Source organism: Rattus rattus, chromosome 14 (assembly GCF_011064425.1).
Source record: "Rattus rattus isolate New Zealand chromosome 14, Rrattus_CSIRO_v1, whole genome shotgun sequence".
NCBI classification, from domain to species: domain Eukaryota; kingdom Metazoa; phylum Chordata; class Mammalia; order Rodentia; family Muridae; genus Rattus; species Rattus rattus.
The window spans coordinates 70,491,230-70,563,318 of NC_046167.1; the positions used below are offsets into that span (position 1 = coordinate 70,491,230).

Sequence of the window (72,089 nt, forward strand, 5' to 3'; positions counted from 1 at the left end):
AAAGCATTCAATCATTTTTCTAGTCCGAAGTCCCAATGTCTTCCCTTATTTCTCCAACATAGTCAGACCTATATCACAGCAATACTCAACTCGTGGTTCCAACCTCTGTCTTAGTTTCTGTTCGTCTGCTATAGTGAAACACTATGACTGAGGCAGCTTAAAAAGGAAGCATTTAATTGATGACTTGTTTGCAGTTTCATAGGGGGTAGTCCATGAGCATCACTCAGGGAGCATGGTAACACACAGGCAGGCATGATGTTGGAGAGGGAGAGGGAGACAGAGACAGAGACAGAGACAGAGACAGAGACAGAGAACCAGCTTGGCATGGGCTTTGAAACCTCAAAGCCTGGCCCTGGCGACTTACCTTGTTGTGGTTTAAATAACAGTGGTCATAATCAACTAATATATTTGAAAGCTTGGTCACCAGGGAGCGGTATTCTATTTGAAAGGATTAAAAAGATTAGGAAGTATGTTACTGGGGGTGAGTTCTGAAGTTTCAAAAGCCCATGCCAAGCCCAGAGTCTTTCTTTGCTTATGGATCAGGATGTAGCTCTCGATTACTGCTCCAGTGACTACCTGCCTGCTGCCAGGCTTCTGGCTATGATGATAGTGGACTAAACCTCTGGAACCGTAAGCAAACCCCAATCAAATGATTTCTCTTGTGGTGCCCTGATCATAGCATCTCTTTACAGCAATAGAACAAGTGACTAAGACACGCCTCCTCCAATAAGGCCACACCTCCTAATCCTTCCCAAACAGTTTTGCTAACTGGAGACCATGCATTCAAACAAATGAGCCTATGGGAACTATCTTATTCAAACCACCACAGGGGTAAATGTTGTATTCTCTCTAACCCAACCTCCTCTTGCTGGTAAGCATAACTGTTATCTTGCTATTATTTTCCATGTTACATCATCTCCATCCCCCCATCTTGAGTGATCATGGTTCCAGCTCTTTTTTCCACACATTTGCTGTTCCAGAACCATCTCATGGTGGAGTTGGGTAGTTTGTGGGTTATGGTGATGGTTCTCTTGCCTTTCTCTCGCCTTTATCCCATTTTCAATTATCTACATTACAGTAAGTAATGGTGCTTCATTTCTTTCAAAGACCATACAACAATTCTTCATGAGGACATATCACTGTGTATTTACCCCTTGTTTGGCTCATGGACATTTGGGTTGCTTCTCCTTTTTTTTATTTTTATTTTTTTTTATTTTTTTAATCATAATCAAAGCTACTGGGAACTTATGTGTGCAAGTTTTCCTGTGGAAGTTATTTCTATTTCTCAAGGGACCTACAGGGTGTGTCCTAGCCTAGCATGGTGACTCTGCTTAGATCAGTGCTTTCTAAGATGGAATGCCAGTTGTATCTTGCCAGGATCCCAGACTCTGCCTCAGAAAGTGTTTTCCATGACGACCGCTTCAGAGAACGGATGGGACTTCCTTGGAACCTCAAGCAGAGTCAGCCTACGACTCAGCAACCCTGCCAGACAGAAGTGCTCCGGATGGGAACCAAACAGCTGTGCACACAAAGGCCTTTGAGGGAAGATCAATAAAGCATTATTCATTGCAGCCAATGGGAAAGACTCTGGTGTATCACAAGGGCCACAGATACAGGTTCCTTTTTCCAGGAACGTCTTGAATAGGTAAATTCAGAGAGAGAAAGTGGACTGGCAATTGTTTGTCCGTGGGGGTGAGAAGATGGGACCATTCAGGGGCAAACTTCCTTGTGGGATAGGGCAGGAGGGTGGTGGAAAGGTTCTAAAATTAGAGTGAAGCCAGAGTCACACAGCTTTGTAAACACACTAAAAACCACTGGACCGTGCTCTCTAAAAGGATGAGGTTCATGCTGTGTCAACTATAAACCTATTTAGAGAGGGAGGGAGGGGAAATTAAGTTCTCTGTCACTGTTCCATTACAATGCTCTCCCCTACACACGGCTGGGATTTAGCCTTCAACTCTCTCTTCCTCCATCCGCCCTCTCTCCCTCTCACACAACTGCCTCCCTGCCCCTTTCCCTCTGGTTCACAACCTCTCCTTTTCTGGTTGTCTTTCAAAAGAGACCAAGTAAGAATTATTCCCAGTGTGAAGGAACTCTGTTGAAGTCTAAAGCAGGGTTGCAGGGGAGACAGCCTGGTGCCTAGAAGCTTCTGGAGATCACGGGGCAGGAAGAGCTCTGTGGGTCTCATCTTCCTCTGGTTGGAGACTCACATGGATTTGAGTGATGTGTTACCTCAGAGGTGTCCTAGCCTCCCAGAACTCTAGCTGTTTCTGGAAACCTGGCCCTGTGTCACCTCAGGGATAGGGCCAAATGGTTAACCAAGTGAGGGAGGGAGTTGGAGCCTGGAAAGGAAAGGGCTGAGCCCTTGCTGTCTGTCCAGAGGCACCACCCTAGCATGAGCCCAAATATTACAAATGACAGACATATAAACTGGGGCAGAGGCCTTGGATACCACCGCCCTCTAAGACAAGCATTCTATAAATTCTTAGTGCTGCCTAAAGAATGATGCGTGACAGGCCCTGTAGTTCCAGTCATAGTTGATGGACTGTCTTTGTTAGGGTTTTACTGCTGTGAACAGGCACCATGGCCAAGACAAGTCTTATAAGGACAATATTTAATTGAGGGTGGCTTACAGGTTCAATGGTTCAGTCCATCATCATCAAGGTGGAACCATGGCAGCCTCCATCTTTATCTAAAGGCTGCTGTGAGGAGACTAGCTTCCAGGAAGTTAGGATGAGGTCTTAAAGACCACACCCATAGTGACACACCTACTCTAACAAGACCACACCCACTCCAACAAGGCCACACCCACTCCAACAAGGCCATACCTCCTAACAGTCTCAGTCTCTGGGTCAAGTATATATAAACCATCACACGGATGCTCTCTAAGGACAAAGGGGACTTCACGTGCACTGGTTTTGCTTCTTAAACCATGCATATTACTCTCTTTTTGTGTTTCATGATGGAGAAAGGTATCACCAATCCCACTCCATGTTTCCTGCTCATCTTATGCCCAGGAATACTTATTTGACATCATAAAATTTCCCCAAAGCGCCTACTGGAGAAGAACAGGTTTGCATCCACCCTATGCTTGTGCCCTCCCTCTTTTCTGGCAGTATCCGGCACACTCAAGTTCACCCCCCATACCTTGCATAAGCTTCTTTTCCTTGTGTTTTTCCTTCAGTTCTAGACCTAACAAACTCTGGACCGTAGTTTCTCTCTACAAGGGCAAGGGGCCATCAGTCGTTGCTCCAGGACAACATAGTATATGTGACCACAGAGGCATCTTGAGGTTAAGAATCTTGTCCATGCTGTGGGGTGCTCTGTTGAACCAAGTTTGCAGTGGGGGTTGGAGGGGTGGCTGTTCTGAGGCAGGTAAAGGAAAAGTGTTCATTCACTGCCACCCTTACACCCTTCAACTCCAGGACTGACCTGTGATATCTGTGGCTTTATGAGTGACCCTTCAATAAAAGAAAAGAATTGAAATGTATAGTCAGCTAACCAACATGGAAACCAAGACTAAAGTCAAGCCCCTCCTCCAATCTTCCTTCTGCAGTTCATGGGACACAGATCTTCATGTTGTATGCAGGATGTCTTCCTGTGCTACTCAGGAAGTGACCTCTTAGTTTTCACTTTCTTAAAATTCCATCTGCATTGATATTTACTATTTTGTGTGGCCAGGTAGTATCTAGGATAGCCTCAGTCCACCCATTCATCTCTAGAACTTTCTTCTTTTCTAAAAAAAGATTTATTTGTTTTATTGATATGAGTATACTGTTGCTGTCTTCAGACACACCAGAAGAGAGAATCAGGTCCTATTACAGATGGTTATGAGCCACCATGTGGTTGCTGGGAATTGAACTCAGGACCTCTGGAAGAGCACTCAGTGCTCTTAACTGCTGAGCCATCTCTCCAGCCCCTCTAGAACTTTCTTAAGGTGCAAAAATAGAAACTGAGAGCATGTCTTTCCTCTCCGGTGTCCCTGGCTGCCACTTTGAATACCAGGGACCTCTTATAAGTGGGACCCTACAGGACTAGTGGGTTTGTTACCATCTTGTTTCAGAATTGGCCTGAGATCCAATGGGCCTGTATGCCAGAGTCTTCCTGGTTTTTAAAGGATAGTGTTTTGTGGTCCTGAGGGATTATTTTTCTCTGTCTGAACATGTCACAGGGTGTGGGGGCTGGTTCCACCTTTGGGGTCTTCATTTAGGATGTTTCTAATGAAACTTTGGCTTGGTCCACTCAGCTCCTAGGCATAGAGTGCCTTCATGTTGTATATCCATTCATGCACACATGTGCAACATTACTGCAGTCAGAGCGGGTGACCTGGGAGTAGGTGGCCTTTCTTGTGTGCATTCCTCTACTGTGTGCCTGGAGATGCCCGAGAATTGGAGATAGTTACCCAGGAGGAAGTGGCAGGATGTGAACCTTTCATTTGTGGTGTGCCCTTCAGTGGCTCAGCCAAATAGTGGAGTGTGAGATTATGACAGGCTACTAGAGGGAAGGCCAGACCAGCGACAGGTATATAGGGAGGGGGTCACAGACAGTGAGGTTGAATGAATGTCAGGGTCTGCTAAGGTAGGAGGTAGATGTGTGAATGTATTTGAAATGGGGAGGGGCTTCTCATTAGAGTCCATTCCCTGGAATAGAAGAGGAAGCCATTCGGCCTGTGCATTGGGAGCTGGAAGAAGAGGGGAGTGAGTTAGGAGTTGAGAAGGCAGCTTTGCAAGGCTGTAAGTCAGCGGGTGGCAAGACTGCCCTTATGTCTAAAAGTATTTTGACAGAACCACTAGGAGCAAGTAGTTTGAGGAACAGGAGAGAAGCAGGACGGGTGTGAAGGTCATCAGGCCAAAGGATGCTAAATCAGGCAGTGCAGCCAGAACCAGCAAACAGTGGTGCACTTGACGGAGATGGTGGGGGTAAACCAGTGAGCCGGACATGGTTTGCATCAAGGCAGAAAGGGAAGAGCTGAAGAAGATGCTCCCCCTCCCTTTGTTCTCATTAGAGGTTGATGTTCTCAGCTGCATGGCTTTTGGCGGGCATAGCTCACACACATACATGTGCCCAGCATGTGCCATGGAGGTTAGCCCATCTCGTACTACATGTACCAATGGCGGCAGAGTGCACTCTGACTCCAGAGCCCTTTCCAAGATTCCTTACACCCGCAGGTGTAAGCAGTGGCCAGCGGTGGCCAGCTCCGCTGGACCCTCGGGAGCTCCTTGGCATGGGGACTCTGTATTAGATGTTCCTCCGCGGCTTCCATGGCTTGCACCATCACTTCATCCATTGTTGATGAAAACGGAGAAGGAGGAAGATATGGAAACTGCAGAAATAGAACTAGACACTTGGGCTCCCTCTTTGGCTGTCAGGCGATTGCAAAGATGGGCGCCCCCCCAACCCAAATGGAAAAGAAATTAAGGCCTGGGCTCTCCACAAGAAGAGTCCCCAAATGGAAAAGAAATTGAATGAACTCAGGCGACAGTGGGCAGGAGAAGAGGGTCCATTCACTGTTCCAACTTTCTCTTTATACCTTCCTCCCATTTTGGGATACCAAAGACTGACTTGTGGGACTGTATTGCCACACTGAATGCATCTCCTCTATCTACTTTTCTATATTAATTTGGTTCTTTTAATTGGCTTATTGAGGAAGGTTGGCCAAATATGACTTATTGGAGCACATCTGTGCTCCCTGAGCCTGGTAACACACACGGTGTTCCCTTCACCCCCTCTCAGGACTCCCATTACAGTCACGTCTTGGTCCTCCCTCATTGTGGCCTTCTGTAAAATCTCACTCAGCTTGGACCATCAGGTAGCCTTTCACTCTAAAGCATCACTCAACACGACTAAGTGGTTGTGTTTGAAGTGGGCCACACTTCTCCACTGGGCAGTATTCTGAAAGGCTCAGGCCTCTCTGGCTCGGTGCACCAGGGCTTGAAGACAGAGCAATAAAAGTTACTCCATGTGAGCAAGAAGAATGCTGTGGAATGCTGCCCTCCGAGCAAGATGTGAGCTGGGCCCATCAGTGTTTCGTCATAGCTGAGGGGTTCATGGAACCCTACCCCTCTCTGTGAATATCAGAAAGTATAATAGTTACTGGGAGAGAGATTTTCTTCAGTGGTGTAGCCACGTGTAAGCTATCCAATGTCTTGTAAGTAAACCCTCCCCCACGTTCTTGTAAGTAGTCCTGATTAAACTTATTGAGTCACCAAACCAGACTTCAGTAGGTGATCAGGCAGGTTCCAAGAAGAGTAGAAAGTTACACAGATGACATTCTACCCACGTGTTCATAGAACAAATCTGATAGGTGAAATAAACACAAGAGAAGGCTCTGGTCCCAAGACCACGATCTTTATAGTGAGGGAGGTGAAGATATCTAAATGGCTTACCGTACCCTGGTACATACCAGTCATCCCAGCAATGGTAGCGTTGAGGCAGGATTACAAGTTCAAGATTATCCAAGGCTACACAGCAAGAGACCCTGTCTCAGAAGAGAGAAAGAAAATAGCTTAATCAGAGGTAGGGTTTCCCTGTTTCTTTTGAAGTTGTAAAACAAACACTTTACCATCACTCACTAAAACCAACTTGTGCTTCATGGGCTCTCTTTAGTAACTTCATTTTTCTGTCATTTTACAGCTGTACCTCTGAGAGTACCCCCTTCTACCAACCAAGCCCCCTGTTCTCTCCTGACACCAGTCCACCACAGCGACTGATCTTTTTGAGGTAGTCTGCCACTCTGCAAAGCAGAGAGAGCTGCTGATTTCCAAACTATCTCCCAGCAATCAAAGGCACCCTTCCCAATGGCTTTCTCTGCTTCTGAATCACCCTTCCTCACTGCCTAGGATTTCCTGACAATACAAGATCAGGGGCCCCTAATCCCTGGGAGCACTCCCAGCAGGCTTCTGCATCTGTTTGCTGCCTCGAAACCAAAACTCTCTTACCTTCTTCTGATGCTTCAGGCTTGACACACCCTGGAGACAGACGTGCGCAGGGTTGTGAGAAAGACTGCCTTTGCATTCAGAAAAGAAAAGACTAAGAACTCGGAGTTCCTCCTGCACCTGTAGTGAACACCTGAAGAGACTAGTTAAGGTTCGAGTTCTTTTGTAAAAGCTTGACTATGCTTTGAAGTCCCAGAGTTGAGTTTTTGAGTTCCATTTCAATGAGAGAAGCAAGCTCTTTTAACCACTGACATATCTTTTCAGCCCCACCTTTATCTTTAAGTATAAAAACAAAATGAGCTGAGGCGAGTCAGGTGAAGAGCTTACTTATGCTAGGAGTATGAGAGCTGAGGCTGGGGAGACAGCCTAGTCCAGCAGGTCAGCTGCCTTCCATGTGGCTGTGAAGACCCGAGTTGGATCCCCAGCGCACACCTGAAGCTGGGAATGTGCATTTCCGCTGGGGAGGTGTGGACGCGTAGATTCCAGCAGCTCCCTGGACAATGGCATAGGCCCAAAAGGGGTCCTCAGTTCCCAGTGAGAGACGCGGTCTCAAGAAACAGGATGGCTGAGTACTGAGGACTGACACCCGAGGTTGTCTTCTAGCCTCTACATTCACAAGCACACACACACACATGAACACATATACAAAAGTGGGCTCTGTGTGTGTGTGTGTGTGTCTGACAGAGGGGGAGGGGGAGGGGGAAGAGGAGGGGAGGGAGAGGGAAAGATAGAGAGAGACAGAGAGACAGAGAGACAGAGAGACAGAGAGACAGAGAGAGAGAGACAGAGAGAGAGGTGGGGGAGAAGAGAGCAAACGCAGTAAGGATACACACAAGTTTGAAAAGACACACTCTTACCCGCACAAGTCTAGATATCCGTTTACACAAATGACATCATTTCTGTGAGCACCTGTGTGACAGGGAAGGTCAAGGACGATTTCGGATGAGACAATCAACCTCGAGGCCTGTGAGAGCATTCTCCGTGCTCATTACTCACCAATTCGTAATCAGTTGACGGGCATCCAGGCTGGCTCCTGTTCCTGGCTACTGTGAATCGATCAGCAGTCAGGCTGATCTCTGAGGGCAGAGCTGCCTAGCAGGAGATGACGTCCTTTGAGCACATTCTCAGGCGTGGGTCAGCCAGATGATGTCAGAGTACTACTGCTAAGGTTTTAGAGGTGCCTCCCCATGGATTTCCATCACGAGCGCATTAAGTTATACTCTCCTAGCTGGGGATAAGGGTTCTTCTCTCTCAACAGCCGCACCGGCGTCGGCTGTCATTTGTTCTTGATGACAAACAATCTGAGTGGGTGAGGTGCGGTCTGGGTGGAATTTTAATTTTCATATTGGCAATGGCTATAAGATGGAGAGTGCTCAATTAAAAAATTATATAATCTAGATCTCTCTCATTCACATACACATATTCACACATACACAGAGACACATATGCCGACACACGCAGACAGAAAAATACACACATTTACTCAAACATACATACATACACACAGACACATAGACAGATACATACACACACACACTTACACATATTCTCACACACAAAGACACACATACACACACATACACACACATATTCACACACACAAACATACACAGATAGGCAATTGACACACATATTTACACATATACATATATATACACACAGACACACACAGACAGACACACACACAGACACACAGACACACACAGACACACACACATGCACACACTTAAAATATATGGTACTGCACAGACACATATTAGACACACACAGTAATCCACACACACACACACACACACACACTCACACACACACACACACACACACACACACATATGCACACACACACAGACACACATACAGACACACACCACACACTCCTCTGCTGACGTGTAGCTGACACATATCCCCCACCATTCTGTAGCTGCTCCTTTACTCTGATGATTGCTTCTTTTGTGAGTGGACGTTTTAATTTTCATACAGTCCTATTTGTCAATTCTTAGGATTACTTCTGGAGCTATTAGAGTCCTTTTATTATTTAAAGGTTTACGTTATTCAGGGGTGTGTGTGTGTGTGTGTGTGTGTATGTGTATAACGTGTATATGAGTGCAGGCACTTAGAGGCCAGAAGAAGGCACCGGATCTCCGATAGCTGGAATTACAGGCAGTTGTGCGATGCCCAGCATGGTGCTCTCACTCATTAAAGTTGGTTCCTCTGAAGGAACAGCAAGTGCTCTCAACCCCAGAGCATCTCTCCAGCCCCTTGGAGTCCTCTTAGAAGAACTTTGCCTACTCCAGCATCCTGAAGTGATTTGGGATACATCATTGATGGCCCAGTTAACTTTCTTGAGCATAAATATCCTTCTTCATCCTTTTCTTCTGTAGTTTTCCTCTTTAAAACACCCCCAACACCCTGTGGATCAAACCATTGCTACGATCACTGAGGAAGAGTATCTCCCCTTAAGTACCGGCTATCCAGTGTGCCTGGCCCTTGCTTCCCTGCCTGTGGGCTGGGTCCATGGTAGTTCCAACCACTGGAGGACCACGGAGTCTTGGAGAAACTCTAGGTGAGCAGTGAAGCCATTTCCACTGGGCAGCAGTTCAGTGCACGTTGCTGTCATTTTAAATAAGCACACCTTGGCTTAAGCAGTTTTGAAATAATTTTTTCTTCTAGTCTACAGACTGAAGTTTCTGAAACCGAGTGCCAACATTTGCAAGAGGATTCCACTGCCAACCTTTGATTCTGTGCTCTGAGGTAGAGATTGTATTTGCCCAGTCAATGTCTGATGTCTTCCCTCCTCCCCGAGACACAAAATCTTACATTATTGCAAATAATAATTTTAATCATCATCTGTTACATAAAATCAACTCTCTCCCTCCCTCTCCCTCCCTGTCCCTCTCCCTTCCTCCGCCTCTCTCTCTCTCTCTCTCTCTCTCTCTCTCTCTCTCTCTCTCTCTCTCTCTCTCTCTGTTACACTGGGGATTGAACCCAGGGCTCCAAGCATGAAGCATGCTAGGTGAACCCTTGAGCCCAGAGTCCCCATTTCTTGGTCTCCATTGAAGCTGACTCTGGTCAGGGCTTAGTGCTGGCCGTGAACATGTAAGCAGCAGAAATAACAGCGAGACGCACCACTCACTTCCTGTGATCTCTGACTTGGTCGTCTCTGTGGAATGCATCGGTGATGGCTGGGCACCAGTAGTCTTCCTGAACCCTAAGATTGCCTTGTTGGAAGCCATTCACTGAGAATGCTGGAAAGGAGCATCAGAAGCAAGCCAGGACTGCCTTCTTAGGACTTGTTTATGTGAGATAAAAATATTCCCTACCTTCTTTAACCTGCTGAATCCGCATTTCTGTTTTAAGTGGGTGAATCTAATCATAACTGATTCGCTCCACTGTGCTCAGATACAAGAAACGCCACATTCTTGTCCCCATACCAAGCAGCAGTACATTTTATGTCTCATCAAAATAGTAAGAAATCCAATCTCATCTATGTGTGCGGAGGAGCTGACCATAGTTTCTGGACCCCATGCTGTGTGGAGGACACAAAGTAACTGTTTCTCCATCGCTGTAACAAAACACCAACATAATGGCCATGTAACAAAAGGTTAGGTTGAGCTCATGTTTTGGGAGGGCCCAGTCCAAGGTACAATGCAGAGCCCTGATGCTAAGAGGGAGAAGAAGAGAAAGAATGGAAGGGTAGGGGTTCCCCAGTCCCTGTAGGCCAAACTCTCAGTGACTCAAGATCTTTTAGTAAGTTCCACCTCCTAAAGGCCCTGTTGGGTGAGACTTTTCCTGGGGAGGTGTATCACAGTTGTACTCTCTTCAGGAGTACAAGGGAGAGGTCACTTAAAGGAGCACGAGAGACTCAAAGGTCACTGAAAAGCCCACCTCTGTATGACTACTTACATCCATGACATCTCCGGGTGCCTCTGCACAATTTGCAGGCAGTACCATGTGTTTGAGAATCTCCTCTTCTCGGGGTCGCTGGCCAGGCTCCTCCCCCACCAGCGGAGGACTGTGACTATAAAGCTGGGGAGGGTGGGGGTGGGCATGAGAATCTTACACCTTTCTGCTTTCTGAGACACATGCAATTCATTGACTGGGTCCCAGGATCCTCCAGCCTCTGTTTTGGAATGTTTCCACTCAGAGGAATTACTGTACGACCTGCCCACGGTAACTTCTACTCTCTTTTGTCCCATAGACCTTAGTAGGAAAGTTGCCTACTTAGAGGAATGGAACCAAATGGCTCACCCAGGCTTCACACCGGCACCAGGATCTTGGCTCACACATTACTCTATCCACTCAAGGTCCTTTGGGCTCCAGCCTTTCTCTCTACCTCTCCTGACTTAGAAGTGGCCCTCTTTGCTAAGGTCCCAGAAGCCTCTCTGCCTCTATGCCTTCTACTTCACATGCCCGTTCATCCTGTCAACGTATGGTGTGAGGGCAGACAGACACAGAAAGAGGGCATTCAACCTTGGTCAGAGTATCTGACTCCGCCTTTCCACCATGTGTATACATGGGAGGGCTCCACATTTCCATGGGTCTACAAAGGCCTAGAGGTTCTTAAACTGAGGGTTGTGACACCCACCCACCCCCTGCCCCAGAGCTCCCACATCAGATACGCTACATATTAGTTATAACAGTAACAAAATTACAGTTATGGAGTAGCAATGAAATAATTTTATGGTTGGGGGTCACCACAACAGGAGGAACTGTATTAAAAGGGTGGCAGCGTTAGGAAGGTTGAGAGCTCCTGGCTTAAGTGGATAACAAGGCAGGAATGTACGTGAGGTTCCAGGTTTAAGGAGGATTATCCCTCCTGTCGGCATTCTAAGAGGTCAAACCTAGGCTTTCCCAAGTAAGTGCGTGTTAATACGTCATCCTATTCATTTTAAAAATTAAAACCTTGTTAACATCGCTTTTCCTTATCACCTATGCTCTTTGAGAATATCACTGAGTGACACTTCAGTGTCCAACTAGACCTGCCCTGTTCTTACAGGAGTTCATGGCTTGGAGAGTTGAGAGATAAGACGGATGGAAGGATGAAGAAGAAAATCAAGGGGATTTAAGACAGGCTTTCTGGGGTCTGCAGTATTGGTCTGAAAGAAAGCTCGAATGGCTTGCCTTCGCATCAGACAGTCAGTGTAGGGGTCACTGTGTCCCTGTTAGATTAAAAAAAAAAAAAAAGCAGTAATGTGTCACCAAAACAGAAGTCTTATCTCTTACCTTCTAAAGTCCGGGTCTGGAGGGTGTTGACTGTGCATTAGTGCTTCCAAAATTCTCGTGTCTGTGCCCATGTCCCTGTGTGCATGCGTGTATGCATGCGTGTAAGTACGCATGTGTAGATGCATAGAGAGGCCAGAGATGGATGTCAGGTATTCTTCAGTGACTCTCCACCTTTGATTCTACGACATGGTCTGTCACTCAGCCTGGAGCTCACACATTTGCTAGACTGTCTGGAGAGTGAATGTGCCCGTCTCTGCCTCCCCAGTGCTGGGGTCACAGGTGAGCTCTCCTCACGTTTGCATAGCAAACACTTTGCTAGTTTAGCCATCTCCTCATCCTAGTCCTTCCAAATATCTAGTGTTAGCTTTCAAGTGCATTTCACACCTCAAAGACTTTATTATTTTATTTCTGAGGCAGGGCCAGAACTAGCTAGAATTAATTAATTATTAATTAATTGATTGTAATGAGAGTAGCAATGTTCTATTCAGGAACCCCACCTGTGTTTTCCCATCTCCGACCTGTAAGGCCATCTGTCTTAGCGCTGAGTGGTAAAAGACTTTTCATGTTAGCATTAATGAGTCCTAGTCCTCTGGGGGAATCACAACCCACACGTTGAAATCAACTAGATGCACAAATAATATTCGCAAATAATTAATTATTATTAATTTACAATCTAGCCCAGGCTAACCCAAAACTCACAATCTTCCTACCTTAGACTTAGGAGTGCCGGGATCCTAAGTATGTGCCTCCCAGCCTGGCCAAATTCGGAGTCATTGTAATGAGAGTAGGGATTTTCTATTCAGGAACTCCACCTCTGTTTTCCCATCTGCAGCACGTAAGGCCATCTGGGTTCACTTGAGCGGTAAGAGGCTGGTCATGTTAGCTCGAACGACTTAATGTGTGAGGCGCTTGGAGGGGAGGCAGCCACCAAGCTGCCAGTGTTGTTGCCGTTGAGATAATAAAGACTGAGCTTGGGGGCTCTTGGTGTGTATGAACTCCGAGCAGTCGTGTCCTGACAGGTTCACCCTCTGCAGCTCCCTGCCAGCCTCACACGCCTGTTCTGGGAGCAGGTTGTGGAGTTCAGGCCTCTTCGGGCGCACGGGTCTAATGATGGTCTCCAGGCTGCAGCTGTTGTTGAACTTGGAGCCTACTTTGGGCGTTCCCATCTGCAGAACTGGTTCATCTGCTCACTCTCCCACCTGGAGAGCAGGAACCAAGGCCGAGGCACAAAACACCATTTGCTTGTTCCAGGAAAATGCCCCAAGGCCTTATGTTCTCAAAGTACCTCAGCCACCGAGTGTGGCTACCCAGTAAGAAAGCCTCTGGAGGTCTCAAGGCAGCCCCGTCATCCTCTCGCACCTCTTCCTGGACTACTAGGTTTCTTTACTAAATAAAGTGTAATGGATGGAACCCTACAACAGCTCAAATGTGTGTTCCCAGTGAGAGGGCAGCACTGAGGGAGAAGCCCTGGCCTCTGAAGGTGAAGTATGTTTGGACCCTGATCACTCACAGGTGATGGAGATGGGACCAGCTATTGCAGAAGTGCCTGGAACTGTCCTGAGGGCTGTTTCCCCCTCCCTACGACATTACTATGAGTTCCTTTCTACATGTCTCTAACTATGGCGGTGTGCCCAAGAGCCGCCCTCAGGAACCCGTACAACTGCCTGTTATCTTGACCTAAAAGAATATCATTAGGGCGGAGAGTGTGGCTTGGTTTGTAGAGAGCGCTTGCTTAGCATGCACCAAGCCCTGGGTTTGCTCCCTAGCACCACATATTCTGGGCATGATAGGGCATACTATAATCCTTAGAATGTGGAGGCAGGAGGGTCACGACTATGCTCATCAGAGTCTGAGGTACATGAACTACTAATACTCTACCTCCAGCACCAAGGAAGAGCACCTTCTGGAGGCATTCTTTGTGCTATGGCAGTATTGAGATAATTCCAAGCCCAGGCTGTCCCATTCCTTCTGCACCTTATGCTGGACTCTTCCAGGACAGAGGCCCGGATTTCCTTGGTGAAGATACTGTAAAGGTAGCCAAGGGATACTGGGCCATGGGGGAAAGGGGAGGGGACATCAGTCACCTTGAGTGTGAGTCCTCAAACCTTGTCAGACTGTATAAGGAGTACAGAGAGGGTTAAGAGAATATGGGAAGACATGGGCTAGAACTAACAAAAGTCCTTTTGCTCAATAGGTCTCAAGAGTTCACAGTCTGAGGATTAGGGATAGGTCAAACCCTGTCCATAACAGATTAGAGTGCAGAAGCAGTTCATAAAAGAAATTTGGGGGTGTATGGTTCCAGAGGGTTAGAGTCCATGATGGCACAGTGAAGGGATGGTGGAGGTACCCAGAGCAGCAGCTGAGAGCTCACGTCTTAATCTATAATCAGGAGGCAGAGAGAAACTATCTCAAATTGACTGCCACAAGTCTTTTGATACATCAAAGCCTGCCACATCTCTTCCAACAAGGCCACACCTCCTAATCCTTCTCAAACAGTTCCACCAGTTGGGGGCCAAATGTTTAAACATATGTGCTGAGGGGAAGCCATTCTCACTCAAACCCTGACAGGGACTGATTGAGGCTTGTACTGTGCAGGCTCTGCCTGAGCGGCCTGATCATGTGACCTGCTCAGCTGCACGCGCTCAGGCTGTGACAACAGAGCTTTGCTGCTCACGGAAGAGACGAGGATCACAGCTGTTGACTTCCATCCCTCCACGTGCCCATGCTTGCTGATTTCAAGCTGACACTTGTGAGGCCACTGACCAAAAGGGAGGGAAGAAAGAGTGGTCACACCACCACAAGGTTAACTAGTCACACGTGGAACGTTGTGAGACGGAAAGTCTCTGGGAGGGGAGCAGAGCAAGGCGTCGTGGCTGTTTAGTAGAATCCGTTCACTGCATTAGTGACATGCAATTGATTGATTGATTGATTGATTGATTTTTGCTGTGGGAAGAGTATCCAAGAAAGTAGTTCCCTTTTAAAAGACAGCATATGACAGTTTGGTTGACTTGATAGACCAGGTCATCGGGTATGGGCTGCCGGGCTGTCCGTGTCTTTCATGGAAGGCTTACACAAGTCACTCATATGGCGCCTCTTGTCTGCTGGAGACCAAGAAGGTGAAGGGGATCTGCCTCTGATATGTGATCTCTTTCTCCATCCCTGGGAGCAATTGGGACATCTCTTGGATTATGACCCATTCCGGAGGCCACTGTGTCATTGGAACCGATGATCTCTTGTTTGGAACTATGGGCTGAGGAGGGTGCATTTGGTTGGGGTTGGGTGAAATGAGGGATAGAGGAGATTCGAGCTGGGAGTAGGTGTGTGCACAAGAGCATGCGTGTGAGTACAGATGCGTGAATGAGTGCACGAGAGAGTGTGTCTCTCAATGATGGGGTATAATTGCGGAAGTTCTCGGGTGAAGAGGTGTCTATGCATGTATACAGAAGTGTGTGTAGTCATATATAGAGATGTATGCTGACACTGGTGGATACACAGGTGTGTGGCTGTTTAGAAGTATGTGTGATCAGTGCATGAGTGTATAATTACTAAGTGAGAATATGCGAATATATGGGTACGTGATCGGCTGAGTATATATAAGAGTGTTGTGGATACATGCATGTGTGAAAATGGAGGTTGGTAGCTGTTGGTATGTCTGGGGTATGCAGGTAGATGACTGCATGTGTGTGGATACGCAGGTGGGATGGAGAGGGAGTTTGGTTGTTGTTCAACATGTGTCACGACAGAGGTGCACACACGCGTGTATCTGTCAGTGTGCACCTATGTATGTACCTGTCATGGGAGCGTGGTGGTTTATAAGCCACAGTAAACAAGTGAGAAGGAGGCAAAGCTACAGCCACTGGGTAGGAACGCACTCGCGGGAAGCGGAAGTCAGAGCAAAGCAGATCACTAGTGACTGTAAACTTAAGCCCCATGATTCCCTGGGAAGGGAGGCTTGGTTTCAGAAAGGGCTGATGGGAAAGCAGGAAGGTTTTGTACCTCTGTAACAAACGGGCTTGCCTGATCACTCTCTGGAGCGTCCTGTACCTGGGGCATCTTTAACAGCAAATCGGTAGCAGGCACCCATCCATCCGTACATCTGCGTGTGCCTGTGTGCACGTATAGTGTGTGCACACAGACTAGCATAAACACATGCTATCTCTCTTTGATCTGCCTTGGATGAAGTTTTTGTTGTAGAGAAAACCGGTTTGTCCAGAAGCTCTTCCACCTCACCAGACTGTGCCGAACTGTGTGTCCTTTGATGTGTGGCGTGTGCTAAAACTGATCCTAGAGCTCTGAGCCTCAAAGGAAAGGGAGGCCGAGCTAGCCCCAGGATCGGCATAGTCCTGCCCCTCAGGGGGGTGATCATAGTCACCGGACTGGACCCAGCAGGCGGGGTTCTGAAGGCTCTGGGTTATAAAATCTGATGGAGTTTGATGGAGTATGTGGGCTGCCTTTCAGGCAAATGGTCTGACTTCTTGGGAGGTATGTAGAGCAGCCTCTGCAAGTTTGGCAATATCTAGAGAGAGGTATCCAGACAGAAAGCGCTGGGACCGTTCCCCCGGCCTCACAGCCTGTGTGGGTTCTTCGTCCTTGTAAGAATGGACAATGCTGAGAGAGCACTGTCATCTTCGAGAAAATGGACATGGTTGGTCAGGATGCAGAAACACACACACACACACACACACACACACACACACACACACACACAGAGTTATGCAGCGAACTTAGGGTCTGTGGTCAGGCAGACCACATGTCCCTTCCTGTAGGTGAGAAGAGTTCCCAGAAACAAGCTTTTTGCTTTGACCTGGCTGGGGACAGCTGTGTTTGGGGACTGGGGAGACCTCCCACTTGTCTTTCTGACCGGATAGCAAGGATGATTGAGAAGGATCTGGGTGTCACTGTGGGCAATCACAGAAAGGTCATGGCCTGGTGTCAAATCTCCAAGGGAGAAACTCTGGCTGGCACATGGGGTCAGGGGACAGTGTCAGAATATCCCAGCCCCTAAGCTCTGAATACAAAAGTGGAACTCTTTAATTCCTGTGTAAACTTTGAGAAGGCAAACACTCCCTTACCCTCCTGGCTCCATTATAAGGAGCTGTGTTTGTACTGCCAACTTCTTGGGGGCTCTTCTGAGGTCTGCAGGGTTATTTTGTTGCTGTTGGTGGTGCTGGTATTGTTGGTATTTTGTTTTGTTTTGAGGGCAAAGCCGACCATCTCCTAGCTGCTTTAGTAAGTCCCCCCCCCCTTCCCCGCAACTCCTGTACTTACAAGCTTGTTTTAAAAAACATTCTTTGGTAGGAGCCTGGTTTACTGTGTCTACAGATCTGGGGGTGATTACTTTCCTACTGTTTCACAATTTTGGTTGATATTTGTTCGGCCTGGCTGGCTTTTGAAAAGCAATAGTAAGTAAGTAACTTCTGTAGACAACTGTGGTCTATCCCCTCCCTGCCCCATGCCCTAACCCTCTCGTCCTGTAGATCGTGCCTGCGTTATTGTCTCTGGTCCCTTGACATAAAGAGTTCTGTAAAAGAAATGAGTGGTAAATGAGGGCTCTTAAGTTTCTTTTTCACATTGAAAAGCGATTTCTTACTTGGTTTGTGGTTGCGGGTCACTTGGGAGCAGCTGAGGAGGGAGGTGTTAGCTGGGACCTGCCCTCATTCTTTACTCTTAATTCTACAGGGAAGAGAAGGGCAGAGAGCAAGTTTCTCTGATTGCCACAGTGTGGAGACTGCCTTCTGCCCAACTTTGTATCCCTCCAGACACCGCGGGGTTGAAATCCACTCTTCACGCTAAGGTTGGCCAATATTTGAAGACCCGTTTGTGTAAATATCAGGAACTGTCAGAACCCAGCAGCAGGAAACCCTACCCCCAACGCACATCAAGATCCGTTGTCCCTGCCCAAAACAACAGATCAGCTTCCTAGAAGGCCCTTGCTCAAACCTGGGAGTAACGTCAGCCTGCCCTCTGCCTGTGCGTATGAAGGCTGACCTTCTGAGATCAAACACTGTCCTGTCCAAGAGTCCCCTTGCCTGGAAATGTCCCTGCCTGGCGCAGATCGCTGTTTCCCTCAGACCCTCAGCAGCCTGACTGTCTTCCCAGGGTGACCAGCCCAGCTCTGCTCTGAGACACGGCTCTGCCAAAGTAAACCGCATGGCTTATAAACAGTTTAAAAATCATTTTTCCCTGATGAGCTAAGGATGCATAAGGGAGAGAGAGAGGAACTTCATTTTAAAAAAAAAAATAAATAAAAAATGGGTCTTTTAGTGTTATTATTAATAAAGTCATGTTGGTGATTAGATATTTCAGAGGTATCCAGGGATGTTTCAGAGGCCGGGGATGACCCGGAAGCTATACAGGACCCATCTGTGACAGAGAAGAATCCATAGTAGCTGTCGCACAACGGAAGCCCTGGAAGCAAAGCTAAGAACCCATCACGTGGCTGGGATGCCATATAGTATCCGGAACAGAGCTGTTAACCAGGGTCTGCTGCTGGCCCAGCACTTGCTTCTTCCAGACAAAATAGCCAGTTTCCCGGGATTTTGCAAGTGGCAGATGAGACCTGAATGGTTACACACCAGATCTTGGCAGGGATTTGTTAACCCTGTTTGCAAGGTTGTCCTAGACTGGATCACAACGTACATAGAAATGGCTCTGAAATTCCTTAATACGGCTTTCCATCTGGAAATTAACCTTGCAAAAATGCTAACAGGACTGGAAGGTGCCTCGGTGGGGCCAGATGACCATGGTAGCACACACATCTGCGAGCCCAGCCTTCTTACGGTGAGATGGGAAACCAAGACAAGAATCCACAGAGGCTTGAGGGCCGGCTAGCCTTGGAATGTGCAGCAGGGAACAATAAGAGTGTCTCAGACAAAAAGGCCCTGTGTGGTTTAATAGGACCAGCGGAGGTTGTCCTATGATCTCCACCCATGAGCTTCGGTATGCTTCCCCAACAACGTTAATAAGGAGGGCAAGGATAAGAACAGTGAGCGTAGACCAGCGGCAGCTGAACAGATAGATGGTACCATTTATTTGGTCCAGCCCAATGCCCTGCTAGCATCTCTGTTTGCTTTGTGTCTGCATGATCTGCTCCTCTCTGGGGGATGGAGAATGCAAAGGGACTAGATCTTACTCCAGGGTACACTCTTAGCATCGAAGCCACTGCAGCCTGTGGCAAGCACGCAGGAGGGTGGAGGAGACTGTCGCCTCTGCTGGACACCGTGAATCAGTGCTTGTTCTGCACTTACAATGCACATCATCACCATAGAAACCTGGCAAGAGCTGGGTAAGAGTCTGTGGGTTCTGCCAAATGAATGTTTTGCTGTTATGATTCGCAGCGATCCTATTAAATCACAAGGAGTGTTTTTCTGCTGGGCAGCAGATGCTGTCGTAAAACGCGTTCGTCCTCAGACTCGCACGCAGGCACGCAGCCCTTTGACCAGCCCCACCATGCGTGTTGACATAGGCGGGCTGCAAACGCTACCCACAGCTGTGGGCTTGCTGCAGGGACTCCCCTGCAACAGGTGTGTGTTTTAAAGGACCCTGAACCTGGATTTACAGTGGGGCCAGCTGCTGCCTTTGGGACTGACCATTTGTCACCTCTAGATGGGTCACCCTCCTCAAAGACTGGCTTGTTGGAAATTCTATCCTCGCCATGGGACCCTGTCGTAATTCTCATTCTGCTGGCTTCTGCTAGCATGGAGGGAAGAAGTCGGAAGGTTTGCCCAAGCTGTAAGTAACAAATCAAACCAAAGAAACAAAACACCCGCTTAGACCAGGCGGTACTGAAGCATTCCAGAGAGCTGAGAGCTCAGAGTCCCAAGGTTGGTTAGGAACCAAGTCCTTGCCTCCTCTGGCAGAGTCCAGAGGTGACACCGGGCTCTACTTTGTAGAACAGGCAGCATTAGCTCTAAACACCATGGCCGACTAAATGTCCTCCCCAAGAAAAATATTGCGGGCAGTTTCTATTCTGGGAGGAACTTTTGGTAAACAAAAACTTCATCTGAGTACCACTCATCACTATACTGAAGATGGGGGAAAGACTTAAAATAGCAAAATGTATTATTTTGGTTGGCTCAAAGCCCATGTTCTTCCACTGGCTTTGGGGCTTTAAGACCCACACTCCTAGAGTACTCTTGGGGCTTCCTAACAAGGTTTAACTTGAGTGGTGCCGGCCTGTACAGTTTTCTTTCTCAAAGTGAAAGCGACACGTGTTCAGAGAAGACCTGAAAGACCCCAGAATGTAAATCAGTAAACTGTTTGCAGACCTGACACACAATCTCCTGACCTATCACTGTGGGCCTACTGATTCGTGCTGTCCATTCCTCTTACAGAGAGACTTGGAGGAAATGTGGGGAAGCCGGGTCTCCAAATAACGAGGGTGAGAGTCAGATCCAGAAGTACAGATGTCAGAGCAACAGAAGCCAGAGGGAAATGATGACCTGGGATGCTGTGCTCTACCCAGGGTCCCTCTGTCCTTTACATCTGTGGCTCTTAGGTGCTGAGGATGGCCTTAGAGCACCTGCATGAGGTCCTGAGTTCAATCCCCGGCACTGGAAATAAAACAACTTACAAGGTCCAGGCAGAACTACTCAGCCTCCTTCAGGCTCAGGCACAAACTTTCAGAGATTTGTACAAGACTACAGGGGCCTTGGGAGATGGGTCAGTGGAGAGCGACAAACCCCTAGATTCATGGTATGGAGCTAAAGAGTCCTATGTCTCAGGACCTGCAGCTGCAGGGGTCTCGGAGTTCAATTGGCCGGGAGAAAGAGCCTCTCAGGCTCCGTCTCCCTTGGCTGACAGGGCTCTCACACCAAAGAGTGCATGGCTGGGCTGCTAATCGGATGGGTGTAGACCTTAGCTATGCACAAGAGGGTAGACTGAGGGTCTCGTGGTCTCTTTCCTTCTTCAGGAAATTGAAATTAGAGAACTAGAGTAAGCCTCAGATGAATGGGAGTGTCCATCTCTGCACGTGTTTGCTAGGGTGGGGGTGGGCCGAAGCCCCTGGGGCACTAGTTACAGGTCCACAGTGGAGATCCTGAGAAGCCTGGACTGTGTGTCTCTGGGACAAGCTTAAATACCTAAAGGAAAGGAAAGATGCCTGAATGGGATTTGGGGCTCTTTCTTCCAGGCACGAGAGATCCAGCCCTGGATAAACGCAGAAAGGACTCGCGTTCTTGGAAAGGTTTGTTTTGTTATTGTTCTGTTTGTTCATTTTTTTTTTTTGATTTAAAGTCTTAGCTGACTTAGAACTCACTGTGGGCCAGATGGGCCTCAAGTGCATAAAGATCAATCTGCCTTTGCCTCCTGAATGCTGGGATTAAAAGCATGTACTACCATGCCTGACTTTGGTGGCAAGGACCAAACAGACGGACAGTTCCCAGACAGGGTGAATTAGTTAGGGTTCTCCAGAGTAGCAGAATTTGTAGAATGAACCTCTCTCTTCCTGTCTGCCCCCCTCTGTGTGTGTGTGTGTGTGTGTGTGTGTGTGTGTGTGTGTGTAATTTATTAGAATCACTTACAGACTATGATCCAGTTAATTCAACAGTAGCAGACTGAATGGAAAGCCCAAGAACCCAATAGTTGCTCAGTTTCCAATGTCTCAATTGGTCCTCAGTAGATGCTAGTGTTCCAGAGAAGCAGGCTCTAATGCTAAATGGACTTGCTAGCAAGGCAAGAGCAAGCAGGCAAAGAACAAAAGCTTCCTTCTTCCATGAAACTTATAAAGGCTTCCAGCAGGTGTGGCCCAGACTATAGTTGTGTCCTCCCGCCTCAAGATCCAGATCAAAGGTGAGTATCTTTCCACTTCAAAGGTCTGGACTAGAAGCAGATTCACCCAAGCAAAAATAATGTCTCCCAGGTATTCCCTTCATTCCTGGATTGTAGTTTTTTTCCAGACATAGTCAAACTGATATCCAAGAATGGCCATCACACAGTGGGAGGAAGTGTTTTGGAAGAACCCTTTTCTCTATCTTTCTCAGCTACAGAGAACCACCCAACCCCAACATCTCACCTCATTTCTCCCTCTAGATTTCTTTGGTGTATTACAGAATATGCCAGAAATCTCTAGGACCTTCCACTGTCTTCCCGTAACCCAGAGAACTCAGAGTGCTGCTGTGCAAAGACAAGACTGCAAGTTCTCTTTGAAAGAATATTTAATCTCAAGACAGCATCAGCGAACCGCTGAGCTATGCAGGGGACCCCATCGTGTGACAAGGGACTCCATCTAGAATCCTGGAGAAAAACACAGGGAGCAGGAGCCGGTGCACAGCTCAGATGAAAAACTCAGCCTTGTGCTGGTAACTCCTATATGTGCTACGCATGGGACTACAGTCTGGATACAATAGCTCTCACAGGGCAGGGAACAAGCAAAGCCATGTCTGTTCCAGTCCCGTGTCTGTGGTCACCATCCATGAACCCTTGTGTGGAACCTCACCTGTTTTCCTATAACATGAGGATGTTGACCTCCCCAGATCCTGGGCTCAGTGAATTGGACAGAGCTATGCTCCAATTAGGGGGTTGTAGGCACCTGTAGGCTGTAGGCTGTAGGCTGTAGGCTGTAGGCTGTAGGCTGTAGGATATAGGCAGTGGTACCTCTCTGTGCTATATCCCCTTGGGGATACTTTAGGAGAACCCATAAAAGTTCTTATGAACCACAACCCAGGTCACTGAACCAGACAGCACAGAGCAGAAGAGGAAGCTCAGGGTGCCACAGGGGTCATGATCATCAGAGCAAAGAGCCACATACCCTTACAAGTGTTAGCGGATGCTCGGGTATTTTGTAACGCTCTGTATGGATTCCGGTGTTATCCACGGGAACTTTATTTGAAAGCTAGGCTCTATTTGAATCCTATGAATAGGATTCTTTTGAACATATATTTTGATTAAACTTGTTTATTCGTGACATTTTGCACTACTGTAATGAAATACCTAACAAGACTAACTTGAGGGAAGAAGGGTCTATCGACTCACAGGGTACAGTCCATCATGGTGGAGAAGGCACAGCAGGAGTGTGAGACAGCCGGTCAAATCGCCTCGGCCATCAGAAAGCAGAGAGAGATAGATGCTAACATTAGTTCATTTTTTTCTGTTTATTCAGTCTAGGACTTCAGCCTTCGTGGGATGATGCCACCCTCCTTCAGGGTCAAACCTTCTCAATCAAATCATGTGATCAGACACATGCGGTGGTGCGTCCCTAAGAGAATCCAAACAAAGGCAGGTTGCAGTGAGGGTGAACAGTCCTGATTACAGTTCTCTTCAATTTGCCTGTTTCACTGAATACCACGTGTTCTACTAGTTCCAATGGATTTCTTTTTAAGTTTCTCAAGTTTTCTGAGTAGACATCCAGGTTGACTGAAAGCTTTGTGCATTCAGCCTTCCTTGATAGCAGTTGTGACGATGGCTTGTGCATCACTCACTGTGGTACTCCTAAATACCAATATCAGAAGGAACGTCATTACCTTGTCCCCAGTTTGTACTCGGAGCTGTTGGAGATATGGGCTTCTCTCTCTGCCTCGTCTCTATTGGCAGACTTACTATTTTGTGATCGAAAAGACCGCTGTGTAGCTCAGACTATACAACCCAAGCTCCCTTTTTCATTTCAAAGGCCAGCATCCCATTTCCTCTGGATGTCTCTGTCCTGTGTCTAACGATCATCAGCAAAGGCAAGACTGACACAGGTCTTACAGTGAGCAGAACTGTCAACTTGACACAACCTATATTCACCTGAGAAAATAGCCTCTGGGGGAGGGTGTGGTTCTCTCCATCAGGTTGGATTGGAGCTAAAAAATTAGATCAACTGTCATTGCTTCTAATAATCTATGGAGATATTGAAAGCTTTCTTATTTATTTATTTTATACTGGTGCATATTCAATTCCCATATTTCTGGTGTACAGCTAGGTTATCCTTGGGAGTTAGTTTGACAATGAGCTGTAGAATTTTGTCTCCCCTTGCTTTGTACCTTCATATAAATACTTCCCTAAACAAGGTTTTTACTCACCTTCCTCTTTGTGTATGTGTGTACACACACACACAGACACACACACACACACACACATACACACACACACACACACCTTTGCATGTGCATGTGCATGTGGAGGCCACAAGTTGACATCAGGTATCTTCCTCTAACACTCTCTACCTTGTTATTGAGGTTGGGTCTCTCTCTCTCTGGACTTGGAGTTTGTCATTCAGGCTAAACTGGATGACAGGTGCCCACCACCCCCAGCATCCCCCCACCATTTCTGCCCCCAGCACTGAAGCACAGATACATGCTGCCACACCTGGCTTTTACGTAGGTGCCAGGCCCACTGGCCCTCTCCCGTTTGTGATGAGAACATTTTGTTTCTGGGTTTTACTGGCTTTATAAGCTGAGGTGAGCTATTTCCTTTCTTGCTAATACTGTGAAAAGTGCAGGCACACTGGGTTGGAATGTAAAGAGGACAAATAATAAGAAAAAGGACAGCAACCCTAAGAAATGTTCTCCAACTCAGGGCCCGGGGATGAGCACAGATCTCCCTCTTAGCTGCTCCTTTGAGGGAATGTGGCCGGGAATGAAGTATTCCTAGAAGAGAGCTGTTAAGACAAGACAACAATGTGCCAGCTGCAGTAAAATCACAGAATGGAAACGGTCCATTCAAAGCTGAGCATGAATATGAGACGAGCCTTTGCATGGTAGTGGCTCTTTCTGATTTCAGACTACAGGACAATGACGCTCTGGTGTTTGCTTGCCAGGAAGCAGTCTATTCCAAGGAGGAAACAAGTGGGATGGGTGTTAAGGAAGTATGCTTGCTGATTGTAAGCCTCACTGCCTGGGACTTACGCTAGACCTTGGGGGAAATCAAAGGTTTTGTTTCCCCATCTGCAGAAGGCATCAGGGACGGTCCTAACTCAGGATTAAAGCAGGGTATCCTACACAGCATGCTCAGTCCAGGGTCTACACCACACACTGTGTAGCGTTCGTGGTATCATCTGGTCGTGCCATGCTTCTCCAAGGGCTTGCTGGGAAGTGAGCACAAGGGCTAAGGCTGAGCAGTGCTGGGTCCTGGAGTCCTTGGGTGATAAGGATTTGTATTTTCTGATGAGAAAATGCAAGCATGTGTGAGCATGTGCTCCCGATTTCACTCAGAAGGTTCGGATTCTGCTTTAAGAATCTATATTCTGTGTGTGTGTGTGTGTGTGTGTGTGTGTGTGTGTGTGTGTGTGTGTGTGTGTGTGTGTGTGTGAGATTGGAGTTACCCTACATGGAGAATGATGCTATTCCCAAAAGCCATGGGTTGCCAATATAAAAAGAGGCCTACATTTCCCACAAAGATGTCTTTCAGGGGTGTCCCAAAGACACTCCCTAAACAATACAGACCACTCCCATTGCTCTTGATCCTCCATCATAACTCACCATCTTGAAAAACATGTAAAGCTCAGAAATGAGCGTTCTTATCTGAAACTGGGGTGGGGGTGGGGGTGGAGGCACTGAACTGGCTCCGTGAGTGGAGTGCCCACCACACCATCATGGAAGCCTTACGGGAAGACCCTATTGCTGAAGACACCACACGCGTTGGCCACAGGACATGGAGAAATCAAGTTGGTATTGACCAAGAAGAAGCTCCCCCCCTGCTGGCTTTCCTAGTACCAGGAAGTGCTGTGCAAGCTGCCGGGAGGCAGAAATCTACAAGTCTCATGCAGTTCTGAACCTAAAATAACAACCCGTATTGCAAGACAGGCCGGAGGGTAATAGGAATATTACGAGAATAACCAGCCATTTTCGGGTTAGACCCAGGTTCTGCTCTGAAAAAGGAAATGCATTCCCAGTATTGGAAAACTTGGCAGAGAGCCCCTAGTTGGGAAGTTCACAGACCCCCAAGGTGAATCTACTACTATTGTGTTTCTAAATAAACATGGAACCAAACTACTTTTTAAATTTGTGTCTCTACCCATCGACGAGTGCAGCTCTCAAAACCCATGAGAGCATTTCTTAGTACGCTGGATGGTGGTTAATGCAGAAACTTCTAAGTAGCCAGAGTGGAGAGAATACATGTTACTGGGGTGCTCAGATTAAATAAGACAGGACCCCTGCAGTCAGGAACTCACCACAGCTGTGCTTACCCACACAAGATCAAGCTAGTCAACATTCTAGCAGAGAGGGGGGAAGGGACTCCTGAGCTCCCAGCTCTAACCAAGAACCTATTAATAGTTGATGGCTTTTAGAGAAGAGTCGGTTTTCCATGTGGTAAGCTTACCCCTGGTGGTGTTAGTTGTGGACAGAATCTATAATAACCCAGAAACTAGCCTCTGGGCATAACCGCGTGGTATTATATTAATTGACGTGTGGGAAGGCCTTATTAGTTGTGGGTGGGACCATCCCCTGGACAGGGAATCCTGTACTTTATAAAATGAAGAAGGCTGAACAGGAGCATGAGTTTGCCTCTCTGTGTTTTCTGACTGAGGCTGTTTTATGACCAACTGCCCCAGTCAAGCCCTGGTGCCCCGAGTTCCCTGCCATGAAGGATGAACTGTGCCTTCAACAGTGATCTAGAATAAGTCCTTTTCCCTCTAATTTGTATTTCCCAGAGTATTTTGTCACAGTGACAGGAAAAAGAAATAGAAAATGTATATTTATACTATTTTACTCCTTCTGGAACATATGTTTGGAAGCTAACTTGAAACGCTCTGCAGGGGCTAACAGTGATCAGGGCACATTCTGCTGCATGTAAGACAGGGTTGGTGGGACTTGTCACTTATCCATCCTAAGACTTGAAGCAAGACCTCATGAGACCCCTAACACACATCTCTGATCTTCCTGCTGCTGCTGACTTCACTCTGGTTACCCAGTGGGCAGCTGGTGCAGATTCTGATCGATGCCTGCTTTCCCCTCCAGCATGATGAGGTGTGAACTGAAATCTCCTCAGAGACCATTCTTTTCTGACTGTATCCTCATTTTTGTCCCACTCAAAGGATTCCCAGATCGGGGGAGCCATTTCAGGCAGATGGTATTTACCAGTCCAGCCGGTCTGGAGACTCCATAAAGATGCTCTAGGGTTAAAGGAGGGGGATGAAGAATGGATTCGCATGCTATAGAGGTTACGATATCGATAGTATCTGGCATCTGCAAGTAGGAGACCAGGAAGAGCAGACGATGCGGTTGTGGTGGGGCTAAAGGTCTGAGAACCAAGGGAGGTGATGGTGTGAGTTCCAGTCAAAGAAAAGAAAACACACCCTAGGCCAGAAGCTACTGGCTTTCTGTTCTGCCCAGGTTCTAGGACTGGGTGAAGGGTACCACTGGAAGGTCATTCTGCTTTACTCAGTCCATCAGGTCCATTGCTAACATCTAGAAAGATCAGACGCCTGTCAGGCACACCTGGAAATACTGTTTGGTTATCTTGGTGCCGTGTGTTCCGGTCAAATTGACCTAAAGTAAACCTTACATCTCACCTCTGAACCCTTGGCTTTCAGATTCTGAAGTATGTCGGTCACGTTGGTGTTCTGTGGTTCAAAAATATTAAGCAAGAAATATTAAGAGATTCCGTTGGTGCGTCACAGACTGGACGTCAAGCAAACACAAGTCATCCCATAAAACACAGAGAGCCTCCAAGGGTTCCAGTTCCCCATCATCTCATGTATTCCGGTGAGCCTGATGTCCCTCTGTTCCCATGGCTACTTTTCTTTAACCCCACGCTGGAATTGGGAAATCTGGGGCGGGCAGGTGAATCTTTTGCTTCCCTCTAAGCACATGTTAGTGGTTGGTACCTGGTAGCTCCTTTCTTTAGGCGTGTGGCTGTCTCTTTCTTGACTAGAGTGAACTCTTGCAGTCTTTGGGGGTCTCTTTAAGAACACTGCAACATCAAGTCCGTTGCTTCATGGATCGCTGACGCTTCTGGGTAAACAATGTCCCCTCTCCCTGTTCTCTACCTTGGTGATCCATTCTCTGATGTGTGTCTCTCTGAGCCTTCACGACTCTCCCACAGAAAGGTTGACATCAGAGAGCAGCTCTCAAGGGCATGGCCTATCCGTCCAACAGAGCCCAGGTTTACACTGGACGTGATTGCTTTCCTAAGCAAATTTAACATGTGACACGCCTTGCCTCAGGTTGTAAAGTTACCTCTTGCTGCGGTAGATAGATGGAAAACACATTTGGAAGGTTTCCCATGGGGCCGTAGACACTCCAGGTGGCATTTGGCAAGGTAGGGCAATAAGATGGGGGGGGTGGATATAGCGTACAGCTGGGTCAGCTGGTTGGAAGTAACACAGCTCTGCTGGCTACAAATGTCCTCAGAGAGGAACCTAGGAAGCTCAACGGGACTGCAGGTAGACAAAGAGCTCCACGTGCTTCCTGAGGACTCGACCCAGCTCTCTGAAAGTGGCCACCCCTTCCTGTAGATGGGATCGGTTGTTCTGTGCCATCAGACAGAACACACCACTGAATGACATTCCATGAATTTCACCCCAATGTCTTGTGACGAGAGCTTGCAAGCATAACGGAAGACAGATAATCTCAGACTGTTCCCATTTATCTAAGCCCTCGGTCACCACTGGGTGCCACACACATGGTGCCTGACTGAAGATATGGCTTGGCTTATGATCTTTCACTCAAATGTGAGTATGAAAGTGGGGCTCCCCCAGCAGAAACCGTGCTGTGAATTCTAAGTTTGGCGCTCTCTGAACCTTTCAGTACACAGTGCCATCCTCATTCATGATACCCAGCAGTAGCTGCAGCAGCAACCAGCTGACATCGTAGCCAAGCACAGGGCCAGGAGGGTGACCATCTCACATTCTCCAGTGCACAGAGTTGCTTGGTTATGATGCTCCACAGGGTAGAGTCGTGCTGTTTCGACATCCATTCCTTTCAACTTACGATGGGTTTAGAAGGACGGTGCCCCATGCAAGCTGAGGACCACCTGTAGAGTACTGGCTTTATCACCTGCCAGTCCTGTGCTGTGAGCCTGTATCCAGCACCAAGACATCATCATATCCACCATAGTTCAGAGTAAGGTGCAGGGATTGGTTGCTTTCATTTTTCGTCGTGGTATTTAACTATTTATGAAGTGCCAAAGACTTTTTAAAATGACATGCTATCATCTATCATAGGAAGCACCATTTAAAACACATCAAAGGAACTGGGAAAGTCTGTAAAACCTGAGTTCGATCCCCAGAACCTCCTGTGTACAAAAACGAAAACAGAAAAGAAAGAAAGAAAGAAAAGAAAGAAAGAAAGAAAGAAAAAGAAAGAAAGGAAAGGAGGGAGGAAAGAGGAGGAGGGAGGAGGAGGAGGGAGAGAGAGAGAGAGAGAGAAAGAGAAAAGGAATCAAGTGGGGCATGATGGTAAACACCTGTTAGCCCTGGCAAGTCAAAGACAGATCTCTGGGGCTTACTGGTCACCTAACCTAGCCTGCTTAATAAGTTCTAGGTCCAGTGAGAGGCCCTGTCTCAAAAATACAAGAAGAAAAAAAAAAAGAAGAAAACGATGAAAGACAAAGAACTATTGTAAATGTAGTTCTCTGAGGAGCCTTCTACGCCCTCTTCACTTCCAAATAACTGAAGGGCGTTTCTACACCCTCTTAGCCCATTTTAGCTACTGAATAAAGACACCAAGACCTGGTGATCTTATTAACAGCTGCATGCACTAATAGCTGAGCAGATTGCAATCTACTAGGCTGGATTGGAACTAGGCTGCCACTATGTAGTCAAACGGTCCTTTCTGAGTCTTGCCCTGGCTTGCTCTGGCCCATGTGTGTCCTCATGGCTGCTCTCTCATTGCGATCCCATGGAGAATCCTCCTGGTCCATCCATTGGTTTCTCCACATCCTCTTCTCTTCCTTCACCTTTACTCTTCCATTACTTTCTAGGGTCCCATGACTAGGATCGGGAGTCCCACCCTATTTCTTCTGCCCAGCTCATTGGCTGACCGGCTCTTTTACTAACAAATCAGAAGTGATGGAAAACAATTTTTACATGACATTGAGACCAGAGATGCTTGACCTGGCCTTCATCTAGACTGCTGCCAGCTGTCTGGGCATGGGAATCAGTATCTGAAAACACAGTGCACAGAACCCATCCCCCAACGAACTATAGCTATATGATCTGCTGGCCTTCATAACCATACACATATACATAATGAGACAAACGGCAGCCTGCTAACTACAAGTCACTTCCCATTGTGAGGTCTTGAGAAAGGTTCTCTTCTAGAGGACTGAACGGTGGAGAAGACAAATTTCATGACCATGAAGAATCAAGCTTGATGCCCATGAAGAGTTGGTCCAATCAAACTGCAGCCTGCAAGGAAGAGAAAGCTGTATCTACAGTGTAGTGCTGGTCTGAGGTAAAGTGGATTCGTATTTAATTTCCCAGCAGCCTAATGGGAACTCTTGCCCTTGCATGGAGCCTTAAATTCTCCAGCTTATGAGGTGCTAATGGAGTCTCAGTTTTCTCACCGGGAAGTTGGATTTCATGCACATTCAGGGAGCAGGAAGAGAAGGAATTTGAATATAGTAGCGCCCCTTGTCCGTGGTTTCCCTTTCTACGGGTTCGTTTGCCTGCGGGCAATTGTGGTCTGAAAATATTAGGTGGAAAAGATCTAGGAAAAAAAAAATCATAAACTTTCAATTGCATATTGTTTTTAGTAACATACCAAAGCTCGAAGAACCCTTTTCCCCTGTCTGGAACGTGATTTACCGTCGTGCCCAGTGGACCCAAGTTGAGGTGGTTACCCACTCATTAGTAATCCGGTAGACATCTTCAATGACGTCACAATGATTATGTTCCAGATACCATTATTTTACTTAATAGTGGCCTGGAATAAAAGTATTTATTATAGCATATGATTTATTTTATTATTGTTATGTTTGGGATATATATATATATATATATATATATATACATACACATACACATACATACATATATATATATGGCTCATGGTCACCAGTTAGTAGACAAAGAGGCAGGGGTACCACTGAGGCTCACTAGCCCATCAAAACAGCACCAAGCACGATGTCATTTCTGCTTGGGCACACTGTCAAACAAATAATACTCTGTGATTCTAAATTTCCCAGCCTCCTCCTCTCAACATGCCAACTGTCTGTGCCCCTCACTGGCTTGTCACCTTATGAAGAACAGCTGGCTGTGTGTGTCTATGCACTACTCTGCAGACATTCCTGCCCCCCCCGCCCCCCACCTCTGGCTACTTGAAGGGCGGATTTTACTCTCAGTTGTATCTTTTTCTCTTCAGTTCTAGCTAATGCTGAACGTGAATGTTTTGCAGTCTGCACCCGGCTTTTAATGGAAATCTAAAAATAAGAACTGAAAGCCCCTGGCCTTATCAGAGGGTGCCTGGCTGTAGAGCCAGCTGCCCCGTTCTTCCTGTCAATAGGGCAGCAGAGCTAAAGACTGCTGAAGCAATTGAATGCTTCCGTGGACTACTGGGGAGGTCAGTACAAACAAAACAGAGAGAGACGAACGCTAATACATTTCCGTAATACCTCCCGTCTTTCATTAAACCCTGTATATATATTTTGAAATAGCAGGACCATGCAGGGAAAAAAAAATCCAATCAGTTACACCCATTCTTCTTCCGTCCCCTCCATCAGTTCCTGGAAAGTTCCATAAATTCAATTTTTGAGTAGTGTATCGGTCACAATGGCATCCTCTTAAGGAAAGAGAAAAACCTGCTCAGATTGATTTAAAACGGGCCTTGCGACCCCAGCAATGTTGATTAAGAAGCTCAATAGACTCAGAGGATGACTATAGGATTTCCACTCTATTGTCCTCACATCTGTGTTCCATCCCCTTGGCCCTCAGAGCCTCCCAGTTCGGGTCAGTATAGTTCTGGTCAGTCCAAGCACCATCTGGAGGCAGAGCTCTGCAGAGGAAGTCAAGAGCTCGCTGTGCCTTCCTATGAACACTGAAGCATCCCAGTTGCCGCCTTTCGGGATGGCAGCCTTCACCCTCCACTTCCCAGAGCATGGGCTGATGGTGGCTCATTGCACAGTCCTCCCCACAACCTCTCTCATTCAAAAAACACTGTCTTGGATAAGAGGCTGCTCTTCTTCCTGAGATCCAAGTGTTAGCCATCTTTTATCAGAACCTGCTCCCAGAGTGGAGCATTAAAGAAAGGCCCTATTTTCTTGATACTGGCAGATCAGTGGGGATTCACCATCTCAAACTGTCTTAGTTAGGGTCAGTGGGGATTCACCAGGAATTCTAGGTTCTGTCTCCAGAAACAAGACTTGATCAGGGACACCATAGTATAAACCAGAGATAATACTTTTTAGCACATGTCAGAGTAGGGGGGACATTTAGCAGCTTAGCGCCAGGGATACACAAAGGACTTACGTTTCATGGGTTGCTTGTGTTAGAGGGAAGAAACTGGAGTAGAAGTATCTGGAGGATCTATCAAACACGAATCATTAAAAACGAAGTAAGCATGTGCATCCCGGGACCTAATGGTGCTAGGGAAGTACTCCATCCCCTAGAGACATCAGGAGGCTTGGAGAAGTAGATGAGCTAAGCGAGGCTGGGGAAGTCACCAATCCAGGGTTCCACTGAAGAGCCTGGATGAGGGAGACACTGTCACTGAGAGGAACTTCCTGTGGCCATGGGAATGACAGGATCCTGTGAACAGGTAATGGGGCTTAGCTGTCAAAGGTCAGAGGCGAGCCATTCGCAGGACTAAAGATAGGTTGAGAATGGAAGCCAGTGCTGTACCTGCAGAGAACTGTGGAGAGGTTACACAGACCCCAGGTCCCTGGAGCAGCTAGATTATGGTAGCCAAGAAAGTTGATTTCTAAAGCAAGGAAACCAAGGTGCATAAGGTACTGAATGAAGACAGCCACCCATTCTAAGACACAGTTCAGTCTACAGATTGAGTTCAGGTCATCTACCCATTGACTAAAAGAAGGCAAATCGCCTTACAAAGGGGCCCTGCAATACAACAGTCCCTGGGTTGGAAAACTAAAACTGGCTGTCCAAATCCACCCTATGAGATGCTTTTATGAAGAACCCTGGAACAAGCCAGGCCAGAGTTCCTCTCTATTTTCCAGAACTGTCTCGAGTTCATTATGGAGTTAAGAGGCTGCAGCAGAGATTGGCCGTTCTGTAGAGCCAACAAGACTCTACTAGAACCTTTACACAGAGACTCTTGGCTTCGTTTGTCCAGTGGCTATTGGATCTTCTGGTGCTGCTCTGGGCCTGCTTAGATGCCAATAGCCCCAGTCAGAGGCAGATTTATGCTCCTCATATTAGTGCTGAGCACCTGGGGTCAGAACATGCAATCACAGCCAGGGTCAGTCTCAGGGTAGGTCCCAGGGTGGGACCACCCATCGCTGCTGTAGCTCCATCTGCAAGCGTTACACAATTCCTTCCCTGAAGGTTATGTGAGGTGGATGGTGGGAAGAATCTTCACATTGGATCATTGGCCAGTGTGTTGCTTAGTTTTATGTCAACTTGACACGAGTTACGGTCCTTTGGGAAGAGGGAACCTCAACTGAGGAACCATGACCCCACCCGATTGCCCTGTAGGCAAGTCTGAGGCTCATTTCCTTGATTGGTGATTAATGTGGGAGGGCTCAGTTCAGTGTGGGTGGTGCTACCCGTGGGCTGGTGGTCCTAGGTGCTGTATGAACTAGGGCTGAGCAAGCCATGGCAAACAAGCATTGCTCCACGGCCTCTGGTTCTGTTTCTGTCTTGACTGAGTGCCTTGACCTCTCTGGATGATGGACTATAAGCTGTATAATGGGATAAATCCTTTCTTCCCAAAGTTAATTTTGGCCCTGGCGTTTTATCACAGTGACAGAAACCTAAGACAGTTTGAGATGTAAAGGCTAGGCGGGTGCTTCTGCAAGGATTTATCTCTAGTTTGAAGTGCTTGTCAGAAATCCAGAGAGAATGACAGCTTAGTGTCACACTCCAATACCTGGAGGATGCATAGTGGTGCATACTCTCGTGGGAGCATTTAATTCACTAGAGAGTTCCTCATAGATGATGGAGGGACAGTCTGCATTCTGTCAAGGAATACCCCAACAGAAGCTACTAGGATAGATGTGTCAATCTCTCAGTAGATGAAGCAGCACCAGGCATATAAAATCAGTATTCAGCCTCTACGCTGATGAATTCTCTTTTATTCCATCCCTATAAGAAAGTTCAGAAATAACTCCACTATTACAAGACAGGCAGCGGAATGGTGAGTAGGTAAGCTATGCTCCCTGACTGTTGCTTTCTGCTACAGTTGATCTTCATTGCTAACTTGCTAGGATTTTTGTATTACCTTGGAAACACACCGGGGGGACATTTCCAGAGAGATTTAACTAAGGAAGAAAGGCTCCTCCCATTGAATGCTCTACGCCATCCCATGGATGTCCCAGAGATCCTAGCCTGAAGAAGAGGGAGGAGGGGAGACATCAGTATAAGCACCAGAGTCCATTTAGCTCTGCTTCTTGACTGTAGATACAATGTGCCACTGTGTTCCTATAGCACTGATTCCCTACTGAGCTGTGAGCCAAAAGGAGCCTTCCTTTCTTCAGTTGCCTCTTTCAGATATTTTGTTGTAATGGTGAGCAAGTTAACTAATACACTCACTTCTCTCACCTCTCTCATAACTGAGTCCAGAGGGACCTGGCCCATTTGAGCTATGTGCAGGGGCTTACTCTGGTCTGTGATGGTGGTAGCACCAGGCTCAACAACCATGATGAACAAGAAGTGCAGAGGAAATGTGAGATCTTGCAAGACAAACATAACCCAGAGGATGAGTAAACTCAGCCCCCAGTGATGTGGAGTATGTCAAGAGGACCCCTAATAGAGGCACATTATTGACATTTTTTTTGTCTCAGTCCCAAGGAAGAAGCTTCTGGAGGTAGAATATGCCCGATTCATCATTTTCTAGTCAATATCCTAAGTAATAAGAAAGGCTGACATCTGTGAGTGAAGCCCAAAACAGAAGAGGACTCTGCAGCAGATACAGAATGATACGTTGTTGGATTGGAATATGCATGTGTCCTACACCCCTCCATACAGATGGCGTTAGCCATACCTTTGTAGAAAAGGACACATTGTGGAGATTGGAGCTAGTCACAATCAAAAGCAGACAGAGGTTGTACATGAGCCGAATAGAACTGTCCTCTAACTAAAGATGCCTTAGCTTCTGGCACATATGCTAGAACATAGTACCATCTCTCAGGTAGACCAGATAGCTGCCTGATGTCAGGCCAGAGAATTGGATCCATTGACAAGAAGGAAAGATGTTTTCTTGTTTGATAAGGGTCTATATACTACATAAAGGTTTGAATTTCTGACTTAAGGCCTGGTCTAGCAAGGTGATGTGATGACTTTCAAGAAATAACTGTGCACCCTCCTCTGACTAAGGAACTCAGTCAACAGCAGAGGAGAAGTCATGGGGCATAGAGCTGGAGTCCTTTGGTCTTCACTTACCACAAAAGCAGAACCGATGACAGAGTTAGACAGATTTGAAAAGACCTACGTTAGTAATGACTTGGTGACTCTGGGTCATACAAGCACACTCTTCAGATTGAAGTGGATACCCTAAGTCCATGGCCATTTATCTCATAGCACTAGGTTCCCAGTGCAAGGGAATCAAGTCTAGGTACTTTGAGGAATAAAATCTGTTTGTTTCCCAGGTTCCATGAACCAACTTAGGTTCAGCTCAAATGAACAGAAAACACTAGACCCTTTCTAATAGCTTCTAGTCTAGCCATCCTCCAAAATCCTCTAAGTTACCCCCTTGCCTAAAGTGAAGATTAGCAAATCACCAACAGTCAAGCTTGCCAGCAAAGTCGTGCCTCCAATAAGCTTGATTTTTAAATCGCTGTTTGTATCTGTGTCTGCTGTGTGAGTGTGGGTGTTCATGGAGGTCAGAGGAGGACATCGGATTCCTCTGGTGCTGGAGTTAGAAGTATCTATGAAATGTCTGGCATGGGTGCTGGGGAAAAACTCAGGTTCTGTGGAAGAACAACAAGTGCTCTTAACCTGTAAGCCATCTATCTCTCCAACTCTAATATACTTTGAAATAAACAGGATGTAAAACATAGAGATGAGCCCACACACTTTTTTGTTGAAGAAGAAAAAAAGACAAACATAGCAACATAAGGAAACATGAGACTTGGGTGAAGTGTAAGATTGTACCTCCTGTTTACGCTGTGAGCGGAAAGGGGAGAAGGGTCATGTACCAGGGTTTATAAACTGTTTTCTGTACTCTACCAGAACGCCAGCCACTCTAGGCTGATGCCTGGTCTTGCAAAGTTATAAAAGAAACCATCTTGCTTTTCTTGCTTGAATGTCTAGTAATCTGTCATGAAGTGAGGATTATTGTGTCTCACTGTAGACGTGGGACTAGAAGTGGATTTTATATCCTATGGAATAATTTATACTTCCTTCCTGCATTTCTGGGGTCTTTGAGCTTAGAAATATCAATTCCACTGAGGGGAACACTCCAACCATGGGTCATATATAACAAGGGTCCCATTAAAATAAAGTGTTGTCAGATGCCCCATCAATGTGAGTCTTTGACATCAATGGGCCAGGAGGTTGGAAAGGAGGCAGTACCTTGAAGGTAACTGTTCTTTATTCCCAGAAGAGGCAACTTTGGTGGGGCATGGAATGAAGGGCCTGGCTCTTAGATGATTGTTACAGCTTCTGCTTGGTTATCCTTTATGTAATTAGACAACAAAATGATTGAGTAGTTACTCATGACAAGGGACTAGCCTGTGTATCACCAGTCACCTAAGCCAGCAGAAGCATGAGATATGAGTGCTGAGAACCTGGGAGAGGACAGTGGGGAGGGAGAGGCGAAGCATGGCCTGGAAATGAGTCACAGAGATTCCAGCCATGGTACCATCTACCATTCTTAACTTGTTCTCCCAGAAAGACTACCCAAAGTATAGGAGGAGATGCCTACAGAAAAGACTTGCACTAAGCCACTGGGGCTGAGCAGGACAGGGGAACACTGCAGTGGGCCATAGTAGCCACAAAACTACCTGGACAGTGCTCCTGCTTTCCCAAGATGCTGCAAAGACTGGCTGTTGATGGCTCAATTGAGAAGTCCCTCCTGGGAGAGGGTCACAAGAACCCTGGGGCAAGTTCATATGCAGGGGATGGCCTATATCAGTGTGCTCTTTACCCTACCAAAGACATATGTGTTCAAGAATTGACAACAGCCACATCCAGAGACATAGGAAGAAAATGATTCCATGTGTAACTCTTTCTAAAGGCCGTCTCAGACCTGGGGCTGGTGTTGGAGACCACGTCGTAATGCAGATTCTTCATCTGTTCAGCTATGTCTCTATCCTTCTCATATAGTTGTTGTTTAAATAAGTTGCCTGATCTATAAACCTCTGTCTCTGAGTTCTAGGAATTCCATAGAAAGCCACTGGCTTTGATTAAAAAAAATCCATTGTAAGAAATTGGTATTTTCTTAGGACACCCAAGACCAAGTTCTCAGCACAAAGATTTATTTACCCCAGAAGGACAAAGGGCAAAGAGAGGAGATAGAGGACAAGGGAGAAGGGGAAAGGAGAAGAGGACAGGGAGATGGGGGCAGGGATACTTCTTCAGGGACAAAGGACTGCCTGTGGATAGAGAGGAGACAGTGGAGTACAGGCAGATGGCAGTTTATAAAGGTAAAATGAGAAATCCCATGTTAGGATGTTAGAATGAAGTATTTAATTGGACATGTTAATTAGGTGGGCCAAGGTGGGGGGGTTGATTGTTAGACTTCGATACTTAGATAGCTAGACCTCGGTGGTCAGCCTCAGGAGGAAGTGGCCAAATAAGGGAATAGACTTTGAGGGGCTAGCTTTAGGGATGTAATCTAACAGTTTTTAGCAACATGGAGGGAATTGGGGAGAAGGGCAAGGCCTGGCAGAGTCATGCCTGTAATACTCAAGGTGGCCAGAGTCCCTACACCCACAGTGGCATGCTTTTCTTTAACGAGCTAGGATAGGTCACATATCCATTCTCTGGTGGTGACCCATGAGAAGAGTGAGTTTTCACTCTTAGATCTGTTATGTGACTTTCTCTGGGGCTATGCAGACAATGTCTTCTCACTAGATAAGACACCGAAAAAACAAAGTAATTATTCCATCAAAGTTCAGTATGGCCAATCATAGAGTTTATTGTGGTTACTTATGTGGCTTCATCATGAAAAAACAAACAAACAAACAAACAAACAAACAAACAAAAAAGCCCAGAATGTACTAAAGCTCATAAAAAGCTTCATCTCTGGACATCCCAGTGTGACTTTTCAGGCTGCTAGCTTGCTCAGCATTTTCTGTCCCCACCAATTGTTTTCTGTTATATAAAATTTTAGTTCAGGGTCTTGTGAATCTTGTTAGTTTCAGGAACTTCCTTAAGGCTCGTGAGTTGTTAATCTTCTGAGTTTCTTGGGCCTCCTGGATCCTTCCAGGACAGACTGTTTCAATTCAGGGGAAATTGCTATACAATACAGTTAAATTAACTAAGAGTGTAATGGCTGTTAGGGAATTGAGCAGAGTCACCATCACCAGGATTCGGGGAAGTCAGTGACTCACTCACAGAACTCTCCAGAAATGCCCCTGAGTTGTATCAGCATGGGACTGGAATGAACAACAGCTGCTGTTTTTGATCCCTGGTGGCACTGGACAGGAGACTATGTCGCATGCCATTCCAGCCACCTGCCTACTGGTGGGAGAGAGCAGCTGCTGGAGTAGGCACTGTTTAAAGGAAGCCTTTGCTCTGCCCAGCTGTTGCACACGCAAACAAAACCGTGTATGCACCTTCCAATTTCTAAATGTGTGGTCGCCCTCCAACTTCTTAGTTCTTTCCTTTAAAACTTAAAATTGGACTGAAGGAGGTAGTTTTTTTGCCTTTTATCTATACTGCTTCTCCTATTTACAGAATGTTATATCAAAACTCCTTCACTTTCACTAGTCTCTTTAATTTATGGGAGAGAGGGTCTCATTTCCCACAGATATTCCTCAAGGAACAACATCTGAGGTTGACCTCTGGCCTCTGCCTGTGTCTGCACACTTATGAATGTGAACCCTGACATGTGCACCTATATACATGAACATGCACACACATTCATATATACATACATACACACTGCAAAATGTATTAAAAGGGAGAGAATTTAGGAGTGAGAGCTTTCTACTCAGTGAAAACTTTAAAGGAGTGCTAGGATTTGGATTTTAGCTTCCAAGAGCCCAAAGCTGGAGGATTTTGTAACTGTGTGACACAGCAAATCCCACAGTGTAGGCCACTGATGCAGGGGATGTAATACAAGTTTCAGAAAAATAAGATGTGAGGCTATGAGGTCAAGTGTGTTCAGTTGCCCTGGCTAATAGGACAAATAGGCTTCTTTGCCAAGAGTCTGCTGAGAGCATCCTACATCTCACACACAGCAATAGCAGATACTGCTCTGTGACCTCAGAGGACCCCTGCCTGTGTATATATCCATCATTCAGATGATCCAGCAGCCCCTGACACACTAGCAGGGTACAGCCTCATGTTTAGAGAACCTAGTGTTATATAAACACTTTCAAAGTGCTTCCTGTGGCCCAGAAAGTCTCTGTCCCAGGTGTCTCTTGCTGAGTCTGAATTCAGAATGAGAAGATGTTTCTTGAGAAGGTGAGCACAGTGGCACTTTCTGGGGTTGAAGGGGACATGCAGCTAGGTGAGGTGTCAGGACTTGGTCAGATAGTTGACCCCTCTGAAACCCGAGTCCCCCCTACCCCCACCCCCACCCCCCAGGTCCCTGGTCTATCTGCCCAGAATACTTACCAGAGATTCTATTTTAGGTTTGACCTAGTTTTGTTAGCAGCCTGATCCATCAGGAGTATTCATGGTAATTGGCTGGGTACCTATGAAAATCAACAAGGGTTTTCTTCAGATATCCTCAAAGATCTATAGATAAAGTGTTTACTGAGCATGGTAAGCAATATATTATTAGCTGTGGATATTATAATTGAGTTATAGTGTGTGTGTGTGTGTGTGTGTGTGTGTGTGTGTGTGTGTGTGGTCCTGGTGAATGTGTGTGTGTGTGTGTGTGTGTGTGTCTTTGACACAATCTAGGAAGTACCTGAGAAGAGAGCTTGAACTAAGAAGTTTCCTAGATTAAATTGGCCTGTGGGTCACTGTCTTGATTGTTAATTAATGTAGGAGGGCCAGCTGAATGTGGGCAGTATCATTCCCTAGGCCTTGTCCTGGGCCATACACGAAAGCTACCTGAGTATGATCCTGTACGAATCAACGAGTAGCAGGTCCTTCTCAGTTTTCATCCACATTGCTGCTTCAAGAGACTCTAAATGTCCCTAGACTATTATTCTTCTGAGGAGCTTCCATTGCAAGGTATCCATGTACCAGACATATTCCCCCAGGTTCCTGTATTGCCAGGAACTCTATCTGTGTCTGAGTTCCTCTGGGACAGTAATGGGACCCTGACTCTCTTCTCACACTTAGCACACCGTTGCATGTGGGCAAGGAGGTGTGCATAATCCTATAAGCATTAGTATTAACTAGGTAACTAAAACAGTTAGGGACACACTGTATCTGTCTGGGCATTTGCTTTTAAAACTATTAAGACCTTGGGGGCTGGGGGGATGACTGAGTTAGTAAATTGCACCGTGTGAGCGTTAGGACACAAGATCAATTCCCAACAGTCATGTGCAAAAAGCTGGATGTGGTGGCACAGCCCTTCAATCCCAGTGCTGGGGAGGTGGAGAACAAAGGATCTCTGGGGGCCATCCAGCTGAATTGAGATCTCTCTCTCTCTCTCTCTCTCTCTCTCTCTCTCTCTCTCTCTCTCTCACACACACACACACACACACACACACACACACACACACACACACACACACACACACACACATACTCCCTTGGTAACTTGGATGGAAAAAGCCAAAAGGAAATAGGGAGATATTTTCAGGCAGGCAGGCATAGGGACTTGAAGGTATGTTTAGGTCTCCATTCTGCCTTCTCTGGGGATCCCAGTTACAGTGACTAAAAGAATGTAGCCCTAGCGAAAGCAGCTGCCGTCTTCATCAGACTGAACTGATGGTCCTTGAAGAGTACCATTCTAGCCTAAGATTTTATATACTAGGACAACATTTTCTGTCATTCCTTTTGTGCTTGCTTTTATTTCAAGACAGGGTTTCTCTGCATAGTTCTGGTTTTCCTGGAAATCACTCTCTAGACCAGGCTGGCCTCAAACTCAGAGATCTGCCTGCCTCTTCCTATCAAGTACCGGGATTAAAGGTGTATACCACCACCACCCAGCAGGACAGATTTTCTTAAAGGATGCCTGCTTGTCAGCCTTGACTCCTAGAAATAAATTACGAAGTATCAGCACACAACCAAAGATGGCCGTTACTGGGTCATCTGAGAGCAATGCTATTGGTCACAACCTCTGTAAGAAATAAATCATCCTGGCCCATTTTCAGGAAAGGGTGCGCTCAAAGTTTACCAAAGAGTCAAAGATAAGCAGGAGGTACAAGGTCCCTCTCTATTCTAGCTGGTGACTGACATCTGTGTGTCTCAGATATCTGAGAGTTGGGAAGTTGCAGGCAGTCTCCTATGTGACTGACATGATCAGAGGACAATCTCAAGTCCCAGTATATCTCTTATCTTCTGAGTCCCAGTCTGTGGGAAACAGAAGGCTATGTTTCTCATGTCAAGGACTTTAAAAACCATTATCTTGTGCCCAAACATTATGTCAGTCCTTTGTGCCTTTCTTCTTGGTTGGTGTCCCTCACTACAGAGTGGCATGTTAAAAATGGGTTTATCTTCACGAGTTCTTTAATCTGTAACAGAGTGAGGATCCTGTTGCCCATACCTCAGGGTTGTAGGCTGAATGTCCCAATACCAGCAACCTCCTGTATCAGAGCCCCAATGTTCAATGGTATTGTGTTAAAATTAGAAACAAATTCTCTATGGGAGTCACTACATGAGATCATAAACAGGTCCCTGGTACAGCAGAAGTGATTTTCTTACAAGAGATACTGAGATAGCACAGAGCTGGTTCCCACATCCTTCACATCACATAGCCACAGATCCACAGATCCACAGATCCACAGATCCACATAGCCACAGATCCACATAGCCACAGATCCACAGATCCACAGATCCACAGATCCACAGATCCACAGATCCACATAGCCACAGATCCACATAGCCACATAGCCACAGATCCACAGATCCACAGATCCACAGAGCCACAGAGCCACAGAGCCACAGATCTACATAGCCACATAGCCACAGATCCATATAGTCACAGATTCACATAGCTACAGATCCCATATAGTCACAGATCCACATAGCCACAGACCCACATAGCCACAGACCCACAGATCCATATAGTCACAGATCCACAGATCCACAGATCCACATAGCCATATAGCCACATAACCACAGATCCACAGATCCACAGATCCACATAGCCACAGATCCATAGATCCACATAGTCACATATCCACAGATCTACAGATCCACAGAACCACAGATCCACCGATCCACAGATCCACAGATCCACAGATCCACAGAGCCACAGACAGATCCACAGCCACATAGCCACATAGATCCACATAGCCACAGATCCACAGATCCACAGATCCACATAGCCACATAGCCACAGATCCACAGAGCCACATAGCCACAGAGCCACATAGCCACAGAGCCACAGATCCACAGATACACATAGCCACAGATCCACATAGCCACAGCCACAGATCCACAGATCCACAGATTCACAGATCTACAGATCCACATAGCCACAGGTCCACAGGTCCACATTGAAGATGTCATGTCATCACAATAGGAGCCCTCCTTCACAGGTATCTTGATCTTGGACTTCCCAGTCTCTAAAACTGAGAAATAAATGCCCTCTGTTTACATCATTTGGTCCGTAGCCCAAGTAGACTTATGCACACCAGAAAAGGGTGACTTTGTTCATCCTCTCTGTTTGCGACCTGAGATAACAGCAATTCTTACAATGGCCCCGGCTGCAGGCTCAAAGTTTAGTCATGGCTTAATGTTCTGACTGCATTAACTACCTCTTGTCCTTCATACTTGTTTTTTTAGCAGCATAGCTATTGCAAAATCTACATTTCTCTTCTCTTTAATAATATTTTATAATCTGATAGTTCAGTACATTTACACAATGTATAGTGATCCTCTACCCATTTTCTTCTTTAACTCCTCTTTAGTGTCCCACCCCAAATCCCTTCTATTTCCTGTCTTTATCATATTGTTTGGATTTGTTGTTATTAACCGCTCAGGCCCGGTTGTTGTGGCCAATTTGCACATGGGTCTATGGACACTCACTGTGGCCCTAGCAACTACCAACAGCCATGTCCCCCAAGGAAAGGGACTGTCTCTCCCTTAGCAGCAATTGACTGTCAATCACTTTTCCAATAGTGCTGGAGCTTTAGGGCCCAACCATGCTGGGATTTTGACTAGCTTGATCTTGTACACCCTGCCTGATTTTTCTTACTCACGACTATTTCTCCTCTTGTGGTGGGAGCTTTCCCTTCCCTGTTCCTCTTGGGGGTATTGATCTGGAGGCAGTAAGAATCCTGCATGTGACCTGAGGGGCACATGCTGTGCTCAGACAGGCTGCTGGGTTTTCACACAGTAAAACCATGACAGACACTGAGTGCTGGCAGCCCCAGTTCCATGTATTTCAATCCCCCTGGGTTTACATGAACTGGAAAGATTACATTTCTGTTTTGTTTCGGTGTCTAGAGTCATGTGACAACCTTTGGATCATGTCAGTTGTCAATCTCCTGGGCCACAATGTCTTTGGAACAAGGTGTCCTGGTGGGAGGTTGTGCAATAAGTCTACACATGCTCTGGGCATTGCAGGACTAGAAGAAAAAGGTCCCATCTGGAGACCTGACTTGCAATGACTTCCCTCTTCTCACCATGTCACCCAACTGAATCTAGGAGATCCTGCCTTGGGTAGGTGATACCTAAATGTTTTCATCACCTTCTTCTGTCCCAGTGGGGAGCTGAGTGATATCTGAGAAGAAAATGCTTCCTGCATTACCCTGGGTAGGTGCCCCTCCAGGAGCAAGGGTTCAAGACAAAGAACGGAGAGAAGGATGCTCACAGCCTTTCTCAGCAGGGCGTAGATTTGGATTCTATTTTTCATAGCATCATCTGTGACCACCTCGCTCTCAGGGAAACAATACTCCCTGGGTTAGGGTTAGGGTGTCACCTCTCTCCTCAGTGTCTTCCCACTTAAATTCTTATCAGTGACCCAATATCCTGCAGAGACAGTCTCTAAGTGTGCTCTTGGCCCAAGGGTGGAAAAAGGACCAAGGACTTCCATGTCAACCCCAGAAATGGGCAATCCATCAAGGTTGCTTAGCCAATCTTGTCCATTGCCAAGACAAAAGGTCGGGTCAGGAAAGTAGCCCATACTAGCTCCCCAATCATACATGTGACTAGAGGGGTCACATGCCCATTTGAGAGAGCAGAACACTCTTAGCCCGTGAACGGATGTGAGAACATCACTTCCCACCCAGAATCACAGCTGACCACATTCTACACCTCTCTGAGACCAGCCTTTGGCAGCCCCCTTTCTAGGTACGAATCATTTGTTTCACCTTTCTACATGGGAGGTAAACTGTCAGCTGTTGGGGACCGGGATTTTTCTAGGTGGAGAATGGCAAGCCAGGATCTCTCTCCTTTCTTTTCTAGGCATGGTGTGAAGTGTGTTCTCTAAAAGAAGCCAGTGCGGGCAGGTCAACATCCCACCACGCAAGATGGCACCTAACATCATCCAGTGCTCAGCCTGAAGTTCCAACACAGAGCTAAGGGCTGGGTTCCATTTTTGCGTAGGTCATTTGTTGGCCTACTGAACTGACCAGCAAGTGATGCAGTCGCTTTTATTCTCTTGATGGACACAGGGGCCGGTTGAGCTCCACTTGTGATCTAGAAAACAAGGGAAAGCTAACATCAAGGACCGGGGAAGGCACTTGCTTTGTAGGACTGAGGATCTATCTGAGTTTGATCCCCAGAACTCACGCTCTGTTTGGTGAAGGCAAAAAGAACATCTGTAGGGTGGTACACTCTGTGCAAAAACCAGTGCTGGGAACACCGGCACAGAGGGATCCCTGGGGCTCGCCGCTCAGCCAAACCAGCATAGTTGGCAAACTTGAGGCCAGTGAGAGAGCCACCTACAAAGGGAATGCAGAGAACACCTAAAGGCCCCTGACATGAGCACACACGTGCCGACTCACCACAAACGTGTGCACACACATACACACTTTAAAAAATGATGTCAAAAACCAATTCCTAGGAATTTGTCAATGATAGGTTTAGGAATCAAATAGATAGCTTTCATCTACCCATAGTACCACTATTTCTCCTTGTAAATCAATGCTCCCTGCCTCCCTGCCTCCCTGCCTCCCTGCCTCCCTGCCTCCCTGCCTCCCTGCCTCCCTGCCTCCCTGCCTCCCTGCCTCCCTGCCTCCCTGCCTCCCTTGCCTTCCTACACTTTCTCCTCTCTGCCTCTCATGGCAGTAACTTTCTACAATTGTTTTTCATCCCCAGTGTCTTAGTCAGGGTTTCTGTTCCTGCACAAACATCAGGACCAAACAGCGAGTTGGGGAGGAAAGGATTTGTTCAACTTACACTTCCACATTGCTGTTCATCACCAAAGGAAGTCAGGACAGGAATTCACACAGGTCAGGAAGCAGGAGCTGATGCAGAGGCCATGGAGGGATGTTACTTACTGGCTTGCTTCCCCTGGCTTGCTCAGCTTGCTTTCTTATAGAGCCCAGGACCACCAGCCCAGGGACAGCCCCACCCACAATGGGTCCTCCCACCCCTGATCGCTCATTGAGAAAATGCCTTACAGCTGGATCTCATGGAGGCATTTCCTCAAGGGAGGTGCCTTTCTCTGTATTAACTCCAGCTTGGGTCAAGTTGACACACAGAACCAGTCAGTATACCCCGTGAATAAACAGCCTTGACCCTCCCCATCTACTAAGGAGTCTCCTCACTGATGGCTTTTTACTTTGACCATCTAAGATGACTCTCCTGTCCTCTCAGAACCCGGACATGCAATCCCTATGAAAGCTTTCTGTTAATGAAATTAATGGACAGTCTGTACACACAGGTGCATGCTGGGATTATGACCGTCATAAGAGTGATGGGGAAGGGGTGGGATGGAGGGAGGATTCTGCCGCACACCTGTATACTGTGAAGTGAAATCCAGGGCATGGATTTCACTCGCAGGCGTCATGTCAGTCCTGTGTCTCTGGAGGTGGCTGCCTGGGTCACTGCTTGGCCTACTGGCATCTTCCCAGCCTCCCCATAATCACTCTCTCCTTTCTTCCTCGGGTCAGCCCTGCTCCCACACTGCAGCCTCCAGTGTGACCAGGACTATGGCTCAATGAGAAGGTTCTTTGTTCCCTGACACTTGAAATCTCTCTCAATAGCTGGAGATGAGCAAACACTTGAGAGAGAAACGTAGTTCAAGTAAGACTGAGCAATGGACATGAGCTGCTTTGTTACAGGGCAAGAGAGACGACACCATGTTGAGAGATTCTGCCCTCACATATGTGGGAGCAACTCTCTCTACCATAGTATGTCTTTCTCTTAACTATCCAGGCGTAAGAAAGCTTCAGCCAAATGAAGGAGGCTGTGTAGTCCACTAGATTGAAGTTGTGCCCTGGTAACCATGGATTTCGGCCATTGTCACAGCAGGCTATACCGACTCTCTGGCTCCCTCTATGAGAGAATAATTGTATGAGGCCATACAAACATCCCCTTAGCGCTGTCTCTCTCCCTCTCCCTCTCCCTCTTTGCCGAGGGTGACTGGAAGAGAGTGAGTGTCTCTCCCAGGCAATGTTCCCGGAGTCACCCTCAGGCCACATTGCAGGGCTAAGGGCTTTGCAAATCCCATCATGTTGTTGTGGACCCTGAGCATTGGAACGTTGCCAAAGTCCTGATGGTGCCCTAAGAGGTTTCCCACCAGCCAACAGCAAAGTGCACAGGAAGGCTTGGGGGCAGATGCATAGCTCTCAGAACTCTATAGTCCATAGCAGGAACCCAGGCTTCCATGCCCGGCACAGGAAGGTCTGCAACTTTCCGTTCCATGACATGGTAATATGGCTGGACTCAGAGACTGTAACAATTGCTGGTTGCACAATCAGGATTGCTTTGTGCTTTTAGGAGGGAAGGCTGGTACTTTCCCGGGGTCTTATGGGCTAGACAATTTGGCTTCAAGGTGATAGGTAGACCTCCTTCTCATACCGATCCACCCTGTGGTCTGCTGTTTTCCTTCTGAGAGACGAGTTGCATAAACCCAGCTCTCCAGATGGCCCCGTGTGAGTTAGGTAACAGCCCTGTCTTGTCAGTCAAAACAAGCTATGATGAGGAGTGCTGGGCTAGCAGGCCAGCTCTAATTGTTGCTCTTGGGAGGAGGATCACCAGGAACGTTGTTGAGAATTGTGTTGCAAGAGGCCGTGTTTATCAAACGGCAGCTTGTCCCATGCACCCTCTCCCCTTTAGCTTTGGAAATCAAAGAGAATTATGGGGCATGTGTTTACTGGAAGGTGGCTTTTCCCAGCAGCAACAGCAGTAGCAGCAGCAACAGTCTAATCCCTTAGAGTTCAGTCTTAGTTGAATAGATGCTTTTAGGCAGTGGACACTGCTACATTCCCCTTTTATCTGTGATGTGTATGCGTGTGTGTGTGTGTGTGTGTGTGTGTGTGTGTGTGTGTGTGCCTGTGTGTGCCTGTGTGTGCCTGTGTGTGCCTGTGTGTGCCTGTGTGTGTGTAAGACCTCCATGCACATGGAGGTCAGAAAACAACCTTGGATGTTTGCTACCACCTTCAATCTTATTTCAGATAGGACCCCTTTGCCGCAGCTGCTGGCCCCTGGGTGGCTAGCCTGAGGTTTCCAGGGATTCACCCATCTCCCCATCTAGCTGTAGGAGTACTAGGGGTCCACATTTAGGCTATTATACGATGTTTACATGGGCTTAAGAGGTTCACACCTAACGTTCTCACGCTCACTTGGAAAATCATTTACACACCGAGCCATCTCCCTAGGCACTCAATTTGAGCTACCTTTTGGAAAAGAACTATCAGTAAAAATGCAATTCAGTCCAGTTATGGATAGAACAACAGACTGAGGAGACTGGAGATCTGGGCTGGCCCATGTGGCCACGGCTTGGCACATGTGGATACTGAGCACTGCTGAAGGGGCTGATCAGAATGGAAATGGAAAATCCCATCAGTGGGGGAAAAAAAAACCAAAAAACAGGAAGCTGGGAAGACGTTTATGAAAAGCAGAATTATAAACCAGTCATTTGAGGACAGGCAGGTGGCTCAGTGGTTAGGAGTAGTATTTGGTGTTTGTGAAGAGGAACTAAGTTTGGTTCCCAGCACCCTGGTCAGGCAGTTTACCGCCACCTGTAATACCAGGAGCTGACACCCTCTTCTGGCCACTACAGGTACTGTACTCATGTGTGCCAACCCCCAGATACAGACAATTAAAGATTGCACCATTAAAATGTAAGAAAATAAAATAAAATAAAAATCTTAGAAAAGAAAATATTCATCCTTTTAAACATGGGTTCTAAGTCGAGGTAATACTTGGAGTATATCGGTTGAGATGCTTCCATTATAAATGTTAAATCTGCCCATTTTTTTTTTAAATATAATTTTCTTTAACAAGCCTTGTAGAAAAAGGTTCAGTTACAGAGGCAAGTTGTGTCCTGTTTCTATTTGATGGAGCACTGAAAGCTCTGGATCAAAGCTGTGTTCTCCAGCTGAGACTCGACAGCTTCTTCTGGGCATTTGCTTCTCACACCGTTCTGAGATCCATACCCACCTGGACCTGGGGAGTGCACCGTGGTATCAGCATTCCGTGCTTAAAGTTCTCGACCGCCTATGACTCCTTGGTGGTTGTCTCCTCCCCCTCCGAACCACCTCTACGGTGAGATCAGTGTCCTGGCTCCGTGCTTTCATAAGCCCCTCTTGGTGCTAGTAGTCAGAAATACTTTAAGAATGTGTTTTCGCTTTAATCCCAGGTGAGGGGTATGGGGCTGCTTCAGATTGTCCACAGCAGCTGACTATGACTTGCCTCGGGCTCTAATAGGGCTGTGATTTTGCCAGCTGTAGATAGTCTCTGCAGGCGTACGACATTTGGAACTTTGAGGATTCTTGAAAGGGTACATAAATGCTAGAGCCCTGAGAGGGGCTGCAGAAATAGCTGGTGCTGGTGGTGGTTGCTGTGGTTTGTCAAGTGGTCGTGCTCAACGAGATGACAAATTAGATATCCTGACGGCGAAGAGAAAATTTGCCGCAAGAGACTCGATACCCCTAATCAATAGGAAGTAGTCTAAGGATATTGACACCCCCTTTCCCCTCTAGCCTTTTTTCTCTTCTACCTGGTGTTGGGGGGGGTTGGAAAGATAGAATGGGGTGAAGAAGGGTGGAAGTCAAAGGAACCCCCGAAGTAGCCAAAAGTCTGGCTGCAGGTGCTATTCCACTGATTAGAATATTACAACAGCCCCTAGGACCTCCTATCTTTCCCTAGAACCCCATGCACCCTCCTATAGACAGACCCAGGCGGTCCCTCCCTGTGCCCTACTCTGCCCCACCTGTGTTTTGCTCCACATCTTGGCACTGTGTTGAAACTGTTTGTTTACAAGTCCACCTTCCCATTAGACCATGGGCTCCTCGAGGGTAGGAAATTAAGTCTTTATCTACGTCCCTATGACGCTCAGTAAATATTTGTGCAAAGCGCCCAGACTATGGAGTCTGAGGATAAACAATATCTGGCTGTCATTGTGCAAGGCTACAACAGTGGCTGTGGGGCTGTGGGGTTTAGTTTTAATTTTATGTTTATTATCATTAGCAATGTCGTCGTAATAATGAGAACCGCTGAGAGCAGTGACCCCAGTGGCTCTGTTGGTGTGAAGGTGTCCGAGGCACATCTTTCTTTCCCAGGAGGTGATAGCTTCCCAGTAATGGGTCTTCCATGCTGGCCACTGGGCAGCCCCTGGTTTGTTTAGGGAGTTGAAGGCTGAGAACCCTCCCGCCAGCCAGTCAGCCACCTGCTGGACAACCTCGCTGATGCCGCTGATGCCGCTGATGCCGAGTGTGGAGGGTGACAGCCACTGTGAGCTGTTTGTTTGCGGAGGAGATAAGCATCTCACCTGGGCCACTCCTAGTGGTGTTTATGTCTTTTAGATTGCAGCTCTGTTTGGGGTTGTGGAGGCCATGTTGCTTCATGCGGTCTGCCTTGCCCTGAGACAGGCTGCCACCCTACTGAGGACTTACTGGCTCTGTCTTGACTTGCCCTCCTTGTACTGGACAATGCGGACAGGCTCGTATTCTGGGAACCCCGTGCTTCAAGCTATCTCTCCTGCCCAAAGCTACCTATTGGTACAAGAATAGACAAGGACCAACTCCCTCCCCGAGAAAGGGAACTTCCTTTCTCAGGTCTCCGCCCACTTTGGCAGGAGGAGCCAGTCAACATTACTGGCTTAAAAATAACCTAGAGGTAAGGCAGGACTAAAGAGATGGCTCAGCCTTTATGAATATGTAGGCTTTTGCAGAAGACCTGAGTCTGATTCCTAGCACCCCTGTGGGGTAGCTGGCAACTTTGTATTACTCAATGTAACTCCAGCTCCAAGGAGTTAGATGTCCTCTTCTCTATGGAACTCCAGCTCCAGGGGATCCCACGCCCTCTTCTGGTCTCCCAGGGCACATGCACAGATGTATTATATCCATACCGACACACACATCACAACAAATAAACATCTTTTTTAAAGGCTAAGGATGCAGTTCAATGGATAGGAAGTTTGCTTAGCTTCCCTATTCATGAAGTTTGAACCCTGGCACCTTATAAACTAGGTGTGGGCCCACACCGGAAATCCCAACGTCCGAGGGAGCCTCCCTTCCACAAGATAAAATGTAGCCTTGTTATTGTTGATGAGTGTTCTGTCAGAAAAGCAAAGAATTTTTTTCCCAATAAAATATAGTCTTTATCAAGAATCCTCACCCACTACTTACACCCAACAAAGACACCAGGGGTTCCATCCAAAGCTGGGTATCACAGTTCTCCTCTGAGGTCTTGCTGCCTTGAGCTGAGGGCACCCGGACCATGCTGAGCCTGTTGCCTGCCAGGATCTGGCTTCCCTCCCTGATGTTGGCTTCCTGGCCACATCCTGCCCCAGCTGGCCTGGCCTGTTCCACATTCCAGGTCTCTGTCTTCCAGTGAGCTGTATTTGCTCACTCAGACCCAGATTCTAAGCTTCCGTCTGTAGGTCATTTTCCCTGCGGGACCTTAGTGTCATGCTGCTGGTGAGTCGGCCTCGAAGCAGTTCCAAGGAATTATTCCAACCAGTGCTACATGGCTGTAAGTGCAGGGGCCCAGTTCTCCCTGCAGGTGAGAAATGAGAAGCTGGATCACCCAGCAGCCAGTCTCCAATCGCTCCACTAGCTCCAGCAGCCAAGGCTGTGTGACGACAGCAACCCTTGGACTCTGTTATGTGTAGGAAGGCTTAGCTATTGACATAAGGCCACCTGTACCCTGCCTGGACAATGGGGACAATCCTGCCAGCTCTGCTCCTGCCTGCCAGTTGTCATGTCCTGTTGAGAGGTTCCTGTGGCACAGCTCTGCAAGACTTTTCTTGTCCCTGTTTTCCTTTACCTCTTTTAAACACTCAAAATAACAGCTTTACCACTAACATAGACCTCCGGGGTGGAGCGGGCAGGCCAGTGAACAGGACCTGGATCCTTCCAGATTGCTCATCCATTACCATAGCTTTAATGCGGTTTGAATGATTACACCAAGATTCGTGTGGTGGATACTTGGTGCCACCAAGTGTGGTGGTATTGAGACTGTGGGACCTTTAAGAGGGGCAGCCATGACTGGTGACGTCACAACTGCTAACCCTATTGGGTGACATTCATGGTGGTTCTTCCCTCCAAAGGAATTGTATGTCCTCTCAGGACTCATTAGTTGTCATGGGAACAAATGGCTGTGAAGAGGAAGCTGACTTTTGAATCCCTCTGGCTTTCTGTTTGGTCACGTGATCTCTCCCTCTTGTCTCGTTTTTTTTCCTTATCATGTTGAGATGGAGCCAAAAATCCCTCACCAGAGATACCAGGGCCACATACTCGAGTATCAGGATTGAAAGTCAACTAAGCCTCCTTTTGCAAACTTCAGAATTTTGGGTACAGCGACAGGAAACAGATTAATATACATTTTCAGCTGCATCTTCTACAACAGGAGCCTCTAGCCCCGAGTGCTCTGAGTCCTAGCCTCCCGGAAACCTCCAAATCCCAGGAACAAAAGATACCACTCGCCCAGAGCAGTCCTTGGTGTCATCTGCCAACTGCGTGCATGCACACGGGCATTTGCGAAGAAACTTATTCCGCAGCAGCTACTCATACAGACCCTGGGCCTGGACCTTCCCAAAATGAGGCAGTCAGAGTTTGCAAAGCAAGTCACCTGTCATGTGATCCGCTCGGGAAGATACATTGTTACACCGGAGGAAGCAGTTCAGGCTCCAGGCTCGGTGATATCAGAACTCAGTCCAAACAGGACACAGTTGTAACTGTTACATCAGGCAGGGGGTGCTCGGGAAAGAAATGCCTGCTGTATCAGACTATTGAAACAGAGGAGCCCCAACAACTGGACTCTTCCTTAGAATCCCATGCAGGAAGCAAAAAAAAAAAAAAAAAAAGTGGAAGCTTGGTGTTGATTGGAGGAGGGATTTACCTCCCAAGAAGAAAGGCCACACAGTTCCGATCTCTTGCCAGATCATCTTGAGGAGAACTGGAGCTGAAATAGTGATGGGGTGATACTGGGCAGGACCACACCCTGACCTAGCTGCTTACTTATGCATGATTCTTGCATTCTATTTATGCCTAAGCTTCCTGTCCGGACCCTGGTGATAGACTTGAGTAAGGACTTCCTCATTCTTCCTGACAGGATCACATACCCCTGTTCTCTGCCTTTCACTGCTACCACTTTCTTTGAGTGACATGTCAGGTCATGGGGCTGAGCCTTCCTTGTAAGCTGCCAGGGCGTTGGCTCTGACCCACACAGCTCTTAGAGACACGGTTCAGAGAAGTGACTGCTATTCCACTTTGGAAAGTCAAGCGTGGCCCCTGAAGGTCTTGCCCTTGTAAAAGGAAGGGATCGACGGATGTTGCCTGGTCCAATGCCCTGAGGGGAGGGTGCTCACCTCTCCGCTCTGCACAGATTTGGTTTGGGTTTCATTCACCTGTAACAGGACAGATACTGTCATGCGTCTGTCTTGGTTCTCGAGGTCAGCCGCCGAGGGTTGGAGTTAGATGCAGCCTGTTAGAAATACTATTGTGAGCACATCCTGTCAGACAGAATTACAACCAGGATGACAGCCAGGGCAGGCTCTCCTTCCTTATCCCACTGGCTCACCCTAGAAACGGCACGGGTGCTGTGTGCTTACTTGCTGGTGGCCCTCCTCTGAGAAGGAAAGTGACTTTGCCAAGGGCACACGGCCTACAGGCTCATGAGTCAGACGTTCAGACCTGACTCTCGGCTCACTCCATTGTGTCATAGATGCCAGCCAGAGCCACACCACATGTAAAGCGCCTCCATTAACTTGCTTTTCTAGATTATTGGTCTCCACGCCCTCGTAGCTGCTGATTCTGCACAGAGGCTCCAGGCTAACAGGAAGTGGAGACAGCCTGACTGGAAGGGTGTACTACGGACTGCCCATTAGTCATGTGGCACAGAACCTTCCCTGCCTTTAAAATGTGTAAGAAGTCACCTTCACCCCGCCATGAGGCTTGCAATGTCCTCAGAGTCCCTGCCCAGGATGCTGTCTGTCTGACCATCCATGGCATAAATAATCTTTTAATACATCTCTTATTCAAATAGCAATCTACTTCAGCATTCCCCTTAGACTTAAACCTCAAGCCTTTCAACATCCCTTTAAAATATACAACAGAAAACTGGGCAAAGTGGTGGAATGCTTATCGTCCCAGCACTCAGGAGTTGGGGGTGGGGTTGGGGCAGTAGGATCCAGAGTTCAAGGTTATCCTCAACGTCTTGAGATCAGGACTAGCCCTGGGTCAAACTACTCTGTGTACCTTCCCTATGCAGTATACATCTGTGATGGCTTTAACGGAGCAATCAAACAGCAGGTTGAAGTGAACCAGGCAGTCAGTGACTACTCAATGCTAGAGATTTTACAGTATACAGTGTCAGGTTTGTATCTGACACTGTTACTGAGTATATAGAGGGTTAATACTGTATCTTCATGCCCTTGGGTAACTGAAGGTCAGCTTTGGCCCTTTCGGCATCCAAGAACAGCCTGTGCACTTTAAGAGAGCGTCCAGGGAGTGGCATTTGATAAGCTTTTCCTAAATCTCGGACGAAGGCTTTCCTAGGAGCTGTCCTTGAGAATTGTGAGCGCACAGAACAGCATTAGTGGCTCTTTGGTCTTCTTAGAAATCCCTATCAGCTCCTTTCTAATTCAACCATGCAGCCTCTGGCTGCTGGACTCCCAAGGTCTGCTCGACAGCGGCCTACACTGCACACAAGTACTTCCAGCTGGGACGAGCTCCCTGTTCCCAGGGTGTGTTTGAAATGAACAACAAGGTAGGGTTTCCATTCCTACCTACCCCACGCTGTTCTCGCTCTGGGGCTGTAAGTCCACACCGTGGAACTTACCTCTTCATGCCTGGGGATGTGATTAGTGTAGACCTCTTGTCTGCCCTGCACTTCAGACAAAGGTGAAGGTCAGGGCGGAAACCCTCACCAACTCCAGCACACTGCCTGTAACTGTAGCAGCAAGAGCTGGGGGAGGTGTGCACAGGTGTGCACAGAGAGCCCAGCGGGGAGGCGGCTTTCCCAGGTAGCTGCTCACATAAGGAAGCTTCCAGCATCCTTCCTTTAGATGCTTACCTGGGAGAGCAGCTGAAGAGACCCACTTTGGAAGGGCAGCTTCCTGCTGAGGGTCTGTTCCAGGTATTTTGCAGGAGAAGTGATTGCCTTCAGTAATTAAGGGTGCTCAAAATAAGGAGTCAGGGGCTAGACTGAACATACAGATCTGTAAGAATAAGGAGCACCAGAGACTGGAAAGAAATGAAGTCTGTGAGATTCTAGTCCCACGTTAGGTTATTGAACCTGTGTCTGGTGACAGCAGAGTAATGCTTGACTTGGTATCAATCAAAAACCTGGAACAGGTACACACACATACAGGTATACACACACACACACACACATACACACACACACACACACACACACACACTCTTCCATGCAGAGATGCATACATTCACACAGAAAGACCGGGCATATACATATACAAACACACATGTAATCACACAGAGACATACACACGTTTGCATATATATGCACATGTATGAACATATAGGAACAGGGACATATAGGCACAGGTAGGCAGACACATGTATAGACACATCCATGTATACACTCATGTTTGGGAGCAGAGCACACTCACATGTGCGCACACATACACACAGGATCTTACAATTTTTAACAATAAATTATACAGAGATTTGTGGACACCAAGGGAAAGGAAATCATTACTGAAGGAAAGCTTGGATGAGTACCAGACCTGTTTCTAAAAGAGAGAGCTGCACTCACACAGCCTCTCATGGGTCCATGCATACTGCACACCCCTTCCTGTGCAAGCCAGCTTTGCTACTGTAGCCAGAAGCAAGAAGGATAACCTCTAGACCCCCCTCCTGTACCCAATCCCTGTTCTCCTACCTCAGTTTCCACCGCACTTGTTCCTTTTCTGCTGGCAAGAGCCTGTGGCACATTAACTAGGTCACCCCATGTTCCTCCAAGAGAGAGGAGGTCCTGGATTTGTGTTCAGAACCCACTGGGCCAGCCATAGCATCCTTACATGCAGTGGGTAAGAGGATTGAGGTCCAACTGCCAATAAGACAGGGAAGAATGGGTTTCTGCTGCCTGGTTGGTGTGTATGGTCAGTAGACTGCAACCGCAGACGATGGGTGAAGGGATTAAAAAAAGTGTCTGTGCAATGGAATAGCATTAAGCTATGAAAAAGGAGGGAATGCTGATATTACCAGACTTGGAGTAACAGCCGGTGCCCAAACAAACCAGCTTCAGCCGGTCACCCTCTATAAGCCAATGAGAGCAGCCTGATTTATAGCAAAAAGCAAGACAATCCTCCTGTGTCTCTGGAGTCTTGATGTTATGGTAACCTTGGAAACCATTGCGGCTTTGGGCTCCACCTCCCATGCTCACACTCCCAATACTAGAAAGGTAAACATAAGCTTTGCCACTCCTTAAACCAGCAGATTCAAAGATGGAGGTTCCTGGGCCTGGTTGAGTCTCACTAAGGCAAAGTTATCGTTCCTCACGGTCAAAATAAAGGAATCTAAATTCTACCTGTGTCCTGGGTGGAGACCCCAAACATTAGCTAATCCGGTTAGGTCTGCCAGTCATTTCCCAAGGCGTTCCCTCCCTCTCCCCTCCAGGATATCTGAGTCACCTGAACTGCTAAGGGAGCAGGAGGAATGATTATCACCATAAGGAAGGAAGGCGCTCTTCCTCCCCGATGCCCCTTAGTGGGGGCATCCATCGGACAGCACTGCAGGGTCTCAGCCTTGCTGCCTGTCTGCATCTCTGAGTTCACCGGGGCACAGATGCCCAAACACTCTTGAGTACTGAGTTTTAATTCTGTAAAACGAAGGAGCTCTTGAGGGTGAGTGTGGTGGTGGTTATGTAGTGCCCTGAGCAGGCTTTGCGCCTGGACCCTCGACCCTGAACACAGTTAAAGTGGTAGAGTTTGTATTATATTAAACTTGTGAAAGGCAGAAAAATGAAATGTCTGTGCACACCTTGTTTAGAACTAGGCCCGAGGTGACTAAGCCTTGTCCTCTTCCTGGTGGCTGAGAACAGAAGTGAATTGTGCATGGGCTCTTAGGTGCGGACCCCCAGGTGGCTGGGACACAAAGGACAATGGGGGCAACTGGTGTGTTTCCATTTGTGCCCTGACAACACAGAGGAAGTGGCCGGACTGAAAGCAAACAATGAAATAGAAGAACTCGTGAATAAAGGTAATTTAGAGTCACAGCATCTGGGGACACAAGGAAGCGCTAACTTCCTGGGGAACCCTGCTTCTCTCTGCCACTGCCAGTAGAAATGCCTTTCATGGAGGTTGCACAATGGCCTCCCAAAGCTTCAGAGGACTGTGCTGGGGTGACTCACCAGAGCATACAGTGTCCTGGAGAACCAACGCACCAATTCATCTGCCCCCCCTGACAAACGAAATTGGGATCTGTTAACAGCTGTTGGTTCAGCGAAGAGGCCTCACCATGTATTTTGATTTTGTTTTTCACCAGCTTTGTTCAATTAAAAAAAATAATATTAGAAGGAGCTTTCAAAGCAGTAGGGGGCCACCCGGCTATGCCTGACAGGGATTGTGCCCATTGCTGGGTAACGCGATCTAATGGCAGTGCTCAAGCATTGGGAATCTCATGCTAAGTCCTTGTGATCTGGTTTATTCTGATGGTGGAATCACATTAGGAACTAAGGGGTCACTTGAGAAGCTCCTTGAGTAGTTTAGGACCTGAAGTAAGGGCTGACTGATTTGTTGCTTCGTAGCAAATCTTAGGAGCTTAATCAGTACCGTGTGGAGGGTCAGGAGCCCAGACTGTGTGGCTGCACAACTGGGGCCTCGGCAGCTGCCTAGGAGCCCTCCTCAGCTTAGACTTAAGAGAAGGGCGGACTTTCCACTCTCTTCCTCTTACTGGAGCCGTTAGCGTCAGAGAGGAGGCTCTGGCGGACGGAAGCAGCCGGTTCAGCCGCTGTGCCCACGAAAGTGGTAAATAAGTCAGAGAAAGGTATTTTATTTGGCGCGGCCATTTTCAGGAAGGGAACAAATAAGGCAGAGGTCCAGTGACCCCCGCCCCCTCAAGTTCATCTTCGGGGACCTGACATAAACTAAACTCTTTCCTCAGAGCTCAAAGAGAAGCCTAGAGGTATGCATATCTAAACAGCCTGTCAAGGTGCAGTCGAGCCCATCATCAGTGTCTGGCTCCCGTCTTCCCTGCGTGTGGTCTGACAGGCCATCAGAATGATGTGAAATCTCTTTCAGGAGACAAGCTTCTCTGGCTAGCTCCAGATTTCAGCCTTTCTCTCCCCAGCATGAACCTCGGGGGGGGAGACTTTCAGTTCTTTGAGGTCCCTCAGCTTAAGTGTCTCTTTAAAACAATGTCTCTGCTGTCCCCGGGAGGAAACACCCCAAGCGTTCTCCCTGTGGCCATGGACTGGTTCTGTATTTCATAGATACCAGATTGAGGGTCAGGGTCTACATAGCACAGCTCACAGGAGCGCCACCGGCTTGCCGGACAGAGAAGTCGTACTTGGTGGGAAGAATTGGAAAGTGTCTCTCTTCCTCCTCTTCTCAGAGGCAGAAATCAATTGTACCCAGTTTGCCTCCGGTGGGAAGCAAAGCATGCTGGGACTCAGTCTCTCCAGGAAGGATTTCCAGAGAAGGCGCAGCACAGAAGACTTGAGAGGTCGCCTTCACTGTCACCTTGACTGGATTCAGTATCACTATGGAGAGGAGACCCAACCTGAATGTGATCGGTACCACCCCCTGCTGGAGTGGCCGAGGGTACCCACTTCAGATTAGCTGCTTGCTAAGGAGTCTCGTGGCCGCTGCATTCTGTTCTCACTGGTGTTGAGTTATGGGTAACTTTCTTACAGGGATCTCTTGGTTCTTGTCTTCTCGAAGGAAAGAGGTTAGTCAAGGGACGTAGGCTGCTCAAGAGGAAGTTTACTTAGCAAAGCAAAGCAAGCACTCCAAAGAGAGAGGAGCCTGGATGTTCCAAGCATAGGAAACTGCCCAGTAGGTCTGAAGACATCTTAATGAATGTTTATGAAGTGTGTGGTATATGCATGGATTAAGGTGACACATTTTCCCTTCCAATCATATCATGGTGGGCAAAGGGGTTGGTGTGCGTGCCTGTGCGTGTGCATGCGTGCGTGTGTGTGTGTGTGTGTGTGTGTGTGTGTGTGTGTGTGTGTGTGTTAAGAGGACAACATTCGGGAGTCAATTCTCTCTTGCTGCCATGTGAATCCTGGAGAATCAGGCTTGGTAGTACAGGTAGGTGGCAGCTGGGAGAGTGCCCAGGTGTCTTCGTTCCTGATACAATACGAAGAAGTTAACTGCAGCTTCAAGGATGTTTAACCACAAAGGGGCATCTGCCCTGCAGGAGACCCAGCTGCCAAGCCACATCTGCTGTTTCCTTGGTTACTACACATCTAATTACTACACCTTGCCTCCCTGGTGTATGGCTGGGTGATGAGGAATGGAGGGACATTTGGCTCTTGGTTCAGAAGACCAGCAGTTCAAGACTGGGTGGTTCAAGACTGAGTGGCTACGTCTGGTGATGTCCTTCTGGCAGGTGGGAGCTGTGTGCGGTGGCAGGGCAGTTCAGTAAGGAGTACATCCAGGCTCAAGCCTCTCCTCATTACAGTCAGGATCTCCTGTCGTCACTGTATCTAGCTTTAACTGCCTATGGAGGAGGTACCACAGACAGGCTGACCTCTTGCCTCTTTCCGCCTCACGTACATTTCAACACGAGAGCCGGGGAGGCAGCTCAGTTGGGAAAGACACAAGCACGAGGTCCTGAGTTCTAGCAGCAATATCATGTGAAAACCCTGGGGCCTGGTGGCTCGCGCTTGTCATCCCAGCATCCCGGGGGAGGCGGAGATAGGGATTCCAGGGGCTTGCTGGCAGGCAGGCTAGCCAAATGGTGAGTCCCTATTAAAAATAAATAGGGCAGAGAGCAAACGAGGGAGGCAACACACATTAACATCTGGCCTCTACACAGATGTCTGCACACATACAGATATACACAATAACATTCATACATACACATACAGACACATAAACTAACACACCACACCATACCACATATAACATAACACACACAACACAGCATACCAAACACACACACACCACATACAACATAATACACACAACACAGCATACCAAACACACACACACACACACACCACACAAACAACACACACACACAAAAAAACACAACACACACACACACACACACACACACACACACACACACACACACACACACACACACACACACACACACACACACACACCATTTCAACCACACAGCAGGCCTACCCCTCATGCTATCTGTAAAGCTTATTCTACAAGGGGTCAAACTGAACCAGCCAAGAGCCTTCCTGTCCCTATCTCTCCTTCTCTGTCCTCGGGACTACCAAATCATCAGGTATTCTGCAGACTTCCTGGGTTAAGGTAGGCCCCAAAGACATCAGGCGCGTGACAAGTGTGAAACAGAATCGGTGAGCCAGAGGCCAGCAGAGCCCTGCTAGTGGGGGAAGAGAAGCCATCACAACACCTTTGGTGGGCGGGGACTGTGCAGCTGGGGTTGCTCCGAGAGCCTAGTGGGTGGCCCTCAGGCTGACAAGAGGCAGCTGGGAGTTGCGTTGACTCTGGTCAGCCGCTGGCTTCATCCCTAGAGGGAAGCCACAAGATCTGGTTTGTGCTCCAAGCTCAGCATCAGGAACTCAGCTGCATGGCTCTAACCTGTTCAGCCTTCCCCCAGCCATGGGTTTATCTTGGGCCAACCTCGCTCCCTGACCACTGAGTCTGCACCTCAGTCTCCCGCTCCTGTAGTTCACAGAGGCTATACCTCCATCAAACCCCGGATTCCCTCTCTTCCCAGGCTTGGGTACCCCAATTCCACCTTGATAGTTACTGGACACGCCCAGCTCTTCACTGACCTCCATTCGATCCTTAAGCTCAAAGGCCCTCCGAGCCCCTGCCAGCATCAGTTCCTCGTCCATCTGTTCAGACTACAATGCTGGTCAGGGAAGGGAGGATGAAAGCAGGACAAACAGCTGGCCTGACCTCCGGAGGATGGACAAGTAGGACTGAGAAGGAAAGGCTGAGGAAGCAGAGATGTGATTCGTCACTACAAGTTGGGGGAAGACCCCTGCCTGGGCTCCTCACCTCTTCATCACTTGTGGATCCCTGAGCGCTGGTTAGTCCTCCCCTCCCTCTCCCTCCAGGGACAGGCTCCTTTCTCCTTTTGTGAGACACTGGGCATAGATGAGGTCCCATCTCTCTCCCTCTCCCTTTCTCACCACTGGTATAAACACAGCATTGGTTGGCAATCGCTCCTGTCCATCCTGCTGAGCTCGATGACTCTGGGGAGAGAGAAGTAAAATGGGGTGTGCCATCCACAATTTGTCCCAGTAAGAGTTCAGGACATGCAGAGGTAAGATTGCCGTGGGTAAATGCCTGACAGATGAGGTGTGTGTGTGTGTGTGTGTGTGTGTGTGTGTGTGTGTGTGTGTGTGTGTGTGTGGTGTTGCTTTCTCCAGCCTCCAAGAGCCAGTAACACCAGGCCAGACAGACAATTAACTAACCTGGGCACAGGAATCCTTGGTCTCAGCTTTCAACCAGTGCCATGAACGATTGGATCCTTTCCTGGTCCTATCCATTCCTCTCTAGATGTCCTCAGTCCTGGAGCTTAAACCACCATCTCTACCCCTTCTTCTCCTGAGGTTTGGCCACAAGTCCTCACATAAAGGGACTCATAGCAATGCTTTGTGTTATGACGACAGAACAGATGTTCTTCGGGTGACCTTCCCTGCCCAGGTGGGTACAGTGGTATGTGGTCAGGCTATGGTCATTGCCCCTCGACCCAGTCATTACCTGTCCTCTGCTTCAGTCAGGATGTTGACTAAACACATATAAGCATTCACGCACACGCACAGGTATGTTCACATCCATCTATAAACAGATATTTGCCTGTATGCACATCAGTCAGGCTGTTGACTAAATACACGGAGAGACAGATACACAAACATGCATGTTTACACTTGCATGCGTGCATGCACATACAGGCACTCGTGCAAATGCACGCCCAAATGCACAGGTCTATACAAACACACACACACACAGAGAGAGAGAGAGAGAGAGAGAGAGAGAGAGAGAGAGAGAGAGAGAGAGAGAGAGCGAGCACTACACACTCAAGGCATCTCCCCCCCACCCCACAAGGAACTCTGAGTTCAGTAACATCAGAAGCCATATGCTGAGCTTACCAAACCAGAAAGGCAATCAAGATGTAGCCAGGTACTAGTAAAAGTGGACGATCTAGTGTAGCAACTGTTACAATTGTGACTGAGTCTGTCTGGATGATACTGGACACATGATAGGCCAGCTGGTAAGGGGGAACTCCTAATGCCATGCATGAGGAGGATCATGGGAAGAAATGCCAAGTTCCAACACCTGGCACTTCCGGGGATGGGGGGGAGGTGTCTTATTTCTCCATTCAGGAGTCAGTTGGCTACTTTGTAGTTTAGTTTGTTATTTTTCTCTTTTAAACCTTAGAGATTTTTTTTCTTCTTCTCAGAAGAGTCCAGGAACCACTGTTCTCAGGTCCTGAGCTGAGAGCTTACTGGACCCTGTGATAGGAACCAGCAGTTCTTCCTTCTGCTTGTTCTCTGGGGTAGTCGGTAGCAGAGAGCCTATGGCTTCATCTCTGGGGCGGGGTCAGCCTCGGTGGAAATCCTGCCTCTCCAGCTGCAGCTGTGAAGGGTGTAGCTTGTGGATGCTGGCAGCCCTGGGACACAGACTGGTTTGGGTTAGCGGAGAACTCCCCCTGCTCCCTCTCTCCCTTGGAAAACACGAATACACTGAATAGGAAGCATGGGAAATAGCCACAAAGTTCATCTTTCCACAGCACCTTCCTGAGTCTTTAGAGGAGAGAACAGTTAGATTAGCAAGGGGACCGGTGGATGCTTCAACATGTCCAGAAGGCCTCCTGGCCCTCCACCAGCCCAGAGGATTTAGCCTGTGTTGAGCTTCACCTTGTCACTTGAACTGTGACAAAGGCCGTCTCTTTCTGTAAGAGTCATTACAGATGTGCCTGAGTTAAGATGGGTCCTTCTGGGTAGCTGAGGTCCCAGTAGCTGGAGTGATCATAAAGACAGATCTGGAGGCTCGGATCTGTCACAGGTGTCACCTACAGGAGGCAGTTCGGAGTGTGGCTCTCACCAGAGCTTCTGGAAGAAGCTGGGAAGGACCCTGGAGTCTTTGGAAAAGTATCCTACTAATACCGGTTCCCAGCTTCCTGTTTCTAGGTAGAGAAGGGATACATTTTTTTTTCTACTTTGAGCCAATCTAGTGCATGGGTTTTTCTTATGTCGGTCACAGGAAATAAACACATCGCTCTTCAAAAACAAAGCAGTCGTGATCAGCTATCACATGGAGTCCAGCTGACCCAGAAAACTCAGGGCTAAAATTGGCACATCTGATAGTGAGCAGATTGGATGCGAGCTCATATTTAGACCTGTAGACATATCTGACCCTCAGGTCAGGCAGGGGCCACAGCAATGGAATAAATCAAAGGACAGAAGAGTCCTTGGGGGTCAGGAGGAGCCCTGAGTGGCACTGGGGGGCTGTCTAGTGACCATGCAGGAGGGAAGTGTCAATATCTGATGCCACCTACACCTGGGGTCTCTGTGGGAACCTGTGCAGCTTCCTGGTTTCCTTTCTACTGTGATAAAACACTTGACTGAAAGCAACTAGGAGGAGGAAATAGTTTATTTGGCTTAGATATCCAGACCGCAGTTCATCGTCAAAGAAAGTCAGGTAGGAACCCCTGGCAGGAATTTGAAGCAGAAGTCATGGAGGGATGGATACTGCTTTCTGGCTCAGGCTTAGATAGCTGTGTGTGTGTGTGTGTGTGTGTGTGTGTGTCCCAGGACTACGTGCCCAGGGATGGTATAGCCCCTACTGGATGGACCCTCCTACACCTATCAATTAACAATCAAGACAATCCCTCACAGGCATGTTCACAGACCATTCTGCTCTGGGCAATCCTTCAGCCTAGGCTCTCCTCTCTGATGATTCTAGGCTGTGCCAACTTAACAATTAAAGTTAACTAGGAAGGGTAGGGAGCCTTGCTTTCCACCCCTGGGCTGTGGAAGTCCCCAGGGTGCTCAGAGTGAGGAGGGCAGGACTCTGGACACAGCAAGAGGGAGGACCTCTTGGAGTGCCGTTTGCAAGAGGACTAGTCTGACATTCTAAAGATACAACTCATCCCAGCCAGCTCTCCGTGCCTCTTCCTCTGTTGGAGAACTCCACAACTTGAGAGGATAGATTGCTGCAGGTGGCTGGAGGGTAAAGTCATGGGACTCCCGTGGATGCTGTCCTCCGCTGTATTTGGCCAGGACAGTCAAGGCTTGCACACAGTCAAGGCTCGCACACAACCTTCAGAGAACACGATGTCTTCGAGTGCACTGTACCAACAGGAAGGGATGGCGAGCGCTGCCTGCTGTGGCTGCACAGGTCAGAGGCTACTGTGGGTGACGAAGAACTGTTGATGAGCTCCACTAAATGGGACCAGACTGGGAGCTGGTTCACACCTGAGCCGCCTCGTTGGAGGCTGGCAGCAGGGGCAGCGGACAACTTGGCGCTGCGTCTCTGCCACAAGCTTCCCGTTGCCCTCGCTTCCACAGAGCCCCAGCTGTTCTTGCCCCCTCTCAAGTGGCATACCCTAAAGTCATGAAAAGTTTGACCCGGGTTCTGTGGTAAAGATTAAAAACAGCCCCAATTTTATCTCTGACTTCAGAGATTATCTGTCCTGCCCCATATTCTGGGCTAAACATAGCCAGTTCTATTTATACCGAATGAAATGAGCTGCAGGCAATTCATTTAAACAGTGGGTAAAGATTTTGAGGGCAGATTAAATCGAGGCTGGAGAAGCTTGCCAATAGCACCTGCCTGCCTGATTCCACGGCCATCGCCGCGCGTTTAGGGCTAGCAGCTTCGTTCTTACAAGGGTGTGTTTAGTGGTCGGCTCAAGTGTCCATGTGTTTTATGCAGAGTCTTTTTGCCTGCTCAAAGGACCCTGGTCCTCTGGTCTTCCCTCTAAAGGAAGATCTGTGCACTCTGCAGTGATGAGGAAGGCCCGAGGGGGTGGTAGAAAAAGTGCACCGTGTCATTAGAATTCAAACACCAGGGGCTGGAGAGAAGACAGGGTGAAGTGTTTGCTGTGCATTCAGGAGAACCAGAGAGTTCTGAGAGCCACAGAGCCCTCATGAAAAGCAGGGCACAGCAGTACACTAGAGCACTGGACGCAGCTTGGACCCTGGCTTCCGGTGGCCAACTGACCTAGCTGAAAGACTGAGGTGCAGGTTCAGGGAGAGACCCTGTCTTGAATAATCAGTGGAGAGCAATGAAGACACCCGATATTGACCTGGGGTCTGCATGTACACACACAGACGCACACATTCACAAATGGGCCCCTCCCCCGTACCCCTCCCCTCCCCACATACACAAGGGGCGGGGGGGGGGTGCAGACTATCGGAAGGAGGCTGACTTAGCTCTGGGAAGAAGCTCCCATACCGCATACTTCCTGGGAGTCACAAAACAAGAGCTGAGATTTCACCCCTGCTCTTCTAAGATCCACGGTCTGGAAGCATGGCAGGCTGACTAAATAGGAATGAAAAGCTCTCTCTCTCTTACTCAGACATCACACGGGCCGGGCTGATGTAATCTTCCATTTCAATATCTGTGCAAAATCCAGATTGCCTCTTTTCCCAGCATGAGCTTTATGAGGCTGTGACGCAGCCTCTGGTGATGCAGCCTCTGGCTTGTGCATTTACCTCAGCTCCTGGTGACCTACTGCTCCCGTCTACCCCGAGGTTCCTCCACCACACACACCCCCATCCCCCACTCCCCACCTCCACCCCCGCACTCCCCACCCCCGCCAATGTGAAAAGCATCTCAACAGAGCTTAAGTGAGCATCAGAAAGGCTCACTTAGCAGAGGTGCAAACTCAGACTTTGACAGTGTAGGTTCAAGGGGACAATATGAAAGACCTCGGCAGCAAACACATAACATTCTTTCCCCCAGAAACACACTAGTGCGAAATATTTCTTCTTGGGATCCTTGGGGACACGGGCAACTTCCATTTGCTTTCTCCTTCCTCCTTGGGATCTGCAATCTCAGAGTTCAAAATGGACGCAGATCTTGTTACTGTGTACACGATGAGCTGGCCGAAGTGAAGAGAGGCAGACGGAGCTTCCTTCTTGTAATGTGAATTCGACGCATTCCCCACATTCGCATGTGTTTGAACACGAGGTCCCCAGAAAGTGGTGCAGGTTAGAGAGATGTGGAACCTTTAAGAGGCGGAGCCTCTGAAAAGGAAGTCCATCACTGGGGGCGGGCCTTAAGGCTCTATAGCTCTCGCAGCTCTCTTTCTGCTCTCTGCTTCCTGGTTGCGTATACGGGCACCGTACCTCCTTTGCCATCATTTGGACAATATCTGTCAAACTGAGTTGAAATAAACCCTTCCCTTGCTTAAGTTGCTTCTTGTCAGTTTTTTTGGCCTCAGAAATGAGAAAAGTAGTTAGTCCAGTGCTACTTCGGTTTGGTGGTTGCCCATCCTCCTGAGACCTGTGTTGAAGGTTGGCCCAAGGCTGTGCTACTGGGAAGCAATGGACACTTTAGGATATGGAGCCTCATGTGAGGCACTAGTGTTATCGCTGCAGGACCCAAGCTGTTCCTTTCTGACTTCCTGGCCAGGAACTGAGCAGTTTGCTTTATGAAACATTCCCTGATGGTGCCATTACCAACCCCACCGTAGTCCTAATGGCCGTGGATCCATGTTGAATCTCTTAAAATGATTTTTATTCGTAAAACTGAATTATCTCTAGACTTTTGTTGCAGGCCCAGAAAACTAACTGGTACACAGCCTCTCAGCTATCTCTGTGCTGGCATTTAGTCTAAGCTCCACCCCACAGTTACCTGGCAACAGCCAGGTATGCCTGACTCATGATAAAAGGGGCTGCTCTTCCCCTCCTCCTCTGCTCTTGCTCCTGCTCCTCTCTCTCTCCCCATTCCCCTCCCCTCTCTCTTCACATGTTCAAGGCCTGCTTCTACTTCTTCTACTCTTCTCTCTCTCTCTCTCTCTCTCTCTCCTCTCTCCTCTCTCCTCCTCTCTCCTCCTCCTCCCCCCCTCCTCTTCTTCTCTCCTCTCTCTCTCCCCCCCTCTCTCTGCCTTTCTCTCAACTCAACTCCCCTCCCCATGCCCTGAATAAACTTTATTCTATATTATATCATAGTCCCTCAGGGGGAAGGGATGCCTCAGCATGGGCCCCAGAGGCACCCCCTTCCCTTATACCATACTACGCCTCCATCAAACCTATTCCTTTTCTCTATCTTTTTATAAAACACAGCACTTTGGGCAGACTGCAGGCAGCAAGCTGTGACACTGGGCTGCTCAGGTGAAGGGAACCTGGGGGTGTTGGTAATTGTGGTAGAGGATTCGGGAGCAACAGAGGTTCCTGTAAAGTCAGGAGCTCACATCCTGGAGAAAGCTAGGCCTGTGTGTCTGTGAATGCTTAGGAAGATGCCAGGCAAGTAAATTCATCTCCGAGGGTGAGTAACAGCTTCATTACCTAGTTCGGGTATGTCAGGGTAGGGGTTTTGTTTTGTTTTGTTTTGTTTTGTTTTGTTTTACCATATTGAGAACTTTAGTCTTTTCCTGTAGAAACATCTCATGATTTTTTTTCTGGGCACAGCTGAATTGACTGGCAGCACATCTGTTGGGCTTCAGGGCCATGGTTAGGTAAACTGTTCTTTTGGACACAAGCACGATGGTTCCATGGTGGGCACTCAGATGATCCAGAGGGATGCTGTGTGACCGTGATGGATATTGTGCATTTAGCATGGCTGTGTAAGTCAAAGAGTTGATTCATGCTCCAGTGCTGGACGGATACAGTGAAGTGAGGTTTCAGCCCACTGCTCGGAAGGTGCAGGATTAAGAACCTACGAATTACTCATTTCTGGAAATCGCCGTGTGTTCCGTTTTAGCCTGTGCTTGGTCACAGGTGACAGGCTGAAGCTGTCAGTGGGGATTTGGGGTGGTAAAGGGGGTGTGACCGCGGTAGGCACTATGAACCAGGTGAAGCTCAACGTGCTCTTGATTTTGATTTTGACTTAACTTCATGTCCAAAATAACCGCGTGAGGAAACCTAGCAGACATTTGAGTGACTTACCCGGGTCACACAGCTGTTAACCAACTGCCTGAGTGTCCGAGAGCAGTAGGCTCTGGGCCACTAGTAACCTGGAAAGTGTTTTCTGGTTTGTTTTCCAAAGGAAAACACCCTCCTCTGAAGCCAGATCCAGACGCATGCATTGTCTTTTCAAGTTATGGCACCCTGACACTGTGGAGCACGGTCGGGGCAAGGTCGGGAAGGGATTCACCTCTGTTACTGCAGAGTGCTTTAGCACAGTTGTGGGAAGAGGGGGATCCTGGCTCCAACCAAAGGATGCCATTGGCTTCGGTAACCTCCAGTGTACCAATTACGCTGCAGCCAGATCTCCATCAATGCAGGCGTATTTAGCACCTTCATTTTAAAATTCTGATTTATATGGCTCCAAGTTCCCTCCCTCAACCCCCCACTTCATCCCAAGTAGTTGTCAGATTTAACAACCAGCTTGTAAAACTCCTGGCAACTTAACAGTTGGCGGTTGTGACCCGGTACAAGATGACTTTGACCTCCGCTGCCCCAGCCAGCTTCACAAACAACTTAAAATGGCATAGGCAGAGTATACATGTGCGCCCCCCCCCAAAACACAGTGACCTCTGTTTTCAGCCAACTGGGACTTCTGCCCTCCAGACCAGCATCATGTCTTTCTTCCCAGTGTCTGTTTCCAGCAGCTCGGGGCTCATACAGAAACCCCAACATACCCTGTGCTTTTAAAGCTCATATCCTTAGGAGGAACATTCCCCTCCCTTGCTATCCTGGGTCCTGCTGGCTCACGCTCTGCTCCCTCCTGTCGCTGTGCCTTTGCTGGTTCAGTAAGGTGTTACCTCTCACAAGTCACCAGGCACCAGCTCAGGAGCCGAGTCTGAATTTTGGAGTAGTGGAGTAGTGCGACCCACGTTAGCTGGTGGCAAGCACCCGATCTCCCAGTGGTCAGGACTGTGGCTGAGTCTTGTGAGTTCACAGTACAGTGGATGGGAAGTGCTGCTGCTGGGGTTGGCCAAGAACTTGGCCTGGGACTAGGCTGTGTCAGGAGTGCGCTCCTCACCTTGGCTTCGTAGAACCACTGTAGTATTCCAAGAGGTTTTTGTTGTTTAAGGAGGAGTCTTTGACGGCCTGGCGGTGTGGCTCAGTGTTGGAGCCCTGGTTCGGTCTCCGCCATGTTTTCTCTTTCAGACTGTGGCTCTGAAAACCAGAGGTCTTCACAAGTCTAACAAATGAGTTGGAGTGTTTGTTAAGTATTCAGTCTCTGCTTGGAAAACTGGTCTTTGGGAATGCAAAGTTCTCGTCTCTTCCCTTCGATATTCCCTTTTGGGAGGGTCACTGTCCCTTTTGGGGGTCACAGCCTTGGGTCCCTCTCTCCCATATTGCCCTCCCATATGTCACACTTATCACTCCTCTGTCTTTGTCGCCCGACTATTATCCCCGTGATGAAATGGACAATGGTTATGGATTTTTTAATTTTCTGAATGACCTGGAAAGGAGTAGACACTAACTCTCTCACTCACTCACTCACTCACTCACTCACTCGCTCGCTCACTCGCTCACACGCACACTCACTGTTTAAGAAATTAGATAACAGATTGCAGCACCACCTGCAGCTTATGACCTTGGTACAGAAGCCCAAAGGAGACATCCTTTGTAAAAATCACCGAGTAACAAAGTAGTCATTTGAGTCAGAAATGTGTGTCAGAGGCTGCTGTAATAGAAAGCTTGGTTGCCAGTTGGTGACAGTGCTCAGAAGAGTTATGGAGCCTTCGGGCAGCACAGGAATTGTTGAGGAAGTATGTGGCTTGGGGGAGGGTTTTCAACCCCACTTCTCTATCTCTGTGTCTGGCATTGAGGTGATAATGTGATCAGCCAGCTTCCTGCTCTGCCTTCCTGGTTTGCATAGCTTCCCCAGCAGTACAGATTCCAAGGCTCTGGAATCATAAGGCAAAGTAAACCTCTCCTCCCCTCAACCTCTGATGAAAAGCGACACGTAAAGGCAAAGGGACCTGGGCTTCATTTGATTCCAGAATTCTCTTTCTCCTGGTCTGTTGAAGAAGAGAAAGCAAAAGCACAAATGTATTTTTAAAATCTTCCCAGGATAATAAATCCGGCCACTTTTTTTTCCCCCGATGTGATAGCATTTATGAAAGCACTCTGAACTCATGAAAATGGCGGGTCGGGGAATAAGTGTTGTGCACACACAGAGGGTATGCACAGGAGCATGGAAAGTTTCTCGACATTCTCACAGGACTCCCATTTGGGAAATGACATCAGGGAGAGTAAAAGAGAAGAAGGAGCTAGAAGGGAAGATGTTTGTCCGATGCTTTATTCCTCACAGAGACAAGCAGAACACCCATGGCCTGGTCTTGCCCGTAATGCTGATTTTATTAACAGCCAAATGGCGGTGTATCCGGGAAGCAGTAAACCGTACAATTAAAGGGGACAGCTTGGAAAGCTTTCACTTGGCTCTCTGTGAAACCATAAATACAGTCAAGATCAAGATGTCCACCGTTCTCGGGGACTCCTCCTGTTTCTTATGAACCCTCTTCTCTCAGCCCAACCCTCCTCTCCACTCTAGGAAAACAAAAAACAAAACAAAACAAAACAAAAACATTGTAGAAGCTTGAATCTCTACAGTTCCAGCAGGGAGGGTTGTTCTGGGCTCTGCATCGGCTGTCCCAGGCAAGCGCAGAGTGCTGTGTTTTCTGAGAGCAAATCAGCATCCTGGTCCTGGAGGAGGAGCATAGGACAGCAGGACCTCAGCCCTGGGTACCTTCCTTCCTACAGGAAACCAAATCAACTCTTGGCTTTCCTGTCTTTACCTGATTCAGCCCTCAGCACAGGCAGAGTTAGGGAGTTGGGAGACGCTGTGGTCAAAGTCAGTGATTAGGAATGTTATCCTTGAGAGTGACACAGAGTGGAAGACCATATTCTAAAAAACAAGTTCGAGATGATTTGGACCAAAAATTGTCATTAGCTCCCCACAGGCAGTCAGTTCTCCTGTGTTCCTCTTGGCAAACGAGAGGAGGCCACATATGTCCAAAAACATTTTTTTTTTTTTGGTTCTTTTTTTTTTTTGGATACCGAACCCAGGGCTTAGCCCTACATACTGGCTAAATCCCCAACCCCCATAAAGAACATTTTAAAGAAAGGCCTTTCTTGTCACCAGTGTCGTAGACAAACGCCTCCCCCCGCAACATACAAACACATTCAGTCAGTGGTATCCCCATCTACCCTGCTGTGCAGCTAGATCCTGTCAGTAATTCAGTCACACAGCCAGTGTTTCAGCTGGTAGGACATGACATACTCCTTTTTCTGGGCTGGTTCCACTCCCTGTTAGCAGCTTTCCTCAGCAAATAGCCATGGCTGTGGTATCTCGAATGCCGTGGGGTCTCCAAGGTGACTTTAATGTTATAGCTTCTTGTTTCAATGTCTGGGATCCACACCTGATCTTCTGGACTTGTCCAAAGGGCTGGCATCACATCTCCATCTCTGCCCTCTGTAGCACTCTAAGCTCAGGTTGATCCACGACACTGCTGCTGTTGTTCTCGGTGATCATCCCATGGTACTGGCATCTCCAATACACTGGAGTCTTCTGCTGCAACTAGGTTTCACCAATAGCCTCTCTCATAGGCTCTCTTCATGGTGCCAAGCCTCAACTCCTTTGCATGACCCCTTCAGTCCTGGGCCATCAACTCAAACTAAGGCTACACTTTCACCATGGCCTTCCCTGGCCTCTCACAGTGCCCAGCCTCAGCTGCTGTTCATGAAGCCTTCCTGCCTTCAAAACCAGTACCACCTGGGTGACTCTTACACATCACCAAGTACAGCTATAGCTTGAGGTACAACTTTGGTTGTCTCTGGAACACAGCTTCTTT

General features: G+C 47.8%; 1 long non-coding RNA gene across 2 annotated transcripts; it reads left to right on the forward strand.

Annotated features, from left to right (window-relative positions):
* Positions 1–19,621: 19,621 nt before the first annotated feature.
* On the forward strand, positions 19,622–33,533 carry LOC116883997. 2 transcript variants are annotated; one of them, XR_004385808.1, is made up of 3 exons: positions 19,622–19,889; positions 27,610–27,781; positions 30,000–30,838. It is a non-coding gene; the product is annotated as an uncharacterized LOC116883997 (long non-coding RNA). The 2 variants fall into 2 exon arrangements; XR_004385809.1 differs by having other exon boundaries at positions 19,662–19,889; positions 27,610–27,859; positions 30,000–33,533.
* The last annotated feature ends 38,556 nt before the right edge of the window (positions 33,534–72,089 follow it).